This window comes from Hyperoodon ampullatus (genome assembly GCF_949752795.1).
Source record: "Hyperoodon ampullatus genome assembly, chromosome: 2".
NCBI lineage: Eukaryota > Metazoa > Chordata > Mammalia > Artiodactyla > Ziphiidae > Hyperoodon > Hyperoodon ampullatus.
In genome coordinates this window covers 135,994,890-136,066,978 of record NC_136915.1, presented here as the reverse complement: position 1 = coordinate 136,066,978, position 72,089 = coordinate 135,994,890, and the positions used below count along the sequence as shown (strand labels likewise).

The 72,089-nt window shown below is 43.7% G+C and overlaps 3 pseudogenes across 3 annotated transcripts; 1 reads left to right on the top strand and 2 right to left on the bottom strand.

Moving 5' to 3' along the window:
- The first annotated feature begins 12,465 nt into the window (after positions 1-12,465).
- On the top strand, positions 12,466-41,150 carry LOC307065593 (3-hydroxyisobutyrate dehydrogenase, mitochondrial-like; annotated as a pseudogene). Its single transcript has 4 exons — positions 12,466-12,499; positions 12,880-13,012; positions 24,572-24,635; positions 40,110-41,150. The product of its transcript is annotated as a 3-hydroxyisobutyrate dehydrogenase, mitochondrial-like (transcript).
- Positions 41,151-51,739: 10,589 nt separating this feature from the next.
- LOC307065586 (dipeptidase 2-like) lies at positions 51,740-55,996 on the bottom strand (annotated as a pseudogene). The gene is made up of 9 exons: positions 55,932-55,996; positions 55,574-55,757; positions 55,131-55,257; positions 54,701-54,830; positions 54,336-54,477; positions 53,965-54,034; positions 53,668-53,844; positions 53,092-53,288; positions 51,740-51,758 (listed from the first exon to the last, which is right to left on the bottom strand). The product of its transcript is annotated as a dipeptidase 2-like (transcript).
- A 1,338-nt stretch (positions 55,997-57,334) lies between these two features.
- LOC307065579 (dipeptidase 2-like) lies at positions 57,335-68,044 on the bottom strand (annotated as a pseudogene). The gene is made up of 10 exons: positions 67,980-68,044; positions 67,622-67,805; positions 67,179-67,305; positions 66,749-66,878; positions 66,384-66,525; positions 66,013-66,082; positions 65,716-65,892; positions 65,033-65,336; positions 63,741-63,809; positions 57,335-57,618 (listed from the first exon to the last, which is right to left on the bottom strand). The product of its transcript is annotated as a dipeptidase 2-like (transcript).
- Between the last annotated feature and the right edge of the window lie 4,045 nt (positions 68,045-72,089).

Below are 72,089 nucleotides of genomic sequence, written 5' to 3'. Positions count from 1 at the left end.
AACATTGATACTGTTGACTGATCTACCATCCATATTCAAATTTTGCCAGTTATTCCAGTAACATCCTTAATGGCTAAATTTTTCAGGCCAGGAACCAGTCTACAATCATGCATTGCACTTAGTTCTCATGTCACTTTGGTCTAAGTATGAAATAATTCTTCAGCCTCTTTGTTCCTCATATTATGAGAGTTTGTGACGAGTATAGGCTGGTTGTTGTGTAGAATGATCCTGATTCTGGGTTTGTCCTGTTTCCTCATGGTTCTTTCATGTTCTGTGCTTTGGATGGGGTTCCACAGAGGTGACGGTGTGTCTCTCTGTGCATCCTTACAGGAGCCCCTTGATGGTCATCTGTCTCATTTAGCATCTTGGTTAAGGTGGTGCCCCCGCACTTTCTCCACTGTGAAGTTATTATTTGTCTCTTTGTAGTTAATAAGTAATTTATGGAGGGATATTTTGAGACTCAAAGTATTCTGTTCTTCATCAAACTTTTGAATTACATACTGGTTCATAGAACCAGTAATTGAGGTGGATTTATTTGATGAAGAAGGTGAAGTGATTCTTAATGCTTATTTTCCACTAGTAGTTTTACAAGCCACTCTTCTCTCTCCCAAAGGAAAAAAAATATAAGCAGCGGAGCTGTGCAGAACAGTTCATTGACAAAAGGCAACCGTTGGAGGATATGTATCCCAGGAGCTCTGAGAGTAACAAACATACTTTGAGAATGTGAACAGTATGAGCAAGTGTGCTTTCTGGTGAATCAGGGAAGGAGGAAAAGAATCCCCTGATCAGGCTATGGGGACCGACTTGCAGACTTTTCCTTCCCTGACTAGTCAAGGTTGTTTATTTCTCAATAGTTGTAGAAGTACAGCCCTTTGGCCACACAGACCTTTAATCTAATAACCAGATGATGAACCACATAGCCTGATTATGCTTTAAAAGATGTGATATTTATAATAACCTGAAGTTAAAGTTGCTTCTAATGACTCTAGCCCAGCAGAATAGCCCCCAAGAGAAAAGTAAAATCTTGGCTTCCATCTAGCCAGGTGAAAATCTGTAGGCATCCCGAGAAATGAAACTTGAAGTTGAAATGTAAGAAATGTAGGAAGTCACAGGTCATTCTGGGGGAAAAAATTAATGATCTTATCCAGCAGAGTAAAAAGCGGCTAGAGGCTGAATCATTCTTTCCTGTTCCCTTCCCCCAATTTAAAACCATAGGTTCTGTAGGTTGAAAGTCCAGGATTTGAAGCAGAAATCTTTAGGAGTTCTTAGGAAATGACAGGTGAGCAGGTTAGTAACCTCAGGTAGGAACAATTCTGCTGTAAAACACACCGGGGAAAATACTCCTGAATTTCTGATGAATTTAAATCTTGGGCAGTCTAACATATTTTCTAAAGAAGTATGTTCAAATTAAGGCTCCAGCTGATGTTACCCAGTCACCTCCCCCATTAAGCCATCTCCAGTTCTCCCAATGGCATATTGTTCAAGATATGGTGTCTTCCATGAGCAAGGTTCTTGTGGATACAGGGACAAGATATATCAGTTAGGATTTTGTTGGTCACAATACATAGAAACCTTAGTCCCAACTGGCTAAAGCAAAAAAAAAAAAAGAAAAAAATTATTGGTTGATGTAACTGAACAGTCCAAACACAAGGGCCAGCCCAGATCTGGTTTACTCGAGAGGCCCATGTCGTGTATCCTTTGGAGCCACCTTTCTGGGACTCTGCGTCTTTGTCCTCCTTCGTGTCATGCTTCATGATAACCACATTGGTGACATTGCCTCTTCAGAACGGGTCTGTAGCTCTACTTTCCTCGCCAGAGTGTCCAGCCTCACTCTGCTTGGGCTGCCTTAGATCAGGTTCTTGTTCCTGTGCCAATGAGTAGGACCTGGAGGAAGGGACATGCTAACTGGCTGGAATACAACAGGACCCATCTTTGGAGCTGGGTAGGTGGCCAATCCCACGTAAACCATATAGAAGCCTGTGCAGTTTGCCAAATAAGTTCTGCTTTTTGTTGCCCTTACGGAGTTTACAGCTTCATCAGGGAGGCAGACAAACAAATAAGCAAATGGATACAAGATATGAAGTGAAAGAACAGAGCTCTGAGAATAAATGTCAGGGAGACACGGTCCAGACGGCGAAATGGGAAGTGACATTTGAGTTGATATCTGAATGGTTGCGCAGGAGTTAATCAAGAAAAGAGGTTAGGGAGAGACAAAAGCCACGTGAGCATTTGGGGGAACCTTTATCACTTTACTTTCTCTTTGGAGAGTTGGTGTGTGATGCTCAAAATATTGAACAACTAGTATGGTACCCTAAAGAGGGCCAAATTACAAGTGGCCAAAGGAGGATGACTCCAGGAAAGCACCACCTTGCCGTAGGTGGCCACAGATGAGTGGCCTACTGCTGGGGTCTGAGGCCCACAGGGCTAGGGCTGGGGCAGAGACTGTTAACCAACTAGGATGGAAGTAGTAGATAAGTATCTAAATAACTGGTATGGCAGCAGAGGCGTGTACCTGGTGGATTTCAAGCCTGAGTGTACCCCCTTTTTTTCTGGGCCTCTTTCCACTGTTTACTGACCACCAAACCTCCCCATGCGATAGTCAATAAATGTTGACTAAACATATAGATGACTATATTGGTAGCGTGGGAGAATTATCTACATTCATGCCTGATTGATATTGATAGAAGATTTCGCCCCAGAGCAAATTAGCAAATGCTTCCCTAGATTCCACAGAGCATCTCAGACATTGATTTTCAACTAGAGGCTTCTGGGATTTGAATCAGCATCTGCCTGAGGTTTGCAAGTTGAGGGGAATCTCAGCCTGGAGACACATGTTGATTCCACGTAAAGTGTTGGAAGCCCGCACAGAGTAATAAACTTATAGTTGTGTTCTTTTTGAACCATTTAATACTTATTGACTTAATGGGCATGTTAAAAAAAATCATGAGATGAAGCATTAACATCTTGATTCCTGTCTTTTCTTGAAGGGGGAGAAAATTGGGGCCTGCATTGCAGCATGGAGGTTTGTCTGCAGCCAGTAGAGGCTGCCTCTTCAGATGGTGGGCTCTAATTTGCCTTTCTTCCACCTTTCTCACTTTTTTCATATTTGTTACGTACTTGCCCTTGGGTACCGGGTCTGAAAATAGCAAGATTTAAGCTTTCTATTAGAAGACCATCGCGAGGTCAAAAGAGTACGATGATCTTTGGCATCACCCTTCTGGCCTTTTCCACTGTTTTAACCCCAGCAGCAGGAGCATAAACTTTCCAGCTGTGTGCAGGACTCAGAACTGAGCCAGAGCAATCCCCAAACCAGCTGAAGTTAGTCTGTTAGCTTTGTGCAGCCTGAAAGCTTTACATAATCATTGCCAGTCATACCTTCTGGTCATTTCCCTTTAGTGTACAGTTTCCACCTCCAAGTTCTTCTCTTACACCCTGAGAGGCTGGCCCAGAACCAACCTAGGAGCCTCCACTTGGGTGAGTAATTGTCATTAGCCTCCCTTTAGTCTCTTAAGCATATCTCCTGTTTAGGGCTGAAGTCTAGTTCTATACAATTTCAAGTAAAAACTCCCATCCACAAGTCACTGATCCATTCATCCAACCTTACCTAGTTAGTTAGCAAAATGGGGAATCGTATTGACAAGATCATTATCCTTAAGCGATTTGGAGCCTAGTAGGGAAATTAAAATGTCAACATGCAATTGTCATACTCTGGAACAAGTGCCTATCAGGCAGGGTTGCAGATAAAATACAGGACACCCGGTTAAACTTGCATGGTTTATTTGTTAAATCTGATACCCCTACCACCGGGGAAAGTCTTGGGTGCAAGGGAACACAGGTGAGGAGGACCAGGGACGTCTTCCTAGAAGTACTGCCATTGAGGCCAACATGAGAGGGCTTAAGTCCGAAGAGGTGCAGGATAGGGGAGGGCTCTGTGAAGACAGTGAATAGCACGTGTGAAGGCCCTGACTTGAGAGCCGCCCCAGGAAATTCAGGGGCCTGAGGTTCAGGATGTGGGAATGTGGAGGATGGTAGCGTATGTCAGGGGAGGGGAGACTGGAGACGTGATGAAGTCCTGCCGTGGAATGTGGACTGGATCCTAAGCACAACGGGCCAGCCATTGTAGGACTCGAAGCAGCAGAGTGACGTAGGATAGGCATCTGAGAAAAATCCTTCTGGCTGGAGTGTAGTGACTGATTAGAAGAGGGAGTCTGGAGACAGGAGAAGGCAGAGCGGTGCTTGCTGCAGTAACGATAGTGAGTGATGGCGGTGGCTGTGAGGAAGAGAGAGGAATGGATGAGCTGCTTAGAGGATGGATGGGTAGATGTGGGAGATGAGGGAAGAGAAAGCTCGCGCGTGAAGATGGTTCCACTCAGTGGCACAGGAGAGGTAGGGAGCAGTGGGTACTGCGCTGCCATTTGCCTGTTTGCCTCAGACTGGCTCCCTGTCTTTCCACTGCTCTGCTCCGTGTCACAGGGCTGATCCTGCAAACCCCATCGCCCAGATTTCCTCGCCAACTCTTTTCCAGGTAGGTTCAGCCAGTGGAAAACATTGGCCAGAGGTTGGAGGGCAGGGGGATGGGAGAAGCCAACGTATTTTTCCCTCGCCCTCCACTCTCTGTTCGGGCAGCTGCAGCAGGGTTGGTGGCCGCTTTGCTCTGAGTGGCTGCCCCAGGCACTTCACAGTGCTTAGTATGATAATCTCGAGGTCCATCCACGACATTGCTGCAAATAGCATTATTTCATTCTTTTTATGGCTGAATAATATTCCATTGTATATATGTACCATATCTTCTTTATCCATTCATCCATCAGTGAACAGTTAGGTAGCTTCCCCATCTTGGCTATTGTAAATAGTGCTGCAATGAACATTAGGGTGTATGTATCTTTTCTTTCTTTCTTTCTTTCTTTCTTTCTTTCTTTCTTTCTTTCTTTTTCTTTCTCTCTTTCTTTCTTTCTTTTTTTTTTTTTTTTTTGTCACACGGCATGTGGGATCTTAGTTCCCTGGCCAGAGATGGAACCCATGCTCCCTGCACTGGAAGCACGGAGTCTTAACCACTGGACCACCAGGGAAATCCCAGGGGTGTACGTATATTTTTGAATTAGAGTTTTTTCCGGATCTATGCCCAGGAGTGGAATTGCGGGACCCTATGGCAGCTGTATCTGTTGTCTTCATGTCTCACATCAACCACCTGCACTCCAATCCTTGCTCTCAACGTCACCTTTGGGGAACCCAACCTGCGACAGGGACCTTGACAAGAAGAAATGGCTCAGGAAAAAGCTACCTGCACAGGGAGGAGATAGAGGCCATCGACCCTGGGGTGCGGCGGGGAGAGTGGGCACAGAGATTTGTCATTTCACCCCCGATACTCAGCCCTCCTGGCTGCCCCACTCTAGGTCACCTCGTGATACAGAGATGACCCAGTTAGAGTCCCTGCCTGTGCAGGAATCTAGGGGCACCAGCGGGTCTGAATAATATTAGTGCAGGGTCTCCCCCACGGCACTGGGGTTATTTGGGGCGGGTCATCCTCTGCTGGGGGCCCCTTCTGGGCACTGTGTGGGGTTCAGCAGCATCCCTGGCCCCACCCATTTGATTCCAGGGGCCCCTCCCACCCAGTTGTGACCACCACAGATTTTCCCCAGACATGACCAAAGAACTGGGTGAGGCGGGGGCAGGATGGCCCTGGGTGAGGACAGCTGTGTTGAAGCAAGCAGCCTGTCCCAGGGCAAGGTCTGCCCCAATCCCGTCAGAGCCTGCATTTAGAACTGCCCCTTCCCTTTCCCAGCTCCCCTGCCCTGCAGTGGTCTCCGAGACATCATCCCTATGTAATAAATCACACCTTCTCAGTTTACTGTCCCCAGCACCTAGAAGAGTGATGTGTAGTAGATGCTTCATAAATACTTGCTGAATAAAGGAGTTGAATAAAGGGATGGGTGGATGAATGAATGAAGGTTACAATGGAAGGAGGGGGGAGATTCCCTTTCTGGCTCTCGGGGGTTGGGAGATCAAGTGAGAGATCCGTCCTAAATAGGCTGACCAGCCTTCTGGGGTTCCCCGGGAATGAGGGTTTCCCCACAGTTCCAGCGCTCAAACCTGAGCGGTCCTGGGCAAACTGGAGGCGGGTGTTGGTCACCCTATGTAAACACAGTAACAATTCCAACTGCAATAGCAATGGCCAAGGACCTCTAGGGTCTTATTGACCAGGCAGAGTTCTTTACCTGGCGGGGAAAGTGGCACAGGAGGGAGGGAGGAGTCTAAGGAAGAACATCCCACACGACAACGTGTGCCAATGGCCCTGGGCCCAAGGTCACACCTGACCAGGGCTTGCTTTTTTTTTTTCTAATTTACTTTTTCCCACATGGATATGCAATTGTCCTAATGCCATTTATTGAAAAGTCCTTAATTTCCCCACTTTCTGTCATATCAAGTTCTCATATATCTGTTTCTGGACCTTTATTCTATACCATAGAGCTATATGTCCCATCCTAGCACCACTAGGGCTGTTTCATCACTATAACTTTATTTATTTTTTTTTATTTTTTTTTTTTTTATTTTTTTTTTTTTTTTGCGGTACGCGGGCCTCTCACTGTTGTGGCCTCTCCCGTTGCGGAGCACAGGCTCCGGATGCGCAGGCTCAGCGGCCATGGCTCACGGGCCCAGCCGCTCCGCGGCATATGGGATCCTCCCAGACCGGGGCACGAACCCGTATCCCCTGCATCGGCAGGCGGACTCTCAACCACTGCGCCACCAGGGAGGCCCTAACTTTATTTTTTATTCATTTATTTTTTTGGCCGTGCCGTGCAGCATGCGGGATTTTATTTCCCTGCCCAGGGATCGAACCCGTGCCCCCTGCAGTGGAAACTCAGAGTCTTAATCGCTGGACCTCCAGGGAAGTCCCCAGGGCTTGCTTTGACATCCATCGAATGGTGGTGGGTGGACACAGGGAGCAGCTGTCTGTGAGCCATCCTGTGTAGAAATGCAGGGTGGAGGGCAGGCCAGCTGGAGCGGGAAGGGAAGAGGCGGAGGAGGGAGGGAGGGAGGGCGGGCGAGAGACAGAGAGTTTCCGGAGACAACAGCTCTGGCCCTGTCCTAGGGCATGAAAGCTGAGCTCCTAGTGCCAGGAGTCTTGGAGCCGCAGCCTGTGAGCCAGGGTGACTGGCTCTCCTCCCTGGTGTGTGTGTGTGTGGGTGGCTCTAGGCTTCTCAGGCTTGGAATGGGGTGCACGGAGCAGGGACGGAGTAGGGACCCTTCTCTCTGGGACCTCGCGGGCCATCCTTAGCTCACAAAGCTGAGCCACTCCTGGCCCTAAGGGTGGGGGTCTTATCCTCCCTGTCCCCTGGACTGCACCCTCTCACACACAACTTCCCCGTGTGTGCTCCCAGCAGCCAAGAGAATCTGTTTGTAAAAGATTTGGGGGAGGGGGGTAAACATACAAACAAGAGCAGAATGGATACTTTTCCAGAATGGGAATGGCTCTGTGTAACCCCACCCCCAGGGTGACCACAGTCCTGACCTCTAACACCCTTGACGAGTCAGCCTTGGTCTGGGCTTGCGGACCCACGGAAGCTTCCTCATCCCCTCCTTCAGACCCCGTCTCTCCCTCGGCGTCTTTGTGAGAAGCACCCGGGGAAGTGGGACTGCTAGGCTGTACTGCTGCTAGAACTCCACCTGGGCTCCACCAGGCTCCAGCCCCCCGCGCTGTGCACCTCTCTGACCCTGAGGCACCTCATCTGGTAGGAGCGGCATCACCTTCCCTCCCGGGACTTGTGACACTTAAGGCAGACACCGAAAAGACAAGTGTTTGGCTCCCTGGCTGGCAAAGGGCAGGTGCTCAATTGTCATAAGTGTCCGTATCAGTAAGGGTTCTCCAGACAAACAGAATCCATAGGGTTTATGTGTGTATATATACACACACACGTACATATGTACATGCATACAAAAATATACAGCTGTGTATATATGCAGTATGCATACAGACATATACACATATAGTATATACAATACACACACATATACACACATAAAATGCAGTTTGTATATATACAGTATGTATACACACATACACACATATACAATACACACATACATATACACTATACATACACACATAAAATGCATAGTTTATATATATACAGTATGTACACATACGTATAACATGCAATAGACACCTAGGTACATGTATATCATACATATATACACACAAAGATATTTAGGTGTGTATATGTATATAGTATGCATACATATATAATGTATGCAATACACGTACATATAGACACACATATACACCTACATATAAAAGCATGTAGCATAAAAATATATATGTACTGTATATATAAATTCATCATTATATATACATATATCATATATATAAGATATATACACATACATATACATAATGTATACACACACATACACACCTATATGTAAATATGTGCATGTAAATACACATATAAATACATACACAAGTGTGTCTATATATAGTATATACATATATACATATAATACCTATACAACGTATACACATACAGGTATACAACATATATACACACCTATATATAAATATACACTGTATACATACATACATACAGTGTACCTATACTGTATATATACACACACCCATATATCAATATATGGTGTGTGTATATATACAGCATGTTCACATTTATAATATGTATACTATATATATACACATACATACATGCATACAATATATACACACACATATAGGCTTGTATGTATACTGTATATAGTACTTACACATATACTACAAACGCACGCACATATAAACGTGTATACATATATAATATGTATACACACATATACAAATTAATAGGCTTGTATATATTCAGTATTTTTACATATATAGTTTTGTTTTAAGGAGTTGACTCGTGACCGTGAGGCAGGCAAGTCAGGGCAGGACTCTGGGCTGGAGACACAGGGAAGAGCTGATGTCCCAAGGCCATTGGAGGAACAGTTCCCTCTTTCTAGGGAACCTCATTTTTCTCTCCAGTCCTTCAACTGGTGGACGAGGCCCACCCACGCCGCGGCACTGACAATCTCCTTTACGCAAAATGGAGCAATTTCAGTGTTAATCTCTTCCGAAAAATACCTTCCTGGCCACATCTGGAATAATGTTTGTGGTTGCCGGGGCCCCACGCAGTGCGCACATGAGATTAACCATCCCCGTGGCGATGATGACACTTTATTTTCTCCCTTGACCATTGTCACTACTGTTCCAATTAAAATGGCAGTGCCATGAGGGCAGGGCATTTCCTTTTTTGCCAGTACTGAGCGTCCGCGGTCTGGTGCCTAGCATAGGCTAAATACACGGCATTTTTGTGAACAGAAGCCGGGATTCCGGCTGTCATATTTAATGAGGAATTATAGTCTTCTTATTGGGGGGGAGGGGTGTGTGTGTGTGTGTCACGGTACGTCAAGGGCGGGAGTCGAACCCGCCACCCCAGGCCCCGAGGGCTCTCCTCGGGTCCCCACTTCGGGCCGGTGGGGGTGGCCGGGGGCAGCCGAAGACGTGCGTGCGTGCGTGCGTGCGTGCGTCGTGAGAGCGGGCGAGTCCACGGGGTGGGCCGCGCATGCCGTGAGTGGTTCGCCCCGGCCCACGGCTCACCGTGCTCGCCTCACGCCGGCCCGAGTTCGCAGCAGCGCTGGAGGCCCCAGGCCTGTGACCACAAAGAGGGAACCGGGGGCCGGACGGGAGCGCGGCGGCGGTGGCGGCTGAGGCCCAGGCCAGGCCCCCTCCCCTCAGCCGCCCGCCTGCCCGTGTGCCCCGCCCCCGCCGGCGGCGCCGCGCCCCTCCCCCAACCGCCAGACTAGCAGGGTGCGGGGGCCGCGCGCGAAGACATGGGGGAGAAGCTGGAGCTGAGGCTGGAGTCGCTCGTGGGGGCCGAGCCCGCCGTCTGCCTGTGGCCGCTGCAGGTCTACGTAAGTGCCACCCGTCCCCTCCTCCCGGACCCCCGCCCCTCTTCCCCCACGGCGCGCGCTGAGCCCACCGAGAAACGGAGCGACTCGAGTCGCCAGACCTTCTTTGGAGCCCCCCTTCCCCCCGCGCCGTGGTTCTCCGCGGCCGTTTCCAGCCCCCGCGCGCAGGGTGGGCAGAGGGGAGCCGGCGCCGGCCGGGGGCGCAGACTCGGCCGCGGGGACCCCGCGCTTCCGAGGGGCGCCCGAGCCGGTCTGCGGTTGGCTCTGCAGGGCTGGGGACCCCGGTCCCCCCGGGCCTGGACTGCCGGCGGGCTTGCCCTTCTGTACTTTAGGATCTGACATGTAGGGATTCTGTTTCCTGGTAGTTTATTCTTAGCGCTGTCAACGTGCTTAGGTTTTTTTTATTTTTGAGGGCACCCTTTCCTCCCTCTCTCCAGTTTTTTGTGTTTCTGTTTTGTTTTGTTTTAGTTAGGCATTTTGTCCCTCTGATGTTGAGTGGGTGGGCTGGCAGGACACTTGGAGAGGAGGCGTTCCGTCCCCTGATCTTGAGTGGCCTTTGGAAAATGACACGCCAAAGGGAAATTTACACAGAAGTCCGGTGATTCCAGAAATGCAGGGTGTCCGGCCAGGTGGGCGCCCGGCCTCTCGTCCCCTGTGGCGGCGTGGTGTGCGTGTACCTTGTCTCAGGGTTTACGCTTGGGCCCCGCAGCCCACCTTCCGGAGGGAAAGCGCAGCGGGCGCCTTGGGCCGGCGCCTTTGGGGCGCCCTTTCGTGCGCTCAGCTTGCGGGGGACCGGCCTCCAGGCGACCCGGCGGGGAAGCCCGCGCGACCCGCCCCTCGCGCGGGCTCCGTGTGTGTCAGTTTTGTGGAAACTGTGTCGCGACCGGGGTCGGGGTTGGGACGCTGGGACCGCCTGGGAGCCGATGTTGACTCCGAGGCCCGGTTCTCCGCAGTTATCTGAGGTCCGAGGGTTTCCAGCCCTCCACTGCGCACTGGCGCTTTCTATTTTTGCCCTTCCTGTGCCTGGAGGCGTGGCTGAGCCTGGGCTCTGGCTTTTCCGGTTGGGTAACTCCGGGTGGCCCGGTTGGGCGGCCTGAGCAGCAGTGGGCCGGGCGGGGAGACATGCCAGGGGAGGGAAACTGAAAGTGGGGAGAACCTTCAGAACTCCAGCTGATCCACTTGCCTTGCCTCCCCGCCCCTCTTACTGCACTTGTCATGCACGGGATGGCTGGCCGGCGCATTTTTCAAAATGTAATAATTTGTGTGTCCTTAGTAGCCGTGAAGCATAGTTCACTTGTAGTGCACAGTTGTAGGAGTTTTGATCGCCATCAGGCGGCAGAGCAATCCTGTCATCCCATTTGCTGCCCTTTGGCGCCAGGGTGCCTCTAGCCTCTTGGCCACTAATCTCCTCTCTGTCCCTAAGGTTTTGGCTTTTCCAGAAAGTCAGATAAACGGAACAACAGCATGTAGCTTTTTGATTCTGGCTGCTTTGGCTCAGCAAAACCTATGCGAGATTCCTCCCGGGTTTGTTTTTTTGTTGTTGTTGTTTTAAATATTTATTTAGTTAGTTATTTACTTGGCTGTGCCGGGTCTTCGTTGCGGCACATGGGATCTTCATTGCCGCGTGCAGTATGTTTTAGTTAACGGCGTGGGGGATCTAGTTCCCTGAGCAGGGATGGACCCCGGGCCCCCTGCATTGGGAGCGCGGAGTCTTAGCCACTGGACCACCAGGGAAGTCCGTCATCCCTGTTGTTGCGGGTATGAGAAGCCACTCCTTTTTCTGGCTGTGTTGTATTCCATTTTCCGTTTGTCCATTCGCCTGCGGGTGGCAGGACTTGTGGGATGTTTCCACTTTTGAGGGGATCAAGAATAAAGCTGCTGTAAACATCCCAGGGCAGTTTTCCATGTGAACTTGGGTTTTTACCTCACTTGAGAAAATACTCAGGAGTGGGACTGGGGTCTGTGCTAAGTGTATGTTTAACAACCCTCCTGCATCTTAGAAATTGATATTTTTGAATATTGGAAGAGTTTAGAAATCCACTGTGACCCAGCACCCAGGCACTTGAAACGAAGTTGGAAGTTCATCTGGAGATGGTCACGTTGTCCCCGTCACTGTCTTTTATTCGAGGCAGAGCAAGGCCACAGATTTGTAACCCTTGTAAGGAAGGCCTCGTGTGTCCAGGCCCTGGCAGGACCTGGCTTTCTAGTGGTGGGCGGTTCTGAAGTGGAGAGCGTCTTTCCCTTGCTGGCCGGACCTCGCTTGGCAGGGTGCGGGGTGTGCTGCCTGCGTGGCCGGGCGCTCTTTCTGCCGGTCAGCAGCCGTTCCTGGTGTGTCTGTCCTACTACCAGGCAGGCGGTCAGGGGCCCTAGTGAAGTGCTCAGCGAGCCGCAGCCTTCCTAAAGTTTGCGGGTAATGTCTGCTACCCTCCCATTTCCCTGCTGAGGAATTTTGCTCTCTGATGGGAAGTGAGGGGGCAGTACTTTATAAGAGTTCATATTCTGTGATGACTCGATGCTGAATACATTAAGAAAATGGGCTCCTTCCAGAAGCTTAACTTCTCGGAAGGTCAGATTACGTATGTGACTGCACGTTTGAAATGAGTGAGCTTGTTTGTTCATTGATTCATTCATTCTGCAAGCACCTCCTGGATATTTACAGTGAGTGTTCCAGGGGGCGTGGAGGACAGTAGACAGTATTCTTCTTTCTTTTGATTTTTGAATTTTACTTTATTTTTTTATACAGCATGTTCTTCTTAGTCATCAATTTTATACACATCAGTGTATACATGTCAATCCGACTCGTCCAGCTCAGCACACCACCATCCCCACCCCCCCGCGGCTTTCCTCCCTTGGTGTCCATACGTTTGTTCTCTACATCTGTGTCTCAACTTCTGCCCTGCAAACTGGTTCATCTGTTTGAGACAGCTTTGTACTTCCCGCTTCCAGGGGCTCTCATGTGGGCGCTGCGAAGCGGGGTTTTAGATGGTGCAAGGTGGAGGGTGGGCACTAGAACCGGTGCCCAGTGCCCGGGTGTGTGTGCGCTGGATGGGGCGTGCGGCCTAGGACTCCTGCCGGCTCGGTGACCCCGGCCGAGTGCCTTAAGGCTTCTAGGTCTCAGTGTTCTCATCTGTAGCATGGGCTGAACAGGACTCACTCTCTCTGGAGGTTACAAGGTCGCACTGTGTTAATGTTTGCAGACCCTACAATGTAGAACACTTAGGACAGTTTGGAGCATCGTTCATTGTTCCACAGATGTTACCTGGTCTGTTGAATGACTTTGCCTGGTACACGCCAAAGCGATTAGGAAATTGGTATATCCCAGCTTCATTTCCTTTCCATTAAAACAGGGTTCAGGAAAAAAAATCTGTTTTTCAGTAGTCGTATCATATAGTGGAAAGAGCACTGGTGTGAAGGCAGCTTAGGGTTTGAATTCCAGGGCTTATGCTGTCTGTGGCCTGGGCAGGTTACTTTTGAACTGCAATCCCCACACTTGTAAAATGACATTAAAAACCACTCTTTCTGTGGGTTCTTAGAATTAATTAAGCAGGTTATGTGTGTAAAGTAACCTGGCACTTGAATGAGTTGTCAGAACCAAGGGCTGCTGGAGACGATGCTTCTGCCCTAGGTAATCTCCCCTTCTACTGGGCGGCAGGTAAACACAAGCACAGTAGTCAGTGCTCTGGAAGAAGTGAGTTCTGGTGCTCCAGAGCACAGAATCTTTTTTTAAAATTTAATTATTATTTTATATTGGAGGTTAGTTGATGTACAATATTGTGTTAGTTTCAGGTGTACAGCAAAGTGGTTTAGTTATTCATATATCCATTCTTTTTCAGATTCTTTTCCCGTACAGTTTGTTACAGGCTATGGAGTAGAGTTCCCTGTGCTATGCAGTAGGTCCTTGTTGATTATCTATTTGATATAGAGTCGTGTGTATATGTTAATGCCAAACTCCTAATGGATCCCTCCCCCCGATCTTTCCCCTTTGCAGAGCACAGAATCTTGGAAGGGAAAGTTCAGGGTAGGCTTCTTGGAGGAGGTGCCATCCTTTCTAAGGATACGTAGAAGGTCCTGGGGTGTCAGGAGGGAGCAGTGTGTGTCAAAGTTTGAGAAATATAAGAAAATATGGCAAAACTAAGGTATAGGACTGGAACTCAGGGTTTGGGAAAGAAATGAGAGTTGATACTGGAAACTTAGTGGGGCCCAAGAGAAGGGGGCCTTGTTTGTCCTGTCAGAAGTTTAGATGTTTATCCTGAGGGCTGTGGGAAACCCTAAAGAACAGTGAGATGGACTTGTGGTTTAGAGGCTCACTCGGACCTCCATGTGCAAGGCACTTGATTGGGTGCAGGGTGAATTGTAATCTAAGGTTCCCACTTAAGTTATAAAAGGTTGGACTGGATTTTGCAGATCTGAGAGAGAATGGGTGAGGCCTGGTGACCAGTTAGAAAAGGGAGGGCAGCAAGCGTGGGTGACAGTTTACAGCTGCATCTTTTTGAGAGATACAGAGCACAGTAGGAAGGGATTGGGGGTGGGGAGAGGATCTTACTTCATCTTCAGTGCTTTAGAGGGGCCTGGTAGACAGGTCTGGGCCCAAGGTTCAGATCTGGGCTTTTGGTGAGGAGAGGTGTTTGAAGGCATGGGAGAGACTTAGGTTACCCACAACAAGATCCAAAGAATCATAGGTCTGAGGGCTTTTGAAGTGGGTATATTGAGGAAGTTTATAAGCTGAAAGAAAGCAGCCAGCAGAGAAAGGGTGTGAAGATGTAGGAGAGGAAATGATTGTTCATTTGTTTTCAAAAAGCTGAATACGTATCGTGTGCCTGGCCCTTTTCTAGGATCTGGGGTTCTCACCATGTGTTACCTCTTCTGCAAGGACAGTTCAACTCATCCCCTGGTGAAGAGAAGTCAGATTATTCTTTTTCTTTGCATCCCATTCAGGTGTAGGAACTGTTCTGTACCTCTGAAGGGACTTTACTTAACCAGAGTAATAAGTTAGAAATCAAAAGAAATTAGAGCTGGAAGGGACCTTAAAAGCCACTGTACTTAATTTTGCCTAATATTTTACATTGATTGTAAGAAAAATGCAGAGCCCATTCTCTTCAGAATTCCTTCACTGAACTTTCTTTATGACTTTCATCCAGTGGGTCTAGCTTGTAAATTTTGGCCTCCTCCTAAATCTGCTTCTTCATCCACATTACATTTTGCCCCGACTATGGTAGAAACTGCTGGGTGGTTTTGCGGCCCCGGTCTCAGTTCCTCTAAGTTCATCTGCCTACTCGGGTTGAGTGATCTTCTAACATGACAAGATATGCCTAAAATAATGCTGCTAATGGCTTGCCCACACAGAGTTAGTGCATACTAGCCGCCCAGCATGTGCTCTGCACAGAGGCCTGTAATCTGAACTGTGCTTTGCCAAGCCTCCTGGGGCTCTTTGGCCCTGAGGAAGGGGAGCTTTTTGTGATCACTCCCTTTATCTAATTGGTCCTTCAGCAGCGGGGCGCCTTTTTCTAATCAGCGGAGGCACCCTTACTCAGCCAGTGGTAGCCCCAGGCCTCATCACCTGTGGGATACAAGCCATGCTCTCTCCCAGGCTTGCTTGGGCCAACATCTCTATTTTTATTTCTGTCTCTTCTCACTCTTGGACTCCTGGTCTTTAGTCATCCCCACCTGCAGTATTTACAGTGCCCAGCAGGTGTCAGGCTCGAGTGTCTTTTCACAGATGTTCCCTCTGCAGTTAATGCACCTCCTACTCCACCTCTGCATAGCCTCATCTTTCTCGACTGTACTTCAGGGTTATCATGAAGCCGTCACTTAGCTATAACTTTTGGCCTCCATAGGCACTTCTGTGCTTAAAGGTTATGGTTCTTTATCTCATGTGATTGAAATTTTGAGTTTATAGATCTTCGTCCTTAATGAGGCTTTAAGGACAGGAGTCATTTCTAATCCTTAGCACAGAGCAGATGCTTTTTAACGGTGATAAAATGTATGGTTTAAATGACTCATTTTACAATAATTTTGCTTTAGCTTCCGATAGAAATAAAGTTTCCAGATGTTGTGTTCCTGCAATAAGAAATAAAGATGTGACCTTCCAGTTGTGTAAAGCTCATCAATGCTGTGTAAGTGAGTCGGGTGTGCTAAGGAACGTGGATCCAAGTGGGCTAGTTGTGAGAGAGAGAGACTTAACTATGTTAACAAAGGTAAGCCTTCATTGTGTCCTGCCAACATTTGATAGTTGCTTTTTGGCAAACTAAAGCCATAAAATTTTAAACTGTTCCTCGCCATTAAAGGGATTGAATATTGGGCCACTTTGGTGCACCTGTGTCTTGCGAATTGTCCAGTTGGAGATGGAGGTTTAGAAAGTGAGTTTCAGTCTTGTTTAAGTCTCTTCCCATCAGACTGGCCTCGTGATTTCCTACACACCATGTTACTTCCTGTCTACCTTTCCTTGGTGTTGTTCATGCCTGGATTGTCTCCTGTACCTGCTCAAACCTTGGTCCATTCTCATTTGTACCATGGAAGTTTGTCATGCCGGATACTGTCAGAACTAATTTTACTTAAGTTTGTGTTAAGGTGCAAAGCACACGTTTTGTATATTATCTGTTTTTTGTGTTTGTTTATATTTTTATGGTTTCTCTTCAAGAAATATTATGAGTAGGGAAATAACGAGATGTAAAGAGAAAAAAGTCATCATTCTCTTTCAAGTTGTTAGAACATCTACCTGCAATCATAATGCACTGTGGTATGTGTTAAAATAGGAAATATATGTCATGTCCCGTAGGAGCAGGAAAGTCAGTGGTGTTGGTGAGGGTGTGTCATGGAAGTAATCACAAAGCAGGTGACTGCTGGTTGGGGTCCTGAAACATTAGTGTGTGTTCCCTGTGTCCAGTAGTGGTCTGGAGGGGTCAGGAAGCGTGCCTTTCAATTTGAGGGAACAGAGGGTTTGAGGTCCTCTCTGTTCTATTGCTCTAGTATAGTATACTGCATAGCAGCTCATAAAATACTGTGTTTATAGTTGATATTTAAATCGCTGATTGATCATCAAAATTGGGATGTATCATTGGAAATGAAAATAGGAAGAGTCTTATGCTTTTTAGGTTTTTCCTTTTTTTCCGATGTCTCAGAAGGCTCTTTGACGGGGGACTTTTTATTCTCCCATACAATTCCATGAATACTTATACCCTGGCACTTATTTTAATGGTATTTTCAATTTATAAATGTCTCTGAAACACGTACTATAAACTATTTGAGGGTAATGACCATGGCCATGGATGACACATCTTAAATGTGCATCGTGTTAATGTTTGAGTGTCAAGTGGTCTACCATCAGTGCTTCCTTCTTTCACCCAGTTTTCTTCCTCATTTCCTTCTCCAAATTTGTCTCATTTTTCTACTCTCCCTTTTGCTTCTCTGTTCTTGCTTTCTCTTTCCCATTGCATGTGTCATTCTTCTTCTTCTTCTTCTTCTTCTCCTTCTGACTTCATTATTATGGCCAACCAAAACCTTTTCTAGGATTGTCTCTATCTTCCTTTCCTCTTCATTGCCATCCACAAACTCTTAGAGAATATTGTTGCTTGACTCCCTTACTTCCTAGCATACCCATGTACTTCCTGATCACTTTAGAACATTGAAAAGGGTTGGAATTTTTAAAAATAGGTAATTATAATCAGTCTTCTTTCACCTCTGGCATAAGACTCTTCTTCCTCAATCTGACCATTCTTAAATCTAGAAGTACTCCAGCTTCAAAACATAAGAGGGCTAATTCTGCCTAAGGGCACCAAAGAAGAATAAAGATGCCACAGATAAACGTTTAGTCCAGATTTATAATGGACTCTTAAGTGCCTAGTTGAGTGCTAACCGTTAACTCACTTGAACAACAGGGAGGTCATGACACAAACTAACATGTTAATTGTATAGACACTTCACCATTCCTCAATGTAGCTGATAAACTGCATCCAGTTAGCTTAAATAACATGAATGATGAATTTCCCTGCGTATATAAATTGGGAGTTCCTAAAGTTCTCTTTTTCCCTTTGTACAACTACTGACTGCCACCTCGCTTGGTCAGTGCAGTAGAAAATGATGACTAAGAAACACATTGTCTCAATATCAGTGGACATAATGTCCTAGTAGTCTATAAAAATCTCAAAATTCTTAATCTAAAAGGTAGTTCTGCCAATCTTATATCCTTTTCCTTTGTTAATATAAATATCCAATCTATGAAGGTCTCAGTTTCCTTACTTAGAATATGAGGTGGATAGATTTGCTAATATCTAGGGACCTTTCCAATTTTAGTATTCCCTAGTTATAAGGGCTGAGCCAAATACAATGGCTCCCTTAATCATTAACCTCGCTCATGATGAAAGTTATCAGCAAGTTCTACTTGTAAGCGATCAAACATTCATATCCATGTATATTGTAGCACATTGACTTTTACAGAACTCAAAGTAACACAACATAGTTACATTCATAGACTTAAGGTCACTGTGGTATACTTTACAATTTTTCTTCTCCCTAGGAAGGAAATGTAGATCCCTAGGAAGGGATTTCTTTCTCTGCCTTTCAGTAATGTAAGCCTTTTATTATCTCTTGGATCCTAAAAATGGGTAGGGTTTTGGCAGGTGGAGCTTAGGACAGACATTCCAGGTGACAGGGACAACACGAGAAAGGGCAGAAGGAAGAATGGATTTTCAGAAAGACTTGATATCTTACATGATGAGAGCAGCGTTTCACAGTCTCTGTCCTGCAGAACACTGGTTTTAGATGATGTTAATGTAGTTACAAGACAGAAGCATTTGGGAAGAGCTGTACTCTACATCCCGACATGAAATTCAAGTTTCACTTTGTTACATTACATACTCTGAAAAGTTTTGGAGGAAGGAATTGATTTATTTTTGTTTAATTCAGTCTTACTCACAGTTACTTGACAAACCTATATTCAGCTGATGGGACTGTATTTTGTGAAAGGCCAATCGGAGAAATGGTGAGATGGAGCTTAGGATATTTCTCTGTTGGGACAGGCATGTGATTATTTTTCTTATAATTCTTTACTGTTTGTCCTAACAATTGTTACTTTGCAGGAGTCAGTTTTTTAGTTTTGTTTTTTACATCTTTATTGGAGTATAATTGCTTTACAGTGTTGTGTTAGTTTCTGCTGTATAACAAAGTGAATCAGCTATATGCATACATATATCCCCAGGATTCAGTTTTAAGCCCTCTGTTTTTACCTGAGTTATTGGGACTCTTAGAAAGCTCAACAATCCTGGAGTCTTCATCTCTGATGTAGTTTCCAGAAGCTCCTGGCACTTACCACTATTTCCTCTTGATTCTTTCCTCCGACTTCAGACTTCTTACGATTATGAGCTGATGGTTTTCTCAGCCTCTAGTGTCAAAACCAGCTACCTCACTCATCTTCATTGTCTCAGTTACAAGGTGCAATATTTCCCATGTTTATATGTGTCAAAGTATAAGTCAGGGATTGATACATAGCATATGCGTAATAAAAATTGTATTTCTTTTTTTTCTTTGTTCAAAGGTATCCAAACACTGGCCAAGTTCTTAAATTGAAAGTAGAGTGATCTAACTTATTCAGCTCATCCAACCATCAATATTCAATACTTGTCTTTTTTCTTACACATATTTCTTGTATTCCAATTGTGACATTCTAGAGCACAGTGAGTACATTTATAACTTATTACTGCATTACTACCTTGGCTATTCCTTGACCAAAATTTACTTCATACAACTGACAGCCTAATTAACCTACTAGAGTTTTTTTTAATGTACGCATACATTAAAAAAAACTCTAGTAGGTTAACTGCATTGCTAATAACTGAATTTTTACACCTCTATGCACCCATGTATCCAACACCAGATCAAGATATTATAAAATATTTCTAACACCCTATACGGTTCTCTGTTACTTCTTTCTGTTCCATACTCTACCAGGGCAACACCTAAGCTGACCTCTATCTATCACCATATATGACATACGTGGAAACACACAGTGTGTATTCTTTGGTATCTGGCCTCTGGTTACATATCATTATATCAGTAGTTTATTCTTTTATTGTGTTTTCCTGATTTTTTAAACCTAGACATTCATACAGTGTCAAAGTACCACTGAGTTCTTCATATTATTATGCTGACCTCCATCTTCAGGGGCTTTCCACAGTCTTCCATGTGTCTTTCCACCTACTTTCTCTTCCATCTAATTATGTTTCATTTAACCAACCTCAGCCAGCCTTCCCCCATATTCCCCAACACGTAGCACTCCTGTGTTCAGCCAGTTTTGTCCCCTATTCCATAAGGCCTTTGTGCCATTCCTGACACTGTGCCTGTTCCCTGCCCGGAAGGCCTGTTCCCTACCCTCTATATACTTGTTCAAGACTCAGTTTAAATGCTACCTGTTCTGAGAAGTCTTCTCAGAAGAAGCCAGTACTTTTTGGAATCCTTCTTTAATGAAATCCCATAGCAAGTGTAATCTGTCCTCCCTGATCTGGTAATTAATTATCCATTGTTCCTGTCATAGAGTGTTTGTTTTCCTTGTGTGCTGTTATTATTTATTGAAGCAGATTGCAGTGACTTGAACCAGGAACTGGGTCATTTTCCTCTTCATTTTAGTGCAAGTTTCTGTGATATGAAGTTAAACTCTTTTTCCCTCACTTCCCATTCACCCTCAGCAGTTGTTAAACATGAAGTACAAGTGAAACTTATTGGTTCACAGGTTTTTGTGGTCCTTGGTTCTGGTCCCTAGGTCTAAGCTGCACTTCTGTAGTGCTAATTTGACTGATTTCTTATTGTCACGTAACTCAGGAATTAAGTAAATCATTACAAATTTAGATACATATAAGATAGTATAAAAAAACCCAGTGGATATCAGAAGTTTTGGCCTGGAGGAGAGTGTTGTATGAGTCCTAATTTGGTGGGGCTCACACTTAATGATCAAGCCTTCCAATATTCCACTGTAAGTAAGAAAGAGGTATGCAAATATATGGTTAATATTTAACAGGGTTGATAAAAAAGAGAAGAGAGAAAGGGACGACAGATATTTTGAGGGCCTTTTGGAATTCATGAACAATTATGATTGGATGGGGAAAAAGAAGAACCGAGGGCTAACCTCCCACAAGTGAAGTCAGGAAAGAGAGAAGGGCTCATCTGGTATGCAGGTAGAGAGGTTTGACCTACAGAATCTTAGAAAACCTCAACAATCTGAGCAGCGTTTGCAAGAGGCAAACTAAAGGGCTAACAAAAGTCTGCAAAAGTCTCACACAAAGAACTCTGGCATGGTGTTCATCATCTAGCTAATCCTAACATGCAGACATTTATGAGAGTAAAGTCAGGTCTTTGCCAGAGTGGGTTTCTTATTTGGGCAACTGGGTCAAATGAAGAAAGGCAGGTGTAGGCTGCCAGAGTAATAAATAAGGAGAGGAAAAAACAAAAAGAACGAGACATATCATTCATCAGTGATTTCCCCCCAGTCTTCTTAGCCTCCACCTTATCTCCATCTTACTGCTAACACAGGAACTAGACCGAACAGTGAGGTAAAAGGTCTCTACAGAAACTGAGGTAATATAGAAAATAAAAAAATAAAACATAAAATTGTAAATTTTCTTCCTGGGGTAATTGAGATGATAGTTCAATAATAACATAAGATCAGGTGAAGTGTAAAGAAATTTTAGAAAAGCTGGATAAAGTAAGAAAACATCTGTTCGCTGGCATCTGAATGTTAGAGAGACACCAAGACATGTGAGCCAAGTTGTGGAGAGAAGGGAAACACAGACGCAAGCTTGACACTTGGTGCAGCTTTTGTCCTTGGGGCATTTGCTGATTCAGCTCATACAGCCTAGGAGCTGAAAAGCCAAAGAGTTCAAAAGACTGTAACCACAGAAGCCAATGGGCAACAGCTCAAGCTAAAGGCAACAACTAATGGAATGACAAGCTAAGTGTATCTTTAGTCTCACAGGGCTGCGGGAACCATTACATTTAAAGCCTAACAAATACAAGGGTAGTTGGGAATAGGGAGAATCCAAACATTCACATGGTAATCCCAAAGGGCAACACCCATAGAGGAAGGACAAGACAGAAATAGACCAACCTTCACACAGACTGAAAAACGGCTTTGAATGAGCTCAAACTGAGAATGGACTAAGGTTACCAGTCCCTATAGTAACTGTCTGCCATGGGCCAAAGTAAATCTTTTCAAGAGAAAGATAACAACATCCAGAATGTGGAGGTATCTTTATAGTTTCCTAAAATAAGTTAAGCCCAATTTTAGTATAAAAAATAATAGGACATAACCAGGAAAAAGACTAAATGATCAAATGTTCAAAAAAGAAGAAAGAAAGAAAAAAGACAATATAAATAGACACAGGAGGACAAGAGTTAGCAGGCCTTGGTTAAAAAAAAAACAACAAAACTACTATGGTTAAACAAAGAAAATAGACACATGGCAAATAAGCATATGAAAAGATGCTACACATTCCATGTCATCAGTGAATTTTGAATTAGAACAATAATGAGATACCACTACACACCTATTTAAATGGCTAAAATCCCAAAACTGAAAACCGAAGTTGGTGATAATGCGGAACAATTGGAATTCTCATTTGTGGCGAGCGGGATACTTGGCAGTTGCTTACAAAATAAACGTACTTTTACCATACAGTGATCTAGTAATCATGCTCTTTGGTATTTACCCATAGGACCTGAAAAGTTATGAAAAGTTATGAAAGTAAGAGCCTTTACAGTGAGAAAATTCTATGATTCTCTGGTTTTTCAACTCATTAATTTGTGTAGTTCATCCATTTTACTCATTGTATACACTTAAGTATATTGTTCCTTGAAATGGCCCTTCAAAGTTGTTTCCTGTGCCACACACTATGAATGTTAGGGTTGGTCCTGTGTAAGTCTTACCCCCATTGAACTAGTAGTATCCCTAAACAAGCAACTTTCTTCCATAAGGAAACAAAAAAGAGGTTCAGAAATGTCCAAACTAAATTTTTATAAAACTGTGTTATCAAATCTTCTTTATCAAAAAACTTCAAACATAGCAGTATGAGTTCCCATATACCCTTTACTCAGCTTCCCCAAATGTTAACATTTTATATTACTAGAGTATAATTATTGAAAGCAGAAAGTTTACATTGTCACAATGCTACTAACGATTTATAGACGCGTATTCAAATATTGCCTATTGTCTTGTGGTCCAGATTCAAATCTAGGATCCCTTATTGCATTTGCTTGTCATATCTCCCCATTCTTCTCTAATCTAGGATAGTTCCTCAGTCTTTTTTTGTCTGTTATGACCTTGAACTAATGGAAAATCTTATGCAGTCATTTTGTAGAATTTTTCTCAAATAGGGTTTGTTTGATATTTTCTCATGGTTAGACTGAGGATATGAATTTCTTGACAAGAACACTTCAGGAGAGAGATTATGCCATTTTCAGTACATATTAGAGGTACAAACAAATCTGTATGTCTCACTACTGGGGTTGCTAACTTTGATGACTTAGTTATAATGATAGCTGCAAAATCACTATTTTTCCCTTTGTAATTATTTGAGATTGTTCAAATATTCTGCTTCTTGTTTAATTTTCCCATACTAATTTTAGCATCCATCAATAATTTTTGACTCCACCAGTTACTGTGGTGTTTGATGATTGTTCATTTTCTATTCCCATCGTTCCCTCTACATTTATTAACTATAATTTGAGTATAAGAAAGAGCTGTTCTTCTCGTTCATTTATGTATTTATCTGGTTATTTGTTCATATATATACATACATCAGTGTGAACTTGTGGATATTTATTTTATTCTACGGGTTAAAATTTATTACTATCATTAATAGTTTTGTTTCTCAAAGTGTTCCATATTTGGTCACTGGTACTCCTTCCAGCTGTCTCCTATATTTTTCCTACATGGCCATACAATTTTTGGAGTAATATCTTACTTTCTGACACCACAAAATGCTCCAGACCCATCTTTTACTTTCCTCTGTCTCAGCCTTGAATCAGTCATTTCTCCATGGAGTTCTTGTTCCTTGCATTAATAATGGTATTCAGAAACCAGAATCTTGGTATGAGGTGGATTTATCACTATCCAAGCTACCTCATTGTGTTTTCAGCAGAGAGAGCTAAAAATCTATATACGAATACATAAAAATATACAAGTATCTCTATTTTCATATTATCTATCTGGGTGTGTGTGTATACACACACACGTGTGCACACACACACGTTATCTATCATCTATCTACATATATATATAACTTCAAATTGATATATGAATTCAAATTGATACCTTGATTCCAATGCAACACCACAGGGTTTATTCTAGCCTCCCTTACCCTTTCCTTATTTGTCACTCTTTAACAATTAGAAACCTGATTCTCATTATTTGCAGTCTATTTAGTCATTTGCTCAATTCTGGAATACACATAAAATATTTAAAAATCATTAACCTGTACACGTGTGAAAAATAAATTTACTAACAAGTTCAATATTTGTGTACATTTCTTTTTGTCTTTAGCTTTTCAGTATATATTGTGCATGGTTAATTACAGTATATTAAAATACTGTTTTCCAAAGTTACTTAGGTTAGCTCTTTCCCACCTCCTTCAGTGTGTTTTTTTTTCTTCTGCAGTGTGAGAAAATCCAGTACTTTGTGTTCAACTCAGACTACCAAACCAGAAGTTCTAGCAGAAAAGGTGATAATCCATATGTGCAATAAGATCCCCAGGTGATTCTTTTCATTGGAGAAATATGAGGAACACTGCTTGACGTCTCTACAACTAAGATGTCTAAAATGAAACTTCAATTATTCCTTCTTCCAAACTGTCCCATCCTGCAAATCTTTTCTTCCTCAGTGAATGGTGCCATGATTCACACAAAAAGTAACTCAATGCAAAAAACCTGGGAATGATCCTCAATTCCTTCCTTTTCTTCACTTTCTGCATAGACTGTATCATTAGGTCCTCTGGAATCTCATCTCTCTCTCTCTCTCTCTCTCATCACATATATAATGTTTCTCTTCATTTTCATTGCCACCATCTTAGCCACTACCATTTCTCCTTTGCTCTACTTGAACAGCCTAGTATCTACACAACTATCTTCTCATTTAATTGCTTTCTCTTGCATCTAAGATAAAGTCAAAATCCTTAGCCTTATAGATTCTGGCCTTGCCTTTTCTTGTAAGTTGTATTTTCATACTTATAAGTACAGGCACACTCACACGCACACACGTATAGTTGGTATTGTTAGTTTAGGTTTGGTTTGCCCTCCCATCCTAGCATGAGAAAATTAAGAAACAAAGTCAAACCAAAAAAAAAAAAAACTTTAAAAATAAATTTGAATAATATCCTTTCCCTCCAGAACATTTCTCTAAAGCAGTATTATCATTAATGGCAGTACAGACCAGAATTTTTTCCCTTAGACATAAAGGCATGGTGAAGAAGTCTCATTAAAAACTGGAATCTAAGCTTTCAATGTCAAATTCTGTCTCTAATCTTCTGCAGTAAGCCATAATGATTAAAGTATAGGAATCTGAATCAGAGGTCTGGTTTAGTATAATCTTTTTTGTACTAAGCTTTGTACCTTAGACAAGTCATTTATCTCTCCATTCCTTAATTTCTTCATTTATAAACGGAGATGTTAAGAGTATTGATATTCAAGGCTAATGAAAAAAGAACGCATCTAAGTACTGTATCAAACACTTTAAAAAGTAACCAGTTCAGGTTCTCTGCCCATTTTTAAATTGGAATATCTGGGGGTTTTTGATATTAGATTGTATGATTTCTTTAGATAATTTGGATATTAACTCCTTATCAGATATATCATTTGAAAAAATCTTTCATTCAGTAAGTTACCTTTTCATTTTGTGATGGTTTTCTCCTCTCTGCAAAAGGTTTTCAGTTTGATATAATCACACTTGTTTAATTTTACTTCTGTTGGCCATGCCTGAGGAGATAGACCCCCCCAAAAATATTGCTAAGATCGATGTCAATGTATTTTTCCTAGGGGTTTTATGGTTTCAGGTCTTAAATGTGAGTCTTCAATCCATTTAAAATTTATGTTTATGTATAGTGTAAGGAAATAATTCAGTTTCACTCTTTTGCAAGTAGTTGTCCAATTTTCCTAACACCATTTATTGTCTTTATTTCATTGTATGTTCTTGCCTCCTTTGTTGTAGATTAATTGATCACATAACTGTGGGTTCATTTCCGGGCTCTGTATTCTATTCCACTGACCTATGTGTCTGTTGTTATGCTAATACCATAGTGTTTTGATTACTATAGCTTTGTAGTATAGTCTGAGATCAGTGCATGTCATACCACCAGCTTTGTTTTTCTTTCTCAATATAGCTTTGGTTATTGGAGGTTTTTTGTTTGTTTGGATGATTCTATACAAATTTTAGGATTATTTGTTCTAATTCTGTGAAAAATACCATTGGTATTTTGATCGGGGTTACATTGCTTTGGGAATACATACAAATGACCAAAAGACACATGAAAAGATGCTCAATGTCACTAATCATCTGGGAAATGCAAATCAAAACCACAGTGAGATATCACCTTACACCTGTCCGAATGGCCATCATCAAAAAGGGAACCCTTGTGCACTGTTAGTGGGAATGTAAATTGGTGCAGCCACTATGGAAAACAGTACAGAGGTTCCCCCAAATGTTAAAAATAGAATTACCATATGATGAAACAATTCAACTTCTGAGTATCTATCCAAAGAAAACAAAAACACTAATAAGAAAGGATGTATGCACCCCTCTGTTCATTGGAACATTACTTATAATAGCCAAGATATGGAAGAAACTAGTGTCCATAAATAGATGAATGGATAAAGAAGATGTGTATATATACACATATATATAATGAAATATTACTTAGTCCTAAAAAAGAATGAAATATCTTCACTTGCAACAACATGGATTGACCTAGAGTACTAGGTGTGCTAAGTGAAATAAATCAGACAGAGAAGAACAAATACTGTATGATTTCACTTATATGTGAAATCTAAAAAAATAAAGCAAAGAAAACAAAACAGAAACAAACTTGTAGATACAGAGAACAAACTGGTGATTACTAGAGGGGAAGGGGGATAGGGGACTGAGAGAAATAGGTGAAGGGGATTAAGTGGTACAAATCTCCAGTTATAAAATAAATGTCTTGGGGATGCAATCTACCGCATAAGGAATATAGTCAATAATACTGTAATAATTTTGTATGGTGATATATGGTTACTAGACTTATCATGGTGACCAATTCAAATGTATTTAGATGTTGGATCACTATGTTGAACACTTGAAACTAACATAATATTGTATGTCAACTCTACTTCAATAAAAAAGTGACCAGTTAACATTAATTGGTATTATAATTACATTTTCTCTGCATAAAGGCACATTTTATTGATTTTTTCATTATAAAGTATAAAAGTACCTTTTACTTTCAAGATGAGTTCTAAGATTACTTGTTAATGTTAATATGGTAATTTAAAAGACGTCTAGATATAATTTAATTTTAATTGCCTAACACAAATATGTCTGATATTCACCAGTATGAATTCAAACCTATTAGTAAAGATGTCAAATGAGTCACCAAAACATTTTTGTTTATTGCCTCTCATTGAACCCTAAATGCTAACAAGACTTTTTGTTGGAATGAGGGATCAAAATTTTATACTCTTTAAGAACTAATGCCATAGCTGTTTTATTTTTATAAATAAAGCTCTTCCCGTTTACTTTGTAGTGTACAATTTTTGAATGGCCTGGAAAGAGAAAAATTATTCTTTGGGCTGACAAAAATGATAAAGAGGCTCATTGCTGATGAAGGGAAGAAGACAAAGAAGAATAGAGAAAGAAGGATTAGTTCCTCTTTCAAAAGGGGGGCAAGATACTAGAGCTTTCTGCAGGGAAACTGAAGCACACCTTTCTTTCTGAGATTTGAAAGGAAGAGATGCCCTACATTGAAATATCTAGAGTATATCTTCCATTTAACAATGAACCTAGCTAATCATCCAGTGAGGAAGAAAAGAGTAAAATAGCCTTTGATCAAGTCCTTTCTGTGGTGTTAAATGCAACTAATTATAATGAATATCACATATCTAATGAGTTCAAGAATTCCCCTTGGAAGAATTGGTCTGTCCTTTACAAAAAAGAGAGTTCAAGTGAGTTATTTGCATTTGGTAGGGAAGCTCTACTGTCTAAATCATACTCATTTAAAGGTGAAGTTCAGGGCTTCCCTGGTGGCGCAGTGGTTGAGAGTCCGCCTGCCGATGCAGAGGACACGGGTTCGTGCCCCGGTTTGGGAAGATCCCACATGCCGCGGAGCGGCTAGGCCCGTGAGCCATGGCCGCTGAGCCTGCGTGTCCGGAGCCTGTGCTCTGCAACGGGAGAGCCCACAACAGTGAGAGGCCCGCGTACCGAAAAAAATAAAAGGTCCAGTTCAAAGTCTGCCATAATTTGTTATTATGTATGTAATTTTTGAATGTAATATACAGTTATATATGTATATAACATCAACAAGAAAGTGACCCACTTTAGAGTCAAGAAAATATATAGGTGAAGTGTAAAAGGGTTGGAATAGATATACCATAACAGTAACAACACAACAAAACAAGACAACAACAGCAAAACTGGAGTGGCTAAGAAAATATCAGAAAAAAATATATTTTAAGATGAAAATTTTTACTAGAGACAAAGATATTTTAAACTGATAAAATGATTATACCATCTAGAATGTATAATAATTATAAACTTATATGCACCTAACAACAGAACTTCAAAATACAATGAAGCAAAATCAACACAACGGAAAAGAGAAACAGACAGTTCTACAATAATAGTTGGATACTTTAATACCTTTCTTTCAATAGCAGAACAGACAGAAAATCAACAAGAAAATAAAAAAAAAACTTGCACAGCATTATCAATCAACTAGACCTAACAGCCATCTATAAAACCTTCCACCCAACAGCGTCAGAATATACATTCTTTTCAAATGCACATGGATATACTATATGCTAGGCCATAAAACAAATTTCAGTACTTTTAAAGGATATAAACAATACAAAGAGTGCTCTCAGATGACAACAGAATGCAATAAGAAATCGTTAACAGAAAGAAATTTGTTGAAAATCACAAATGGAAATTCAACAATATATTCCTAAATAATTCATGGGTCAAGTAAGAACTCATAAGGGGAATTAGAAATAATTTGAGATGAAGTAAAAGGAAAGTATAACATATTAATATTCGATTGGTCGCACATAGTCTTTTGAAAAGCAGAGGGGTTAGACAAAGAGATCTAAATTAATTAAAAAATCATTTATTCTTCTGGGAATAAAAAGAACTGGGCTTAGTCTCAGTTTTGCCTTTCTTTATCTTTGTGTCTGTTGATCATCTTGGAATAGTCATTACATAGCCAGAATACAGTTGCCATCTCAGGAATCAAATACTGTTATCTCTAGGGCTACCATAACAAGATACCACAAACTTGTTAGCTTAAAAGAACAGAAATTTATTTTATCACAGCTCTAGAGGCCAGAAGATCAAACTCAGAGTGTTGAGAGGGCCATGTTCTTTCTGACGCCTCGAGGGGAGGATCCTTCTTTGTCTTAACCAGATTCTGGTGGTGGCCATCAATCACTGGTGTTGGCATTTTTTGATTTGCAGCTGCATCACTCTGGTCTCTTCCACTGTTGTCACATGGAATTGTCTCTGTGTGTTTCTGTCTCTGGAAACAATTTAAATAGAAATTTCTATTTTTAAAAAACAAACTGTTGATTACTATGCTCTATTTAGATAGTTCCTCTAACCCACACCCAGTTCCATTTCCCCATATGTATTTGAGAAGGAAAGAGGAACTCCTGTGAGCTATCCTATTGGAAAAAATCAATGATACAGTGCTTTACTAGAGATGCCTCTTACCTAAAATATTTGAATTAAATATAAAATCTGGGGAAATTATCACCCAGTTTCCCTCTTCTAGAGGCATGATCTAAATGATAGACAGCAGAATATTTTATACCCGTGAGGTTTGCTGACATTATTGATTTGATCCAGAATCTGTATTTTCTCTCTAAAGAAAACAGTATTCTCTCTTTCCTTTCTTTAATTTATAATGTTGATGTCTTAAGATTATTGTCAGAGAGGATGCTTGTAGTTCAAACGATTTGGCTGTATTTCACCAGTATTATTACAAGATAGTCAAACAATGGCTGGGCTCCAGTATAGACCTCGGTCCCTTTGTTCCACTGGGATACGGATGTGAAAGCCACTGTTTCCTTATATTCCAAAGACCAAATAAATAAAACAAATAAATAAACACAAAAAAACAAGTAAATGAAACTATCTTAAAACCAACTCTCTTTTCTTCCTCATCCATGTTAATTCTCTTCTATCTAAAATTACTTCCTGGAAGTGATTTTTATGTTTCTTAGAGCCTCTTTATGTATATATCCACACTAATGCATATAAAACTGTTCCTTGTAGATCTTTTACTTTTTCCATTTGAATAATTATTTTCACATGTCATATAGAGTTTATCCATTGTCCTAGATATGCATTTTTCCTGTGTATTTGAGCATCATAGGAAGATAAATTCTACTCTTGAAAATGTTAACTGGTGACTGAGACACAGAAAGCCATTCTTCTTACCATTTTTCAATAGTGAGTAGTAGATTCTGTAGGGGTGGAATTTTAAGATGTGAGTATACTGTTTTTCTACACTCCAATTACGTTCCCCTTATCATAGAAATTGACCAGTGAAGTGTGCTGCTGACTTTTCAGAATCCATGTACATACAATCCATTAAGTTATTAGATATAACGTTGGTCAGAAAAGCATACTGTGAAATGTTGCTTTTATTTAAACTCCCACTATTTTCACTCCATGGTTTCAAGATTTGACTTCTTTATTGCCCTGTGGTGGTGGGCTCTGTGAACTGCATATTTACGGGTCTGGAGCACGTATCTTCCCGGAGGTATTCAACTCCTCAGGTACAAGCTAAAGAGTAGATGATAAGAAGCATTCAGATTTATTAAAACTAATTAAGAATATCAGTAGCCTGACTGTTGTTTCTAAAAATATAAAATATTTATCCTTCTGTTGTCAAACAACCATATTTCATGAAAAGAAGTATAAATCCTTTTTTGCTTGCAATAAAAGAACAATAATTGAAGGTATTCTTCATTTGGACCAAATACCTTCTCTGAAAATATAAGTGAAAATAGGAGTTGAACTTTCCAAAATATTCTTTAGTAAATAAAACTCCACATATAATTTCAAATTATCATTTAATTTTACCTTAAATTTAAATATCTATATTGACTTAAATGCTGTCCTCTGTAATTTCGGATGATTCCCTCCTTTATATCTTCTTCCTCCCTTCAACAAATAAAATACATATGAATGCCTGACATGAGGTAGGGTATTCTCTGTGAAATAATGATGTTGGTATACTTGATTTTGACTTAGCACAGGGGTTGAGCCTCTGTGTTGGTGAATTCTCCCCAGATGGTGCGTGTGGAGAGGGTCAGGCATATCTCTGTGCTCCTGAAGTTTTCTCTGTGAAACTGTCAACCTCCAATATCAGAAATAACTTCCTTCGTGAGAAGGATTTTCAGACATGAAAAGTTTTCTCTTAAAGTGCAAGTATTTTTAAAGTCTATAAAATATAGAGCATTATAAATTTTCTTTAGTTACTACAAGCTGAATTTTAACTGAGAAGACTGGGAAGTCCATGTATGTGTACATGCATGCATGCGTGCATGTTTGTGTGCTACACGTGTGTGTGTGTGTGTGTGTGTGTGTGTAGGTCTACTGAGGATACAGAACATATTCTGGACATGACAGAGCAGTGGTGTATCAGAAGGGAAAAGAGTATAAAGGACCAGCTTCACCTGCTTAATTTGTCCCCTGACCTGGTGTCGTCTTATTTTCCACCATCCTTTGCTGATCTGTATACTAAATACCCAGGGCTCCTGGGTACCTCCAGGTACCTCTGTAAGTTTTACAAGCCTATCAGTATCCCATGTACAGTGGATGGAACCTGGACTTTTTGCCCATATAGTTTTCCTTTCCCTCAGAGTTTTCGTCTGAGCTATGTCATGGGGTAGGTACTGTTGTGAAAATTTGTGCTCACTTGTTAAATAGAAACTACTCATTGAACTGTTTAAACAAATAAACAGTATCTTGAGTCAGTTGCAGGGCACCTCCAGTCTCCACAAAGCAGAGTTACTTTGGGACAGGAAGGTCTTTTACTTTCCCCTTAAATCAAAATACAAAGTTATTGAGCAATTCTAGGACCAACCCTATAGTTGCAAACTTGGGAAGAGATCACAGCATTCTGTAATCGTCTGCTTATCCCCTTATTGGGACAGCAAATAGCTCAATAGTTCTTATACTGAAGTCAAAACGAAGAATAATACCGGAACAAAGTCTGCATTGAAAGTTTGTGTCTTATTTTTATTTTCTCTTGGCACATAGTAGGTAACTGTTAAATGTTCTCTTGATAAATGTTAAAAACACACAAGATACTTCATATACTAGGGGTCATAAAATTTCAACTTTTCTTTTGGTGTAGGGGTTGATGATGAAAAGTTTGGAAACTTCTGATCCATGTTAATGTTCCTGCTCTGAGAACTGCAGGGTGCAGCTTTTAGATGGAAAAAGTTGCCAAGAGGACCAGAAGTAGAATAAAGGCATTTATGTAATTCTTCCTTATAGTTTCATTTATTGGTTTTCAGCATCTAACTTTGAAAAGTTGCCTGAGGCTGCCTAGGGCCTGCAGTAAGGATCACAACAGCTGTGCTGTCCTACCCCCTCCCCACACGTGGGAACAGAACCTACCCAGCAGTGCTAATAGAGGCCCATGGCTTTCCGCCCACCTCGGTACTGCTCAAGGCAGTGGCTTTTTTCTACCAGCCTCACCCTTCTCCATGTGAATCTTTTTCTTCTTTCCAGTTTTATTGAGATATAATTGACATATAACACTGTATAAGTTTAAGGTGTACAACATCATAATTTGATACATGTATATATTGCAAAGTGATTACCACAATAAGGTTAGTTAACACATCCATGACCTTACACAATTACCTTTTGTGTGTGTGTGTGTGTGATGAGAACATGTAAGATCTACTATCTCAGAAACTTTTGAGTATGCAATAGAGTGTTGTTAACTATAGTCAGCATGCTGTACATCAGACTCCCAGGATTTATTCATCTTATAACTGGAAGGTTATACCCTTTGACCAACAACTCCCCATTTCCTCCACTCCCCAGCCCTTGACGGCCACCATTCTACTCGGTTTCTGTGAGAGCAGCTTAGATTACACGTAAAAGTGAGATTATGCAGTGTTTGTCTTTGTCTCTCTGACGTATTTCACTTAGCATAATGCCCTCAAGGTTCATCCAAGTTGTTGCAAATGGCAAGATTCCCTTATTTTTTAAGGCTGAATAACATTCCATTCTACATATGTGCCATATTTTCTTTATTCATTTGTCTGTCAATGGACACTATAGAAACAGAAACTCACTCAGTTCCTACAAGTGTCCAAGGTAACAATAGACAAAATATGGATGTTGGTGGGTGTAGATCCAGGCAGTAGGTTAGACTACATCCCACAGGCAGGAAGGCCGCTATTTTAGGAGGAGCTGCTTTGAATATGAATCAAATAATAATTGATTTATATATCACCAGTTCAGAACTAACTCATCTGTTTTAGACACCTCACCATAGATATGAAATGAGAATGAGTGGAAAAAGAGGCTTCTGAAGGCAAACAGTCATAAAACCCATTATTATTCTGTAAAAAGGAGACTATACAGTCTTACCTTCAGAACCTCAAATCAAACAAAGACATGTAGCAGCCTCAGTGGGATATAATCGCAACAGAAAAAATACAAGCAGAAGGCAGAGGAAAAAGAAGTGCCATTTGGTATGGGAATAAATAGGTCTGTATGTCTCAAAAGCCTCCTATAAACATGTCTGGGTGTCAATATAGTGTAATAATTAATATCCATAAACCCTGAGTCTTAAGAAAAAAGAACTGTATCTTTTGCTTTCTTTTAGAAAGGGACAGAAAGGTAACTATATTTGCTCTAATAAATACAGAGACTTAGTGCACTTAAATATTTGATCAACTAATTTAAAAAATGTTTCTTACAGTATACATCATTTTCTGATGAAACAGGGGTAAAATAAGGTTCTAGGGTGTGAGGAGGGCATGAGGTATTATACACATTTTCTTTTCTGTCCTTTTGTAGCTGAATATCCTTTTCCAGGCCTAAAGAAGTAGTAAAATTATGCACCTAAGATTGAATAAAAGGTTTCATAGACATATTTTACATATATGCCATTAGATTTCCACAGAGTTATTTCAGGCTGCTGACAGGTTGCTTGCTTGAGCTGAGACCCCTCTAAACAAAGCCCAGGAAGAAGCTAACCACTGTGAAAGCCAACTTATTTATTCTGTGAGTAACTTGGCTGCAGAGCAGACTAATTACCCCTTTAACCACACTGTTTGAACTCATTGTACTTATCTGGGAATCACTATTCTGAAAGTAGAGAAGGGGACTAGGGAAGTTAAAAGAGACAAAAGATCTAAATATGGTCTCTTTGCAGAATCTCAAAGGTCAGGCAACAGGCTTCTTTCTGATGGTTTTAAAAAGAGAAGATGAGCTGTGGTTTAAAGGTCCACTTTGGAATTCAAATTCTACCTCAGGTGTAGCCTGAAGGCTAGTCTCCACCTGGAGTGAATCACTGAAGGATCATTTCTCAGCACATAGTCAGTGTTTGTTAACTTTTCATATTATTTTATCCCAGTGAATAATATTGATGAGGGATTTTGAAACTATTAAATTCCGCCAAAGGACTTGATTTTGTAATGATACCAAACCTTGGAAAATAAAGGAAGTAGAGATTGGTGAATCCTTGACAAATTATTAGAGTTATAACTGATTGTTTCATAAGGAAAGATAGGGAATGGATCACTTAGGAAACTGAATGAATACTTTGAATCTCATCTATTTCTGTTAAAACTACAGGTTAGTTGAGCTCAAAAATTGTAGGTATAAAAATTGTGTTTTTTGGTAATAAAATTTGTTTTAGCCCTTCTCTCAATTATGCATTTAAATGTTGACCAATTCACAAGTAACTGTTTACAGTCGATGGATTGGCCAGTGGCTTTGGGATCATTCATTTTATAGTCTGGGATTTCCAGTGTGATCTTTATTTTCCCATTTATACTCTATTTCATACATTTTATTAGCAGTAGTAGTAGAAATAGTAGTAGTAGTATCATTATTATTTAGTTAGAGTAGAATTGTTTCTATAACTTCTTACGATCAGACATATACTAAGCAACACACATTTTGAAAGCACTGGTGTTGGAGTAAATTCGATGTTGATGAGACTAGTCACTGCCCTTAAAGGAGCTTGTCTTCTAGTTGGAAAGATGTGACATATACAATAATCTGAGGCATTAAGTAAATACATGGGTCTGAGGGCAGAAGATCCTGAAGGAAGCAAGCTACAAAGAACTCATTTTGAATCCTGGCATTAATATTGGCAGATCTCCTCACACCTTTTTACGACAGTTATAGACAAAGCAAGTAAGACTGGAGAATACACTGCAATGGCCAAAATAAGATTTAATGTCATTTCAGCCTAGGGGATTCTTTCTAGGCTTTGAGTATATGATAATTTAAATGCTACCTAAATAGTAAATTTACTTTAATGCTGACAACGTAGAAAAGATACTTTGCTGCAAAAGTATACACAGTAGTAACAAGTGGATTTTGGAAGAAACTAATATTTTGTCTTATACTGGTAACTACACTATTGCCCCAGACTTAGCAGCAGCCTTTACTCTTTGTTGTTTTCTTCTAAGACTGAAGAGCCTCCTTATTGTTTGTGCTGATTTTTTTTCCACCAACAGATCTCAGAGCAATCTGAGTGCACTGGCCAGTTGGGACAAAATTATCATTAGAATTCTTGGCTAGAGAAGAAAGCTCCTAATTTAAGAATGGCTTTTTGCCTTCTGAGAGCTCAGAAGAGCAAATTGCAAGCCATCTACATTTATAAAACATGTTTTAGTATGGAAAATTTCAAACATCTACAGAAGTAAAAAGAAAGAAGTAGAAACTTTCATCAATTGTTCTCATCAAATATCAATTTCAGGCCAATATATTTTCTCTATACCCTCTCTTACTACTACCACCATAATCCCCAGCAATTTTAAAGCAAATCCCAGATTTCTTTTTCTCAGTGAAAACGTCAGTATACATATTTCTAAAATGCAAGAACTGCCCTTTTTAAGCTCAACTATGTCATTATCACACATCCGCAAATAATAATGATTCCTTAATATCAACAAATAGCCAGTCAGTTCATGTTTCCTTGATTGTCCTATAAATGTATTTTTATTTTAATAACCATTATTTATTTGATTGCTGATCCAAACACAATTTCTTTTAAAGTATAGGTTTAAAAGAACTCAATTTGCTCATTTTTCTTGCAAGTATTTGTCATTGAATTCAAAGCATTCATCCAGTAGGGTTCCCAACTGTCTGGATTATGCTGATTGCATCCCCTTTCTGCTTATATGTTTATCATGCTCCTTTGGCCCATGTATTTACTGTCAGTTGGTAGATAGATCTAGAGCACGGACATAATTCAGGTGTGATTTTTTTGTCAAGTTTACTTCATAGATAATATTGATGAATTCCAAAAGGAACTGTAAAGTGTCTGTCTTACTGTGACATTGCAGCCATTAATGATCAATGTCTAGATCCATTAATTTATTAAGGGTACCAAATGGTGATATTCTACTAACTAGATGATTATTCATTTACTAGCTAGAACATTATTTCATCAACCACTTGGTTGCCCTGAGTTACAGTTTAATTAGGAAAGGAAGAATAAATGTTTCTTTTATTTTATTTACCAGTTTTACAAAAAAAGAAAAAACAAGAGAGAGAAAGGTTGACTCTTCCAAAGATGACTAATGAGGTATTTTCTTTCTTTGTTGTTGTTTTCAGTGAGGTTGTTATAAGTATCGATGCAGAGATTGTCCCCTCTTAGGTTCACGGATCCTGTTCAAGTTGGCTCCTGAGTCCTTTCCACACAACCACAGTAGTCTTTGGAGTCTTCCCAGCTGTCTTGTATGACAAGATGTAACAGGAACATCTTGTTCGTTTCTTATGCTGGATTTGAAGTCAGCTGTTTCTCCAAGGAGACATTATCCACTGTGTTTATTCAAACTTGTGTTCCTTCTAGTTTAACCTTCTCTCGAGACATGATTTTTTTTTAAACAAATTACTTACTGAATTTTTCACCTTTTCAAATCTTGCTATTCTCCAATCACTTCATTTCTGAATTTTTCTAATTTTTTTTATGTTTTTCTTAAAACCAGTTTCTATTCCTTTGAAAATTTCTTTTACTTTTTCCGCAATATCAGGCAATAAATTTCATTTGTTCTGTGGACGTGTCTTTCTGTCACGTGTTCAGGATTTGCTGGAACTTTCTTTTCACCCTTCTTTTTTCTTTTTTTTTCTCACTGATTTTCTACAGGATGTGAATGGAATACTCTTCTGTCACTCATTTTTAAATGAAATAAGTTTCCACTTTAGGAGGGAAACATAGATCAGAATATAATTTCTAGCTTCAGAACTCCAGGGCTCACTATCTTCTATTATTTTCACAACATAATTTTATTTATTTATTTATTTATTTATTTATTTATTTATTTATTTATTTTTTGCGGTACGCGGGCTTCTCACTGCTGTGGCCTCTCCCGTTGCAGAGCACAGGCTCCGGATGCGCAGGCTCAGCGGCCATGGCGCACGGACCCAGCCGCTCCGCGGCATGTGGGATCTTCCCAGACCGGGGCATGAACCCGTGTCCCAGCAGGCGGACTCTCAACCACTGCGCCACCAGGGAAGCCCCACAACATAATTTTAAAAAATGACCTTAAAATTTCTAAAATCTTCCTCCTCGGCCCTCCTATGCCCATTTACCCAGGCCTCCTCTTTCCTGTCCTTGTTGAGTATGGGGATTTGTTCTGGAATGGTGCTTTGGTTTGATAGATGTCAAGGTTTCACAGACCCCAGAACACTTGGCGTCCTCAGAACATTTCAAAGTTCTTGCACTCAGCTGCAAAGTGGAGCCTGCAACATTCACTCCCAGTTTCTGCCGCTGTTCTCAGTGAGTTTTTCAATCTCAGTGAGTTCGTGAACCATAGTAACCTTTGGCTCTCCTGAAAGAGAGAGAGAGTCCTTCCCTCGTCTTCCTCCCACACACCTTGGGATACACATATGTAGGTCTTTTTCCTGTTGTTGATTTGTTCCTACCTGGCTGTATGTTGCAGTTCATGTGGACACCTTGCTGTAGATGTTGTCTGTGGGTTTTTGATCTTGCTATCCTAGATGCTTTTCTTTCTTCTTTGTGGGGGTGGGGGGTTGTGTATTTAGGGGAGGGGTGGCATATTCAGGGATAAAAATCTTCTCTGTAGCCACCACCATTTCCCCAGAATCCTCTGCCATTAATATTTAAAACAAAATCATAGGAATCATTATCCGGATCCTTAGGATAATCATTACATTGTATCTGTCTTTTTTCCAGGCTTCAAGCTGCCTGTGGCTCGCCACGTTAGTATACTGACATGACTGGGCAATGCCTAATTTGATGGGCTCTTTCTGTACTACCTTCCTCCTAATCATGACAGTCTTGTACGCTATACATAGTCTTCTTCACTGATAGGGAATTTAGAAAATACAGGAAGCCATGGGTTTAATAGCTGAAAGTGGAATTAATGTGTTCTTTTTCTCAGGTAAAATATCATAAGACTCCTTAGGCCAAAGTTGTAAAATGAAATCGCAACTTTCCTGGAATCATTTTGCAAACGTGAATGCCCACATAAAGTACACTAGGACTTGAATCCAAGGAATAACACATTTTTAGAGCCTCCAAATGTATAAACTTAGTACAATTCTGCATTACTTCTTAAGGCAACTGAAGAAAATAATTTTGTGATCAAATAAATATTGATTTTATTAACATAGTTATTTTAAAAGTTTACAAAACTTATAAAAAATGTTAAGGCTCTATCAGCCTCATCAGTTGTTATTTCTTTCCTAGAATCTTGGCTAAAGGAACAGTCGTTTGAGGGGAAACATGGTATAAAATGGGAAGATAATCTAACAGTGAAGATAGTTATATCTCTTCCTGTGTGATGAACTACTCCTAAGCTTGGTGGTTTAAAACAGCAGGCACTTTATCTCCTCACAATTTGTGAATCAGCAGAATGGGCTGGGATCTCCTGGGTGGATCTATCTTGCTTTCACCTGAGGTGACTACTGAGGCTGCCATCATCTGGTTGCTGGACCGGGGCTGGTTGCTTTCACATGTCTGGCCATTGGTGCTGGCTGTGGCCTGTGCCTAGTCTCCACTAGGTTAGCCAGGCTTCCTAACAGGTCAGGTTTCCATGAGGACAAACCCTAAAGCACGAGTACTCTCCAAGCTTCAGCTCTTGATATGCCACTGGGCCAAAGCAAGTCACGTGACCAAGCCCAGGTCAAGGTGGAACAAAACTACACAGGGTGAGAAAACGGGGGGGAGGGGCATTTGCACTGGGGGTCAGTAGTCTAACAAACTGCTGCAATAACTATATAAAGAAAAACACCCCGGAGGACAACTGGTAAAAAATAAATGTGTGCGGGGTGGGGTGGGGTTTGGCGTGCGGGGTGGGGTGGGGTTTGGCATGCGGGGGGCAAAGGCAGTAAACAGGGGCTACCAAAATCTGAAGATTCTGGAATTTTTGGAAAATCCACTGGGATTAAAGGAGTTACACAACCATGTTCTGACACCAGAAGAAAGGTGCCAGTTGAGCATCAGGGAAGTCTAGCGCTCTTCCTCCATCGCATCAATTTTCACGTTTCTTTGACTCGGCATATTTGTAGAATGAATCATGACTTTCTATAAATTTTTAATTCAGTTTTTCAAAGAAATAGTGACCTCGCTTCTATCTGCTGTGTCACAAAAATGCCGTAGAAAAAAATTCCTTCTGTTAAATCGCTCACTAGGTGAAATTGTATGTGTAACCTAGTACCAAAGAGGTATTAAGAATCGCCAGAGCCGAGCCGGCCCTCCGCATCACGCACCCTATAGCAGCCAGTGGGTGAGCCGGGAGTCGAGGAGGTCACCGTGGGAAGGAGGGGCGCGGGCAGCGTGGCAGCCTCCTTCCGTCTCCATGGAGCTACCTCCGGCCTCCGGTACAGGGAATCGTCTGCAGCAGCCAGTGGTGGCCAGCCTTGCAGCGCTGTGTTCTAGGTCAGTAGCTTCCAAGACTCCAGTTGGATTCATTGGAGTAGGCAACGTGGGGAGTCCAGTGGCAAAAGAGCTCATGAAACATGGCTAGCCACTCACCGTTGTTGATGTGTTCCCTGATTCATGCAAAGAGGTTCTAGATGCAGATGAACCCGGTAGTGTCTTCTGCAGGGGATGTAGCCGAAAAAGGTGACAGAATTATTACAATGCATCAATGCACTAGAAGCTTATTGTGGAGCAAATGGAATTCAAAAAAAAGTGAAGAAAGACTCACTATTAATAGATTCCAGTACTGTTGATCCTATGGTTTTCAGAGAATTGGCCAAAGAAGTTGAGAAAATGGGAGCGGTTTTCACGGATGCCCCTGTTTCTGGTAGTGTGGGAATGGCTCGATCTGGCAACCTCACACTTAGGATGGGAGGGCTTGAGCTGCTGTGGTGCATGGGCTCCCATGTGGTGCATCGTGGAGCTGTTGGGACTGGCCAGGCTTCGAAGATCTGCAAAAACTTGCTGTTAGCTATTAGTAGGATTGGAACTGCTGAAGCTATGAATCTGGGACTCAGGTTAGGGCTTGACCCAAAACTCTTGGCTAAAATCCTAAATACGAGCTCAGGACAATGTTGGTCAAGTGACACTTATAATCCTGTACCTGGGGTGATGGATGGAGTTCCCTCGGCTAATTACTATCAGGGCGGATTCGGAGCAACACTCATGGCTAAGGATCTGGGATTAGCATGAGACTCTGCTACCAGCACGAAGAGCCCAGTCCTTCTGGGCAGTCAAGCCCATCGGATCTGCAGGGATGTTGTGCGTGAAGGGCTACTCAAAAAAAAAGACTTCTCATCCGTGGTCCAGTTTTTGCAAGAGGAGGAGACATTCTGAGTTTGCCCTCACAGTTTGGCTGTGAACACTGAAACATTGAAACCAAACTGTGTCTTGGAGCCCCTTATGGCTCACTCCACAGGAAAATGGGCTTAATCAGAGGTCAGCTGTCTGCTTTTGAGTGTCTAGGTCAGGGGTTCCCAACCGCTTGGCCTTGGACGGGTACCAGTCCACAGCCTCTTAGGAACCGGGCTGCACAGCAGGAGGTGAGTCGCAAGCAAGCCAACTAAGCTTCATCTGCTGCTCCCTATGGCTCACATTACCGCCTGAACCTCACACACCCCGCCCCCCCTCCCTGGAAAAATTTGCTTCCAGGAAACCGGTCCCTGGTTCCAAAAAGGTTAGGGACCTCTGGTCTAGGTCACAATAGATCCTGGGATTTTTCACCCATTCTAAACTGCTTATTCTTTTTATCTATTTAGCAAACATATCATCTGTAATTTTTTTTTCTGCAAGCCACTGATGGTAACTGCTAGCTAGCTAGCTGATTGGCCTTTTTCAAAAGTTTGATTCCTGAGCATCTTCAGCTAAAACGCTGCCTACTTCACTCAGGATATTATTTACTCCACTTTACAAATAAAGCTAAAATTGTTTTCAACAGGATAAAATCTATCCTCGAGGAAAGAAAAGAAATTGGTGTGAGAAAAGATATTAGAGAAAGGGGAAGTATAGTGAATTACTACCTGTGTCCCTCAGAAAATTTGTCTTTTTAAATAACCCAGTGGTGATATTCTTGCATTGGGATTACTGGTTTATTTTCTAGGAGTTGTTAAAGCAAGAGAACTCCTTGCTGCATGTTATGTAATTTGGACTCTGTTACATTATCTTGTTGTGCCCCTCTTGTAACAACTTCCCATACTCAGCAAACTTGTTTTTTTTTCATATTTTTGCTTCCTTGTCCATTTTTACTGCATATTTTTTGACTTCAAAAGAATGACATCTTTAGAACTGTTTCAGAGCCAACGATGATATGTGCTTTAGATAATTATTACACTATGCTAAATATAACCATATTCTTTTGAATTCAAATAAATTTCTATGCTGATAAAAAAAGAGGCACATTTCATCAATGTTTAAATAGTATCCTTCCTCCTCTAAAACTTAAAATAGGATTCAGTCTGATTCCTAAAGGGTTATTTTCTTCAACAACAAGAGCTGACTTAGGCCATTTCTTGGCAGTGGAATCTGAGCATAGAGGTCCCTGTCTGACTGCCCTTTGTTTCTCACTCACAGTATCCTGGGTGAGTGTAATGGATGGGCGTGCCCTTATGACTTAGCCCACTGCTACTGCTCCTGATGAGGGCTAATGGTGTGGGCCACTTTAAATCTTGCCCAGCAAAGTGCTGACATCTGGGGTTTCCTATCAAGTTTACCAGATATTCCACAGTAATTTCATAATTTACACAACATAAAAACACTGATTTTGAGCTTAGGAAAGCATTTCATTTAAACAGATACAGAACACTACTCTACAAAATGGTTTAAAATTTGTGAGTAATTGCATTAAATAAACTCTAATATAAATTAATCTAATACAAGTAAACTAATAGTTGCAAAGCTACTGGTCGCTTCAGAAGCGGTGGCTACGGATAACTTCAAAGTTGTTTCCTCAGTTCATTAAGAGGAGAAACTATTTGCTGTCAGCTTCTTCTTGGGGAAGCTTAGTTTGATGCTGATTCGCGTTATGAATGTATAGGAACCATTACTGGTTCTTCCTTTCCATATTCAGTGCACCATTATACTTCTATCCTCTTAAGATCTGGATATCTGTTACTGCTGCCGTTGGCTGGAGCCTGGGAGGAGGAAAGCTATCAAGAAAAAAGGTCAACAAGTGTTAAAGATTTTTAGCATACCACTGAGACTTTTTATCAACCATAATCATAAGAAATAATAATTAAAATTACTTATAGCCTGGTCAGTGAGACCTTGAGTAAATTGTGGAAGCATCCATGTTTCATACAGTTTCAGGGGATGGATATTTCCTGTTATTAACTCTATATCCTCTTCAACTGGAACAGAGAGACCTTTCTCTGTTGAAGCAGTTTTGTCTTTTTCCTGGGCATTTTCAGTTTTCTCTTATGAGAGACTTGTAAAGCTTACATATACAAACTTACACATACACGTATAAAGCAAAGAAGGGATAGAGCAGTCTTGAGAGGACACGGTTTTGTAGCAGGCACACAAGACAGAGGTAATACTCCCTGATTGCATTTGCCTCCCTAGCCCCATCTCCTTTGTGGAAAGCATCAGCATTCTGACTGGTCTCTGCACCCCACTAACTGGACGGAACACTGCATTGGCATTCTTAGGGAGCACTGATGGTCCCTCCGGAAACTGTGGTTAGAGCTTGTGCAGCCAAAGTGCACAGGAAAGAATCAAATATACTTCATATAACATGCTTACTCTGTTTTGCTTAATTAGCACTTATTCCCTGTAAGAGGCTGATTTCTGCTTTGACAGGGAGTAATCGAACTCGGTATTCACCCAAACCATAAAATTAAAGTTAACATCCCTCAGCTTTTCATCCTACTGGAAGAAATGTATGAAATCTAAAGTTATTTTTTAATTGCTGCTGTTTAGAATGCCTGAAGCCCATTTGCTGAACTTGTTAAAGAGCAGTGTTAATGAGGGTATTTTTTGTTTCTTTCTTTTCCAACCACAGCATGAATTCTCAGCCCAAAGTGTGCCCTGTTTCCCACAATAGAGACGGGAAAAAGTGCGAGTCTCTCACCACAAAGCATGAGACAACTACAAATACTTCTCTCCCAGAGTTAACATTGATGAGAGTCTTTGTGGAAAAGAACTTCCTCTTTTTGCGGGAATACAGTAGAAATGCAAGATGTATTCGCCACAATTTCACTACTGGAAAAATAATTTCATAGTCTCTCTCTCTCTCTCTCTCTCTCTCTCTCTCTCTCTCTCTCTCTCTCTCTCTCTATATATATATATATATATATATATATATATATATATATATATGTTTTTTTTTTTTTTTTTTTTTGCGGTACGCGGGCCTCTCACTACTGTGGCCTCTCCCGTTGTGGGGCACAGGCTCTGCACACGCAGTCTCAGCAGCCCTGGCTCACAGGCCCAGCTGCTCCGTGGCATGTGGGATCTTCCCGGACCGGGGCACGAACCCGTGTCCCCGCATCAGCAGGCAGACTCTCAACCACTGCGCCACCAGGGAAGCCCCATAGTCCATATTTTTTATTGGTCTTCTTAAAAACATGTACAGTGTTTACAATAAGGAGTAAAAGAGAAGATTTTCAATGTGATATTTCAAGGAGCATTTTGTAAAGGCAGGATCCAGTCCCAACTTTGGAAAATTAACACACACCTATGAGATCAAAGAGTCACCTGCAAAAAATTTTATTATGTTTTTCTTTCATACTAGTTTCCTAAAGGTGCATTGTTACTTCTTGGTAATGTAATAGTCAGAAATGACTATATGGTGGCCATTTGAGGAAGAAGTAGCTCTTACATAAGTGTCTAGTGACCTTATCTCTTTTGATACAATACCTCTTGGTTTCAGAGGCTTGCACAGATTTCCTCTAAATGAATAAACTTAGTAAGATTTTTCTAACTATCAATCTAAAAGTAGATTTAGAAATCTACTTCTGAAGCAGTTTTGTTAAGTAATTATTGGTCAGTTCTCTTTCTGATTGGTACTTCTTTCTGCAAAACAAATCCCTGTACTTAGAACAATTAATACCACCATCCCTGGCTCCTTGATTATTACACAGTGATGTTTCTTGAGAAAAAAGCTTACCCTTTTTGGGGGGAAACTTCAGTCCATGAAGTAATACTTCATTAAAACTAGATCTGCTTCTAATGCCAGTGTGATGCAGATCAGTATCCCCTTTCTTTTGACTTTCCAGGATGTGTGAAGAGAATGGTATGGTTTGGTTTAGGAAGGGTTGTAGCTTAAGAGGATTGCATTATGTTTCTGTGTCACTTTGGGGGATTTTATTTCAATATTATATCCTGTTCTGTAAAAACACCCTAGTCATTCTCTTACTTCTTATTAAATAATTAAACGCTGCCCTTGGTTTACTTTCCCCTTCTGTTCAGAAGACTCCTCTCCACTCTAGGCCTTGATCTGAGTTCCAATTCATCAGCTTGTAGTAGCTACACTTCTGGTTTCTGAAGTCAGACAGATAATGGGTCCCATTTCTGTCTTCATCAGTTATAATTTAGCCTCTGATATATGCGTACCAGAGCTGGCAGTGACAAACATTTTGCTTCTCCTTATTTTCCCAGGGTTCTGTGCATTTTAATAGAGGATCACAATATTTTAAGTAGAGCTGGGATGGGGTGGAACGAAAGAGCAGGAAAACATGCTTTTAGGAAGGTCTGATATACAAATCACATGGAGGTAACTGCTTGAGAGAAAACCACCCCTACCTGAGTATTGTCAATAAAGTAGCACAGGGAGGCAAACGAATCAATTGTTCACTAAAAATATTCTTCTTTAGAAGAATAGAATTCACAAGAAAGCCTCATTGCAAATAAAATATATTTGTTTTCCTAAAGGAAGATATTTGGAAAGTCGTAGTAAATACCTCCTTTGACCTTCTGTGTCCCTAGTGTTCTATCTCCACTAAGTTTTATGAACACTACATAGAGGAGGAGGCTGAGTCTCAAAGACCATAAGTAAGAGATGGATTTCAGAGCCTTTGCAAGGTCCATTATGCCCCATGACTTCCCATTGCTTGTGCTTTTCATCCAGATAGGTGCTTAGGATACCAGAATGAATACATCTCTTTCGAGAGGTTTTTAACAGACATTAGATACTAAACAAGTACAACACCTAACAAATAGAACAGAATGCTTTATTTAAAGCAGAAACAGAATAAATGCTCACCTAGTATCATTTAAATCCCCATTAAATTATTTTTTGAATCAACATGTTTATATTTGAGGGTATTTTCTTATTTTTTCCTAGTTCCCTTTACTTGCACCTCCTTTCTTTTTCACTTTTCCCAACTGAAATGTTTATGGTTTCAAAAGTAATTACTTCTTGAAGAAAGTTTTCATGTATACTAAGTGCTACCTAATGGAGGCCATGAGCATAGAGTCTGCTAGCATTTAGAGTGGTATAATACATAGCCAGGTTGAATCAAGTGGGAGAGAAGGTTAATCATTCTTTTAAACTGGCAGTGTTGCCAGAGGTGGATTAATGTGCTTTTTGAATCTCTTATGTGCTGTAAGTCTCCTTGATCACAATCACTACGTTAATGGTTGAGGTTTTGAATTAGTGGTGTCTCCTGGGCTCAGCTGGGCCAAGTCCCTTCATCTCTCTGGCCATATTAGGTGATAGTTTTCTCATTTCAATACATGATCTATGTTAGAGGGAGTGTTGACTATACCAGACTTTTAACGTGGGCACCCAGAAAGTGGAAGAATCTCTCTACTGGTGATGAATCATAACTCTTTTCATTGTGAATATAGTCCTTCCCTTAGGTAAGGTAGGAAGACCATGAAAAATAGAAAGTTCTCGGGTGTCTGTGGAAGCTGGAGTGCTCTCGACCTGTCAGCTCACTGGCAGAGCAGGCTTTGTCCAGACACTAGAGAACAAAATGTGAAATTGGCACCAGCCAGCCTCTCCATTGCACAGGATATCCCTATTTAAATTTGACAATCGGGGTATTTTACAATTTGAAATTCTTGTCATCCGGTTTTCTTTAGTTTTTTCTTTGGGTTGAAAAGACTGAGAAGCTTGTTAAAAAGTCTGGAATTCTGATGGTGAGGCTTAACCAGATCTATTGAGTCATCAATCAGCAAACATTGACCAATGCTTACCATTCCCCCAGTTACTATACTAAGGACCCAGACATGTCTCAGATAGTGGCCTTGCTCATTCACTGTATTTACAGTACTTTTTTCTAAATGTAACCAGAGCTCAGGTAAAGACAAGACATTGATTTGAGTCTGAAGTAAACAAAGCTGACTGGTCTGATGCCTTCAGTTTCCAGAATTCTTTTGTTTCAGGTAGTAATTTTCCCAGACCAATAGAACAAAGTCCTATCGTCTATTTATTTAATATTTTATCACAGTAGTCCTTGCCCCTTTGACCTCTAGTGAGGAAACTTGCATAAGAAACTGAAATATGCTTAGGTTCTATGGGTAAGTGCAGATAATGATATGAATGAAATTGAAAATGAAAGCAAAGGTAGAAAAGCCAGTTCTGAATAGATGAAGTAAGACAGAGGTATTTGAAAAATCAAATAGAAAAGATACAATAAGGAATGGAGAGCTTCTGGAAGTTTTCCAATAGGTGAGGGGTTGGTACATCTTTTTTTTTTAAATAACATGTCTGGCAGTTGTATGCCAGAGAAAGTTATAATGGGGTTGACTATATGCGTGAAGTCCAGTGAGAACACTGTTTCTGTAGGCCACTGACGATGTTCTGAGTGTACATTCTATAGTACTAGAAATTAAGTTAGGAAACAAAGGGTAATCTGATGTCATTTTAAATGACATTTCACAAATGATTAGAGCTAAAAGGTGTCTTTTTTCACTCAGCCAACACGTTGAGCACGTACTATGGGGCAAGCACTGTGCTTATGGGTAAGAGATAAAAGAAAAAATAAAGGCCAGAGGAACTCAAAAGAGAGTGTGAGAGATGCATAAACAACTCATTACAATCAAATAGGGAGAGGCTATTAAATAAATAGATCATAAAAATGTAACTTTGTAAAACAGAACTTGGAGTCACTAACCCTGCTAATAGGGGATATTAAAGAGAATGCCAACAATGAGGGGGTTTGGAATTAGGTTTTGAATGTCAGTAGGAATGTTCCACGTGGAGAGAAGGTCAGGGGCATACCAGGAAGAAGGAACATCCTGGACTTGAGAACCAACACAATATGTTTAAGTGATTGTAAATGAGATTTTTTTTTGACTAGAGCGTAGGGTATAAGTTGCCAAATGGTAGAAAATAGAGTATAAAAGTTAGGCTGGAATAAAAATATAAAGTGTCATAATTCTTATGATGAAAGTTAGGTGTTTTCCTACAAAATGGGTTACTTATAAATATTTTAAAAATAGAGACTGCTGTGTAAGGCTCGAAAAAACACTAACTCAGAGTTGTACAGAGCTCAGGCTTAGTGGTGAAAATTTCTGTATTTTGTTTTCCAGGTTGGATACTGTTACAATTCTTTAACATTTCTTTTTCCTAAGTAAAGGCATCTGGTGAAAATATGGGATCCATTTTATCCTGGGGAAGTTTTGTCTTAACCTTTCTTCTATGTATTTTTTCTATTTAAAATGCTTTTGCAGAATCTAATCATACGAAGTTCGGATACTTGAAGTACCTGCTCATATTCTCTCTTTGACATAATGGGAAAAATTGGGAAGTCTTCTCTAATTTTGAGACTACCATGACTACTCTCTTATGTTGGTTATTCCTGTAGATGAACCAATTTTAGGTTCATCTGAGTGATTAGTTAAACTTACTCCTCACAGATTGATTCAGCAGGTCTGAGAAGATATCTCAGAATATGTATATAGAGAGATAAACAATAAGAAATTACAGTAAGCACAAAAACAGATAAAGATCATTCATAATTTTTCATAAGATCTTATTTTCTCTCATTTCTCTTATTTTTTTCATAACTTTAATCATATGAAAAAGAAGGGAATTTACATGGAATAACAAAAGATATGCAAAACTTAAGGAAACACAATTTTCTTAAATTTCTCAAACTTATTTGTATAGGATTCAGAATGCACTTAAAATGATTAAATGACTTAAGCTAAATCTTTTTTATTGCAAACTGTTTTAACCCAATTAACCAAGCAAGAAACTGAGAGTCATTCTTTACTCTTCTCCCCTCCCTTAAACTCTGGAACAATCCCTAAGAGTTGTCATAATTATACTATATATATATATGTATATATATATATATATATATATATATACACATATATATACACACATATGTGTGTATATATATGTATATCTATACACACACACACACACACACACACACACACACACACACACATATATGTCCATTCTTCTCTATGTCCATTGTCATATCTTTTACATTTCTTACTAGGATGTAACATCCCAGTTCACTTTTTCCCTGACTCCAGTATTATTTCTGTCTTGTTTATTCTCTGCATTGCAACCTAAGTTTCACTCAACGGCTTAGAGCTCTTTGATAGCTTCTCTTTAATTTTGGTGAAAAGGCTTCAAGCACTGTGCTCTTGCCTACTAGTCCACCCTCATCTGCTTTCTCTATCCTTACTTAGCATCTCCTTCTTCCATAAATTTTCAGCAATACTCAGTAGACTTCAGGGTTAGACTTCTCTTAATGCTGAACTTTCTCCAGGTAATGTCATCAATTTGTATCATACTTTACTCATTCAATCCTCGGTTAATGCACTCTCATCATATGTTTCAAAATAAACATTGAATCTCTGGCTTTTCATGACTTCCATTAGAGATTAAATTCCCTTTCTACGTGTTCTTATAAAACTTGGCTGTCCAGTTACCTATGAGAGGTATAGTTCTATTTTATAGTTCATTGCCCCTACTACATTGTAAACTGCATGTGAACAATGTCCTTATTTACCAGTGTTGTAGGTACTCAATGAATATTTATTCTGTTAAAAGATTTATTCTGTTAAAAGTTGAGACTGTTTATGTTCCATAAATAAGAGAAAATGTAGCTCAGAACCAAGTAGTGGCAAGAGGCTTGAATAAAAGTAGACAATATTGAGGGATAGTAGGAATTTAGGTTAGAGAGTACTTGGTTACTGAATTAATTATGAAGGTGAGGGATGATTATACAGAGTCCAGAGTTTTATTATTCCTTTAAATTAATTTTTATTAGAGTATAGTTGCTTTACAATGTTGTGGTAGTTTCTGCTGTACAGCAAAGTGAATCAGTTATACCTATACATATATTCCCTCTTTTTAATATTTCTAACCATTTAGGTCACCAGAGAGCATTGAGTAGCGTTCCCTGTGCTGTACCATAGTTTATCATTATTATGTATTTTATACATACTGGTGTATATATATCAATCCAAATCTCCAAATTGATCCGGCCCTTCCCCCTGCCTTGGTATCCATGTGCTTCTTCTCTACATCTGGGTCTCTATTTCTGCTTTGCGAATAAGTTCATCCGTACCATATTTCTAGGTTCCACATGTAAGTGATATTATACGGTATTTGTGTTTTTTTTGATATTGATCTGCTTGAGTTGCTTATATAGTTTACAAATTTATTTATGTTTATATTTTTTGGAGATGAATCCCTTGTCAGTTGCTTCGTTTGCAAATATTTTCTCCCATTCTGAGGGTTGTCAGAGTCCAGAGTCTTCAGTGTTCCCCCAGTATCCAACTTGGACAAGTGTACAAATAGTGGTGGTATAAATGACGTAGAGAGATGAATAGTGGAAGTAAGTATTGAAGGTAAAATTAATCGTTCAGTAACATCACATAATTAATTTTAAGTGTCCATGTTATATTTGGGCAGAGTTGTTCAGTTGGCAATTAGTTAAGTTTGTAAGAGACTCAGGAGAGAGATATGTAAGTTTTAGGTCAAGATCTGTGATATATATGGTGGCTGGAATCACAAGAGTAGATGAGACCATCTATCAAGGGCAGAAGAGAGCTTCTGAGAAATACACATCTCTTGGCAGAGGGCAAAGTGAGAGTGCCCAATGAAAGAGATAAGGATGTCCAGAGGCAGGAGGAAGAAGTAGCAGGCTAAGATGCTACTGTTGTTAAGGTGAAAGATTTTTCTGAGATGACAAGTTTGATCAACAAAATCAAATATTGCTGAAAGGTGACAGAATGACCAAACAACATTCACTCAATTTAATCACAAATTAAATGTTGGTGAATGCAATTCCAGTGCAGATAAGTAAGAAGAAAAGAGCAAAATTGTGTGAGTCACGAGGTACATAAAGATAAGAAAATACAGACAATGAGAATAAATACAATTTTTGATAAACTGCACTGTGAAATTAGGAAGAGAGAAAAGGTAACTAGAGAATTACTTGGCATCAAGCAAGAGTAATTTTTAATGGGAGGGAGCCAAAATAAAATCGCTAAAGAGGAAAACCTTAACAATCCCAATGAGGTGGGAAAATGAATGGAAGGTACTGAGGAAGTGAGAATAGGTATTTATAAACTATGTCGAAAAGCTATTCTTGGACGTAAAGAGAAAAAGTTAGTTCGGGGTGTTTTTGCTTTATAGTCTGTGTTTTCTCTGTGAAATAAAAGTTTGATGGGAGGTGATGTCACCTTGAGATAGCGCTCATCAAATATCCTATGTGCTTATCTACATTTTTCATCCTCCTTTGTAGTTCAACTGTTTTCCTTTGATTCGTTGTGGCCAGTGGCAAAGAAGCAGAATCAAGTGTATCACTTCTGAGCTGAGGTCATTAGGAGCCAGTGTCCCTCTTGTCTGGTCCTCTGCTATTGTGACATTGGAGGTCAAATAGTCCAGATGACGTGGCTGCAAGATGGATCAGGACCATGTGACCTGTAAGGGCTTTACTCAGTAGAGAAATAACGTACTCGTATTTTCCACTGAGATTCCTGTGTTCAATAGATCTGCCTGTGAGAGCTCAGAGAGCATAGCGAAGGCTGAAATGACAAAGACAGAGGGAGAGATGCTGGTAACAGATGGAAGGCGCCTGGCAGATAATATATTAAATGGTAAACAAAGCTGCTGGAGTAAGAGACAGAGTATATAAGAGATGAGAAGAAGGCCAACTGTCTGTAGTATCTAACGCTAAGGAGTGAGGAGAGAAACAACTGAAAAATAAACATAAAAAGAATGATGAGAAAGAAGCTAGGTGGTATGCCAACAGAAATCATAAAATTGCTATAAAACATAAAGGAAGGTAGTTTTCAAAGAAGCACCATTTAATGGAGTCAGTTGTTTCCCAAAGGCAAAATGCTGTGGGAACTGAAAATAAACCATCTGATTGGATGACTAAACTTTTATGAACAAAAGTGGAACCATTTCAGGAAAGTCATGGGAGAAGACGCTGTGTTACAGTGGGGAGAGTAATCAATACATTGTGAGGAAATGTGCCTTCATTTGCAAGAGATGCCAATTAAGAAGTGAAGACAGCATTTAAAGGGAAGGGATAATGTAAGAAAATTTTTTAAAAATTTAATTAAGGAAACTTGAATAATTCGAAGACAAAGAGGAAGGTATTAGTGAAAGACTGAAAATCAGAGAAAGCTATCTTAAGTTGTTGTTATGGACTGAATTGTGTCCCCCCAAAAATTATATGTTGAGGCCCCTCCTCATTTGACTGTAGAAGATAGGAGATAGGTCCTTTAGGGAGGTAACTGAAGTTAACTGAAGTCATAAGGGTGGGGTAATAATCTGACAGGGACTGATGGTGTCCTTATAAGAAGGGGAATAGATTCCAGAGATCTCTCTCCCTCTGCTCGTAGAGGAAAGGCCGTGTGAGGACACTGCAAGAAGACAGCCATCAGCAAGCCAGGAAGATTGTTCTCACCAGAAACCAATTCTTATGGTATTCAATACCTTAATCTTGGACTTCCACCGTCCAGCACTGTGAGAAAATAAATTTCTGCTGTTTAAGTCATTCAGTCTATAGTATTTCACTATAACAGCCCAACCAGACTAATACAGACCTTCATGTACACTGCAATATACAGAAGCTAAACAATGATTGTGAGCCAGAGAGTACATCTTGAACAGAAGTGTAATGACGCTTGTGGTACTCACAACTTCACGAATTTTGTCAGAAAGATGTGAAAAAAAGTCAGTCAGACAACGGTTCTGATAGTGGATATTTTCTTTATGTGTTTGACATAAAGCAGTGTCTGACAGCCTCCCTGATACCCATCCGTATCGCAGTTTTGATTCTGTGGCCCCAGTTCCACATGGCACCAAGGTGCTGTGTACTGTCCATTCTTGGGTTTTTGGGTGCTGTACCTATTGCCAATAGGTGAGTCAAACCACTGGGGCTCTTCTGAAGTCCTCCCTAAATTTGGACCCAGCTTCAGCTCCAAATCCGAGTTTTCAGAGAGCCCAGAGTGAGGCTCGCCTGCCACAGTAGACACGTTGGCTAACGGGTTGCACTGCAGCACCCGCTCGGACAAGGGCACCATCACGATGCCACCGTTCTTCTTCTGCAGGGGCGGACCCGTGGACAGTCAGCTTGGCCCCCAGCACAGCCAGCTGCCTGTTCACTCTCTCGGCCCCTGTGAGGAAGGTGTTCAGCCCTGGCTTTGAGGTCAGAGTCGTCTCCTCTCTGGGTTTGTGTGAATGGAGGAGCCGCAGCCGTGGTCTGGGTGGTGTGTTGGCCCTGGGTTTCCGGGTTTGGAGGAGCATCTTACCACCTAGACCCCCACCTAGGGCTGAAGAGTTCAGGGGCTGTGGACCGTGGGTTTTGGGGGCAGAAGATATTTAACCTGGCGTTTGAGGAAATGGAGGGAGAAGAGGCTCAGGTTCAAGGGCTCCTGGTTTGAATCTCTTGCTTTAGGTTTGAGGGCCAGGGCAGTCTCTCACCAGAAGCTGCAGGATATCATCAGGAACATTGCGAGTGTTCTTGCACATACCCCGGGCAGCTGAGTGGGTGAAGATGACCGGTGCCTGTGACAGTTGTAGGGCTCGCCGTGCCACAGCATCCGAGACATGGGCCAAGTCCACCATCATGCCCAGGCGGTTCATTTCTGCCACCACCTTCTGCAGGGACAGGATGGGGAGAGGGCATGAGGGCTGCATTTATCTTGTGTGTATTTATCTGTAGGGAACAGGTGGGGCTGTACATTCACGTGGGGCAGGGTATGGAAGCCAGGTCCTTACCTCGCCAATGCCGGTGAGGCGACTGACATTGCTGTAGAAGGGGTGGATACCCTTTGCTGAGCTCTGTGCCCTGCTGGATGGCCAGGAGGCAGTCTGACTGGTGGCCATGACTTGGCTACAAGAGCGTAGAAAGAGGTTCTGTCGAACCGTCTACACCTGCAACTCCCTGATGCAAGAGGAGGGACCCAAACTGGGCTGTGCCTGGCAGTAGGAGGGCCCTTCTGGGGATTCAGTCTTGTTCTGCAAACCTCCATTCCCCTCCCGACCCCAGGTTCAGGGCTGGATCCCAGGGGTAAACTTGCTTTGGGCCCCAGCGTGATCTTGGGCAGATCCCTGCCTCACTGGGCACTTTCCATCTGCACCGTGCTCACCAGGGCGTGTTGCAGGTGTGGGTGAGTGTCACGTAGCGCACACCCAGCGCATAGAAGTTACGCAAGATGGAGAGGCTCCTGTCCAGTGAGTGGCCGCCCTCCACCCCAATGAGGCTAGCCAACTTCTGGGTATTGTTGAGAGCTGGGGGCAGGTAGGTCAGATGATCATTTTCAGAGGCAGGGGTAGCTAACTGAAGTCCCTAACACCTACCACCACCAGTCTGTTTACCATTTTTTCTTGTTTTTTTGGCCGTGCCGCGCAGCATGAGGGCTCTTAGTTCCCCCACCGGGGATCAAACCCGAGGCCCCTGCAGTGGAAGCGTGGAGTCTTCACCTCTAGACTACTAGGGAAGTCCCCCGTCTACCTTTAACTGAGGTCACAAGCTCCAGCTCAGAATAGGAGGCACACATGAGGCAGATGAGGTGAACTTGCTCCAGGGTGAGGCGCACAGCATCGCGTTCGTGGGTCCGGCATGGGACGTAGGCTCACCAGAACTGAGGGAAGGCAAGGGCTTAGTTTGGGCTTTGGAGCTCCTTGGGCTTCTCATAGCCTCCTCAGCTGGCACAACACTCACTGAGCCCAGAAGTCACATGTAATGCGTTGCTTTTTCTGTGGTTGGATGCCCGTCAGGTTGGCTCACTGTGACCCCTGTTCCCCCAGCATCCATGGCATGGCACTTTCTAGGTCACTATGGTAACTTAGTTCCAATGTGACGAACCTGTGGTCTCTGAGGCCCCCAAACTGCCCCACATTCCCCAGCAGCCATGGTGGCACCTTGTGTGTCCCTTTGGTACCTGGGCACCCACGAGATCATTTTTCAGCCTGTCCACGCTGGTCTGGCCATGGCTGAAATTGCGCAGATTAACATCCTGTAGCCCGTGGTGGTAAAACTGCCTCAGGGCCAGGGGCGTGTCGTTGTGGCTGGAGGGAGGTCAAGGCAAATAGGTGGGCTCCTTAGGCCTTGGGATCAGGCAGGACACATTGCCTGGCCTGGGCCAGCCTGTGGGTCCCCCACCTCCCACTGTCACACAGACTGTACTAGGAGCAGCTGGGGCCTGGGCTGAGGGGTGCCCACCAGGGAGGGGATGACAGAGAAGGGGAAGGGCATCCATAGATGATGGAGAGGACGCCCAGGGGTGGCGTGAGGGAGCCTCCCCACTAGCTCTGCATGCTCCGGACCTCCTGCCCTGCCCGGGGCCAGGCTAGGCACCCAGCGGCCCGCACACACTGCAGCCACCCGTCCACAAGCGGAAAGTCCCGCATCAGGGCCCGTGTGCGCTCCCGCGGACTTGGGGTACTGGAGGTGCCCCTCGTGGTCTTCACAGGTAACCAGCCGCAGCAGCAGACCCAGCAGGAGGAGCAGACACAGCAGAGGCCACTGGCTGAGTGTGCGGAGACCATCGAGGCGGGCAGAGGCGGGTCTGAGAGGGGCGGGCAGTGGGGTTCTGCCTGTCGACACAGGGCACCCAGCGGCGCGGCCTCGCGAGGGGGGCGGTTTGAGGGAGGGGATACAGAGTCACAGGACCCTGCGACCCGTGCGTAGAGAGCCGCGATCCGGGAAGCCCAGCAGCCACAGGGCGGCAGTGCCCTCCCACCTCCTGCTCACAGGCAGCTCCTGCGGGCTAAGCTGGCCTCTGCGGAGAGCCCACTGGCCTCCCATCGCGGGTTCCCTCCACCCCTGCCCCTCTTCCCACTCCCACTGCTCCGAGGGGGCGCCCTAGGTTGCTCTCCCCGGCCTGTAACCTTCCTGTCCAAGCTGGGGTGCTTCTCTCAGAGGGCCACCTTCAGCCCGAGGCCTCCCGGGAGCACACCTTGTCCCCATCTGCCTGCAGCCGGCCCCGCCCACCCTGAGGGCTGCGTGCCAGTGTCTCTGTGGCCACAAGTGCTCTGGGCTCCCGGTTTCCCGGGACTGGGCCATGAGGGCTTGTGTGGGGGAAGAGATAGTTTCTGGAAATGCGGGGTGGGCGGGTAACCATGTGAGCTCTGGATTCAGGAAGGGGTCCTCTGCCCCCGACCTTCTCTCTCCACCTACTTGACTCCCCAACCTGCATGACCATTCTCTGGGGACTTCAACCAGCGCCTGGGAACTATCAGGAACCTCCCCCACTTCTGTCAGCCAGCCTCAGGGAAGAGCGCCCTCAGGAGTCTCTACACCTCCCCAGGGCCTGAATAGAAGGACTTTGAGGATGTGAACTGAACGACCTTCTGGGGAGAGTCAGCGACCCTTTTACTCAACAGAGCAGGAACCCAGTCAGCAGGCTATTTGAGTGGAAGGAAATGAAGTGATTTCCATGGCAGCAGAGCCCCCACCGCAGCAACCTTCCTCCCAGAGCTGCTGGCTGACCTTCTGGCCAGGATCCCTCCTACCTCAGCGTGGAAGGCCCGGTCTCGTGGAGAAGTATAGGTTCTGAGGAAAGACCTGGCACCTGGGTTCTGCTGCTACACTTGCCTTATCTCGTGGCCCTTGTGGCTCTAGCTTTCCCAGAAACCTCAAGGGCTTAAGTGCCTGTGCTTACTCAGAGGCCGCACGCCATTCCCCATTTCCAGCCTCAGGCCCTCCCCCTAGCTGCCTCCTCTAGAGACCCCCTCTCCTCAGCACACACACACACACACACACACACACACACACACACACTCTCTCTCTCTCTCTCTCTCTCTCTCTCTCTCTGGGGATGTGCCTTCTCACAGAAGCTCGACCACAGAGATGCTTTAGGGACTGTGCCCAAACTCCTTCATCCCCAGCCTCTCAAGTTTTTGCTCTGATCCCTGGCACCCCCTGGAGCTGTTCCACCTTTGGAACCTTTCCCAGGTGGCAGGAGTGCCTAGCACAGGGGTAGTGACCTAAGTCTGAGCACTGGCGACCCTAGAAATCTGTTACACACAAACATTTTATTGAGCAGTAAGGGACCCCACTGGGGACAGAAAGGGCTGGCAGTAAAGGAGCATGTGAACCTCGGGGCAGGGTGCATGCTGCTTGACTCTCCATCCTGTTCTTGCTTCAGGGAGCAGGTCCACCGTGCTCCAATCGCCGGTTTTTGGGTCTGGAGCAGCCCAGCTCTTCGTGCGAACTTTCTGAAGAGTGCTTTCGTTTGGGAGCACGTCTGGGGACTGGCTTCACTGCTTCCACCTTTGCTGGTGGGGCCAAAGGAACATCCCCGTAGGCCCGGTAGCCACCAACCAGGCAGTATGTCTCCCCATGCCAGCCCAACTGCGTTTCTCCACACCCTCGGTAGAGGACATGGTAGTGCCCGGGTGTGGGAGGAGAAACGGGAGCCACTGCTGCTGCAAAGAGAATCAGAACCGATCAGTCACTTGTGCTGTGCACAGTCTCCTGCCACAATTTCCCCCTCTCATGTCTCTCCCAGTTTCTGGCTGAAGACCTTTCATCTACTTGACATCCAAAACACAGCCTTGGCCCATCACCTCTATGAGTCCCTAGAGAAGGGACACTGGCTGCAAAAGCAATCCCTAGAGCCTACGGCTGCAGCAGATGAGGAAGTCTCTTCACCGTTTCCAGGGAAAACAGTAGAACCCGAAAGAAATTGCACTCATGATCCTCTCCATCTCTCCCTTCCACAACAGAGAAAACATTTCTTGCAGTCTGTCACTTCTGAGGCTTTAAGGGAAATGTCTTTCAAGTTTTGGAAAGAAATAATCTAATACAAATCTGTTAAGAACCCCTCTCACCTTGGCAACCCCTCTTGGGCCCCAGTTATACTGCCTGTTTCAACCACACTGAACTCTAGCCCTCTGGTACTTTTATGTAGATTAGAACAAGGCTAAATACTGAGGCAGAGCGATCAGGAGACTCAGAACCGGGGTCTGGGTACCAAGTCTAGGCTCACATCAACGCAGCCTCCTGGGACACCATCTCCTCAGCCCTCCAGTCTCATTAGCACTTCATCACCCCCCCCTTCATTCTTCCGGTCTTCCCATCAATATGGCACCACCCTGTCCCCGAGTACTCAGCAACTCAGTACGGGATGTGTCTGAGAGGACCGATAGAGATGTCTGCATGACAGCACAGAGGTGCCTGGGTTTGAGGGTGTGCTTCTAATTGTGGCCCTCTTCCTCAAACTGCTCCATTTACCGTTTGCCAACAAAAATACACTTGTCTTTTGCTAAGAGGCCATTCAGGAAAGGGTCTGAATGGAAGCATCCTGTAGCCCAAAGGGGAAGGCTACATTATAAAGCTTAGAACCGTCCTGCACACTTGTCCAGGGATGACCTTTCACTTGTCCTCAGCAGTGAGTCCTGTGGGTCCCTGAAGGTGTCCCAGGTCACTGGTATTACTTACATGTGGGAGTGTGCTCAGTTGTACATAGTTGGCAGGCCCCACAGAAACATGTGCCAGCCAGGTGAGGTGGATTGTATCCCATACCTCCTGTGGAGGTGGCCGGTCTGGGTGTACCTGCTGCACTGCCCACCCAGGGAACAGAGCACAGGGTTGAGTATATATAGCCTATGAAGTCAGACATTGTCTCTGACAGTCAGAGAAACTTCCCTACCAGTTCTCCACCAGGTACGAATCTGTTTTGTTGTCAGTTACCATGGAATCTGTTACCATGGAATCTGTGAGAAGGCCTGTGAGGGCATCACTAGCCAGTGAGGTCATATATGGAACCTGTGACTTGAGGGGCAGGCTTCAGGAGGAGGGGCAGTTTTTTGGAGGAGAACAGGGTAGAGGCAGAGGTACTCTGCCTGGCCCCTCACACCTGGGCCTCCCCACCAATGCCGTAGTCTAGTAGACACCCTAGGTGAGGCGTGCTGGTGGTCTGGCACAGCCCCAGGGGCCACAGGAGGGCAAGAGAGACCCACATTCTGTGATTGGCTTGAGAGGCAAGATGAACGTAAGAGAAAGCTAGGTTGTATGGCACTTACCCTAAGAGGCAGAGATTTGTGTGGACTGGGGGATCAGGGAAGGCTCCTTTGCAGTGGGCCTGAAGGACAAGTGAGATTTGGACCCATGGGGAAGAGAGGGAAGACATTCCAGTTTGGAAGAATAAAAGCAAAGACACACTCTTCTCGACCTTGTCCTGCCCCCAATATAAATTCCTAGCACCCTGAAATTTTTACAACGGAGGACTTAAAAAAACCAAGAGGTTAAGGGGCCTTCGCAGTGGTACACAGGTAGTGGAGAGGTGTTCTGCTCAGTGGTTAGGTTCACGTCGGGGCTCCGGGTTTACAGCTGATAGGAATGTGAGGACAAGCTCCTGCCATTTCAAACATTTCCAAGTGATACTGAGAGAGATGTTAAAGGTGCAAAATGCGGGTGCTGAATGACCTCACAAAGTGGGAATGGTGGGCCCATTTGAACATGAAATGGAAAACAAATTCATGACAAAAGGACATAATACAAAATGACAACATAATCACTACAGTCCCCTCTCCCCTAGAAGTAAAAGTCATTAGAATCCTCTCTCTCTCCACCATGAAAGGATGAGATAAAGACTCAGCAACAGCCCCCGTGAGAAACATGGTCAACCGTGTGAAGAGGTGTTACTAAGACGATTCGGTCCGCCTCAGAGAAGGAAAGAGACAACTCTGCCCTTAGCCTGATCAGGCCCACGGGAAGCAAGCACATTTGGGGCAGCCTCTGATAGTGTGGCAATGAGAGAGAACCTTCTTTAGGAGGGGACTCCCTGCTGCCGACCCTGAAAAAGCAAAGATGGGACATTGGTTTAATGGGGCTGTTGCAGAGGCGTTGTTCCCAGGAGGTAGAGACTGCTTCGACTACCATTTTAGAGGTTGGGCCACCGTGGTTGAGAAGCACAGCACCTTCTCTTCCTAAACTGCTTGAATCAGCGGGTACACGTTAGGACAGACGAAGTCAGGCCTCATTGGAGCGGACTGCCTTTGGGAGTGGTAGAATGTAAACTGTGAAGGGGAATGCTCTGGAGGAGGTTTGTCATGGCAGCTGGGCCAGCATGAGACCATTCAGATTCTCCACGGTCCAGAGATTACTTGACTGGGAGCATCCCTGTGATGTGGCGGGGGGACTCCTACCTTAACAGGACCTGGCTGGGCATCTGGGGAAGGCGGAATAAATGGTTTTATTAACTTACGAGAGCGAGAGACTCACAAAAGCACTGAAAAAGACTTGTACCTGGATTCTTGAGCCAACCCTAAGAAAACTTATCCAGATCTGGAGTAGGGCTCGGGAGGCTGCACTTTTAAGCTTCCTGGGCAGTCCCACCACAGTGGTCCATGGATAGAGGGACCAAATTATTGTGTGTTCTCAGTTGCTTTGGGGAGTCAAAGTGGGCAATATTAAAAACTGCAGCAGGCATACGTATAAACGGAATATTCAAGGCAAACAGAGGTGTATAGTTACTCTATCCATGAATGAGGTTTGGGAAAAGCCAGCCTGGTGGTTAAATAACACAACCCTTATGACAGACAGACCAGATTCTGTCCTACTTACATGTGTGATTTTGACCCAGTTCTTTTATCCTTCTGACTGTTTCTTCATATGGAAAAGAGCTATGGCTGTACATTTAGCACAATATTCTCTTTTGGCAAAAGTTGCTCTGGGTCCATTTGTGTTCTCTGCAACTGAATCCTTTCCAGTGTGCAAGCATTTTTAAGTTGTTTGGTGAAGTATTACATTTGACTTTCAACTGTTCATTACTTTGGGCAAAGCTTATGTAGTGCTGCAGAGACTAGAACCTATGCAGAGATAGTGAGAGGATGTTATAAGCTTATTCTGCCGGTTGATACAAAAGTTTAACCTTTTCTCCTCTTCCTCCACCTGCCGCCAAGTCATGAGAAAGAAGGCAGAGCCTGGAAATGCACACCAGGCAATACTTCTGTGTCAGTTTGCCTTTTATTCCTCTGCCAGTACTTCCCAGAGAGATTTCACCAAAAGTGCCTAAGCTTGCCATGGCCATTGTTGTGAAGAAAGTTTCTCTCTATTGCTAGTCACATCCCCTTTCCCTTCTCCTGGGGGCTTAATGGATGTTTGGGGGCAGGAACTAAAATTTAGAAGGTAAAAAACAAAAAAACAAAAAACAAAACAAAAGAAAAAACAAGTGTTCTTTTTTTTTAAACATCTTTATTGGAGTATAATGGCTTTACAATGGTGTGTTAGTTTCTGCTTTATACCAAAGTGAATCAGTTATACATAAGTTCCCATATCTCTTCCCTCTTGCGTCTCCCTCCCTCCTACCCTCCCTATCCCACCCCTCTAGGTGGTCACAAAGCACCGAGCTGATCTCTCTGTGCTATGCGGCTGCTTCCCACTAGCTATCTATTTTACGTTTGGTAGTGTATATATGTCCATGCCACTCTCTCACTTTGTCATGGCGTACCCTTCGCCCTCCCCATATCCTCAAGTCCATTCTCTAGTAGGTCTGTGTCTTTATTCCTGTCTTACCCCTAGGTTCTTCATGACATTTTTTTTCTTAAATTCCATATATATATATATATGTGTGTGTGTGTGTGTGTGTGTGTGTGTGTGTTAGCATACGGTATTTGTCTTTCTCTTTCTGACTTCCTTCACTCTGTATGACAGACTTTAGGTCCATCCACCTGATTACAGATAGCTCAATTTCGTTTCTTTTTATGGCTGAGTAATATTCCACTGTATATGTGTGCCACATCTTCTTTATCCATTCATCCGACGATGGACACTGAGGTTGTTTCCATCTCCTGGCTATTGTAAATAGAGCTGCAATGAACATTTTGGTACATGACTCCTTTTGAATTATGGTTTTCTCAGGGTATAGGCCCAGTAGTGGGATTGCTGGGTCATATGGTAGTTCTATTTGTAGTTTTTTTAAGGAACCTCCATACTGCTCTCCCTAGTGGCTGTACCAATTTACACTCCCACCAACAGTGTAGGAGGGTTCTGTTTTCTCCACATCCTCTCCAGCATTTATTGTTTGTAGATTTTTTGATGATGGCCATTCTGACCGGTGTGAGGTGATACCTCCTTGTAGTGTTGATTTGCATTTCTCTCATAATTCGTGATGTGGAGCATCTTTTCATGTGTTTGTTGGCCATCTTCGGAGAAGTGTCTATTTAGGTCTTCCGTCCATTGTTTCATTGGGTTGTTTTTTTTGATATTGATCTGCATGAGTTGCTTATATAGTTTACAAATTTATTTATGTTTATATTTTTTGGAGATGAATCCCTTGTCAGTTGCTTCGTTTGCAACTATTTTCTCCCATTCTGAGGGTTGTCAGAGTCCAGAGTCTTCAGTGTTCCCCCAGTATCCAACTTGGACAAGTGTACAAATAGTGGTGGTATAAATGATGTAGAGAGATGAATAGTGGAAGTAAGTATTGAAGGTAAAATTAATCGTTCAGTAACATCACATAATTAATTTTAAGTGTCCGTGTTATATTTGGGCAGAGTTGTTCAGTTGGCAATTAGTTAAGTTTGTAAGAGACTCAGGAGAGAGATATGTAAGTTTTAGGTCAAGATCTGTGATATATATGGTGGCTGGAATCACAAGAGTAGATGAGACCATCTATCAAGGGCAGAAGAGAGCTTCTGAGAAATACACATCTCTTGGCAGAGGGCAAAGTGAGAGTGCCCAATGAAAGAGATAAGGATGTCCAGAGGCAGGAGGAAGAAGTAGCAGGTTAAGATGCTACTGTTGTTAAGGTGAAAGATTTTTCTGAGATGACAAGTTTGATCAACAAAATCAAATATTGCTGAAAGGTGACAGAATGACCAAACAACATTCACTCAATTTAATCACAAATTAAATGTTGGTGAATGCAATTCCAGTGCAGATAAGTAAGAAGAAAAGAGCAAAATTGTGTGAGTCACGAGGTACATAAAGATAAGAAAATACAGACAATGAGAATAAATACAATTTTTGATAAACTGCACTGTGAAATTAGGAGGAGAGAAAAGGTAACTAGAGAATTACTTGGCATCAAGCAAGAGTAATTTTTAATGGGAGGGAGCCAAAATAAAATCGCTAAAGAGGAAAACCTTAACAATCCCAATGAGGTGGGAAAATGAATGGAAGGTACTGAGGAAGTGAGAATAGGTATTTATAAACTATGTCGAAAAGCTATTCTTGGACGTAAAGAGAAAAAGTTAGTTCGGGGTGTTTTTGCTTTATAGTCTGTGTTTTCTCTGTGAAATAAAAGTTTGATGGGAGGTGATGTCACCTCGAGATAGCGCTCATCAAATATCCTATGTGCTTATCTACATTTTTCATCCTCCTTTGTAGTTCAACTGTTTTCCTTTGATTCATTGTGGCCAGTGGCAAAGAAGCAGAATCAAGTGTATCACTTCTGAGCTGAGGTCATTAGGAGCCAGTGTCCCTCTTGTCTGGTCCTCTGCTATTGTGACATGGGAGGTCAAATAGTCCAGATGACGTGGCTGCAAGATGGATCAGGACCATGTGATCTGTAAGGGCTTTACTCAGTAGAGAAACAACGTACTCGTATTTTCCACTGAGATTCCTGTGTTCAGTAGATCTGCCTGTGAGAGCTCAGAGAGCATAGCGAAGGCTGAAATGACAAAGGCAGAGGTAGAGATGCTGGTAACAGATGGAAGGCGCCTGGCAGATAATATATTAAATGGTAAACAAAGCTGCTGGAGTAAGAGACAGAGTATATAAGAGATGAGAAGAAGGCCAACTGTCTGTAGTATCTAACGCTAAGGAGTGAGGAGAGAAACAACTGAAAAATAAACATAAAAAGAATGATGAGAAAGAAGCTAGGTGGTATGCCAACAGAAATCCTAAGATTGCTATAAAACATAAAGGAAGGTAGTTTTCAAAGAAGCACCATTTAATGGAGTCAGTTGTTTCCCAAAGGCAAAATGCTATGGGAACTGAAAATAAACCATCTGATTGGATGACTAAACTTTTATGAACAAAAGTGGAACCATTTCAGGAAAGTCATGGGAGAAGACGCTGTGTTACAGTGGGGAGAGTAATCAATATATTGTGAGGAAAGGTGCCTTCATTTGCAAGAGATGCCCATTAAGAAGTGAAGACAGCATTTAAAGGGAAGGGATAATTTAAGAAAATTAAAAAAAAAATTTAAGGAAACTTGAATAATTCATAGACAAAGAGGGAGGTATTAGTGAAAGACTGAAAATCAGAGAAAGCTATCTTAAGTTGTTGTTATGGACTGAATTGTGTCCCCCCAAAAATTATATGTTGAGGCCCCTCCTAATTTGACTGTAGAAGATAGGAGATAGGTCCTTTAGGGAGGTAACTGAAGTTAACTGAAGTCATAAGGGTGGGGTAATAATCTGACAGGGACTGATGGTGTCCTTATAAGAAGGGGAATAGATTCCAGAGATCTCTCTCCCTCTGCTCGTAGAGGAAAGGCCGTGTGAGGACACTGCAAGAAGACAGCCATCAGCAAGCCAGGAAGATTGTTCTCACCAGAAACCAATTCTTATGGTATTCAATACCTTAATCTTGGACTTCCACCGTCCAGCACTGTGAGAAAATAAATTTCTGCTGTTTAAGTCATTCAGTCTATAGTATTTCACTATAACAGCCCAACCAGACTAATACAGACCTTCATGTACACTGCAATATACAGAAGCTAAACAATGATTGTGAGCCAGAGAGTACATCTTGAACAGAAGTGTAATGACGCTTGTGGTACTCACAACTTCACGAATTTTGTCAGAAAGATGTGAAAAAAAGTCAGTCAGACAACGGTTCTGATAGTGGATATTTTCTTTATGTGTTTGACATAAAGCAGTGTCTGACAGCCTCCCTGATACCCATCCGTATCGCAGTTTTGATTCTGTGGCCCCAGTTCCACATGGCACCAAGGTGCTGTGTACTGTCCATTCTTGGGTTTTTGGGTGCTGTACCTATTGCCAATAGGTGAGTCAAACCACTGGGGCTCTTCTGAAGTCCTCCCTAAATTTGGACCCAGCTTCAGCTCCAAATCCGAGTTTTCAGAGAGCCCAGAGTGAGGCTCGCCTGCCACAGTAGACACGTTGGCTAACGGGTTGCACTGCAGCACCCGCTCGGACAAGGGCACCATCACGATGCCACCGTTCTTCTTCTGCAGGGGCGGACCCGTGGACAGTCAGCTTGGCCCCCAGCACAGCCAGCTGCCTGTTCACTCTCTCGGCCCCTGTGAGGAAGGTGTTCAGCCCTGGCTTTGAGGTCAGAGTCGTCTCCTCTCTGGGTTTGTGTGAATGGAGGAGCCGCAGCCGTGGTCTGGGTGGTGTGTTGGCCCTGGGTTTCCGGGTTTGGAGGAGCATCTTACCACCTAGACCCCCACCTAGGGCTGAAGAGTTCAGGGGCTGTGGACCGTGGGTTTTGGGGGCAGAAGATATTTAACCTGGCGTTTGAGGAAATGGAGGGAGAAGAGGCTCAGGTTCAAGGGCTCCTGGTTTGAATCTCTTGCTTTAGGTTTGAGGGCCAGGGCAGTCTCTCACCAGAAGCTGCAGGATATCATCAGGAACATTGCGAGTGTTCTTGCACATACCCCGGGCAGCTGAGTGGGTGAAGATGACCGGTGCCTGTGACAGTTGTAGGGCTCGCCGTGCCACAGCATCCGAGACATGGGCCAAGTCCACCATCATGCCCAGGCGGTTCATTTCTGCCACCACCTTCTGCAGGGACAGGATGGGGAGAGGGCATGAGGGCTGCATTTATCTTGTGTGTATTTATCTGTAGGGAACAGGTGGGGCTGTACATTCACGTGGGGCAGGGTATGGAAGCCAGGTCCTTACCTCGCCAATGCCGGTGAGGCGACTGACATTGCTGTAGAAGGGGTGGATACCCTTTGCTGAGCTCTGTGCCCTGCTGGATGGCCAGGAGGCAGTCTGACTGGTGGCCATGACTTGGCTACAAGAGCGTAGAAAGAGGTTCTGTCGAACCGTCTACACCTGCAACTCCCTGATGCAAGAGGAGGGACCCAAACTGGGCTGTGCCTGGCAGTAGGAGGGCCCTTCTGGGGATTCAGTCTTGTTCTGCAAACCTCCATTCCCCTCCCGACCCCAGGTTCAGGGCTGGATCCCAGGGGTAAACTTGCTTTGGGCCCCAGCGTGATCTTGGGCAGATCCCTGCCTCACTGGGCACTTTCCATCTGCACCGTGCTCACCAGGGCGTGTTGCAGGTGTGGGTGAGTGTCACGTAGCGCACACCCAGCGCATAGAAGTTACGCAAGATGGAGAGGCTCCTGTCCAGTGAGTGGCCGCCCTCCACCCCAATGAGGCTAGCCAACTTCTGGGTATTGTTGAGAGCTGGGGGCAGGTAGGTCAGATGATCATTTTCAGAGGCAGGGGTAGCTAACTGAAGTCCCTAACACCTACCACCACCAGTCTGTTTACCATTTTTTCTTGTTTTTTTGGCCGTGCCGCGCAGCATGAGGGCTCTTAGTTCCCCCACCGGGGATCAAACCCGAGGCCCCTGCAGTGGAAGCGTGGAGTCTTCACCTCTAGACTACTAGGGAAGTCCCCCGTCTACCTTTAACTGAGGTCACAAGCTCCAGCTCAGAATAGGAGGCACACATGAGGCAGATGAGGTGAACTTGCTCCAGGGTGAGGCGCACAGCATCGCGTTCGTGGGTCCGGCATGGGACGTAGGCTCACCAGAACTGAGGGAAGGCAAGGGCTTAGTTTGGGCTTTGGAGCTCCTTGGGCTTCTCATAGCCTCCTCAGCTGGCACAACACTCACTGAGCCCAGAAGTCACATGTAATGCGTTGCTTTTTCTGTGGTTGGATGCCCGTCAGGTTGGCTCACTGTGACCCCTGTTCCCCCAGCATCCATGGCATGGCACTTTCTAGGTCACTATGGTAACTTAGTTCCAATGTGACGAACCTGTGGTCTCTGAGGCCCCCAAACTGCCCCACATTCCCCAGCAGCCATGGTGGCACCTTGTGTGTCCCTTTGGTACCTGGGCACCCACGAGATCATTTTTCAGCCTGTCCACGCTGGTCTGGCCATGGCTGAAATTGCGCAGATTAACATCCTGTAGCCCGTGGTGGTAAAACTGCCTCAGGGCCAGGGGCGTGTCGTTGTGGCTGGAGGGAGGTCAAGGCAAATAGGTGGGCTCCTTAGGCCTTGGGATCAGGCAGGACACATTGCCTGGCCTGGGCCAGCCTGTGGGTCCCCCACCTCCCACTGTCACACAGACTGTACTAGGAGCAGCTGGGGCCTGGGCTGAGGGGTGCCCACCAGGGAGGGGATGACAGAGAAGGGGAAGGGCATCCATAGATGATGGAGAGGACGCCCAGGGGTGGCGTGAGGGAGCCTCCCCACTAGCTCTGCATGCTCCGGACCTCCTGCCCTGCCCGGGGCCAGGCTAGGCACCCAGCGGCCCGCACACACTGCAGCCACCCGTCCACAAGCGGAAAGTCCCGCATCAGGGCCCGTGTGCGCTCCCGCGGACTTGGGGTACTGGAGGTGCCCCTCGTGGTCTTCACAGGTAACCAGCCGCAGCAGCAGACCCAGCAGGAGGAGCAGACACAGCAGAGGCCACTGGCTGAGTGTGCGGAGACCATCGAGGCGGGCAGAGGCGGGTCTGAGAGGGGCGGGCAGTGGGGTTCTGCCTGTCGACACAGGGCACCCAGCGGCGCGGCCTCGCGAGGGGGGCGGTTTGAGGGAGGGGATACAGAGTCACAGGACCCTGCGACCCGTGCGTAGAGAGCCGCGATCCGGGAAGCCCAGCAGCCACAGGGCGGCAGTGCCCTCCCACCTCCTGCTCACAGGCAGCTCCTGCGGGCTAAGCTGGCCTCTGCGGAGAGCCCACTGGCCTCCCATCGCGGGTTCCCTCCACCCCTGCCCCTCTTCCCACTCCCACTGCTCCGAGGGGGCGCCCTAGGTTGCTCTCCCCGGCCTGTAACCTTCCTGTCCAAGCTGGGGTGCTTCTCTCAGAGGGCCACCTTCAGCCCGAGGCCTCCCGGGAGCACACCTTGTCCCCATCTGCCTGCAGCCGGCCCCGCCCACCCTGAGGGCTGCGTGCCAGTGTCTCTGTGGCCACAAGTGCTCTGGGCTCCCGGTTTCCCGGGACTGGGCCATGAGGGCTTGTGTGGGGGAAGAGATAGTTTCTGGAAATGCGGGGTGGGCGGGTAACCATGTGAGCTCTGGATTCAGGAAGGGGTCCTCTGCCCCCGACCTTCTCTCTCCACCTACTTGACTCCCCAACCTGCATGACCATTCTCTGGGGACTTCAACCAGCGCCTGGGAACTATCAGGAACCTCCCCCACTTCTGTCAGCCAGCCTCAGGGAAGAGCGCCCTCAGGAGTCTCTACACCTCCCCAGGGCCTGAATAGAAGGACTTTGAGGATGTGAACTGAACGACCTTCTGGGGAGAGTCAGCGACCCTTTTACTCAACAGAGCAGGAACCCAGTCAGCAGGCTATTTGAGTGGAAGGAAATGAAGTGATTTCCATGGCAGCAGAGCCCCCACCGCAGCAACCTTCCTCCCAGAGCTGCTGGCTGACCTTCTGGCCAGGATCCCTCCTACCTCAGCGTGGAAGGCCCGGTCTCGTGGAGAAGTATAGGTTCTGAGGAAAGACCTGGCACCTGGGTTCTGCTGCTACACTTGCCTTATCTCGTGGCCCTTGTGGCTCTAGCTTTCCCAGAAACCTCAAGGGCTTAAGTGCCTGTGCTTACTCAGAGGCCGCACGCCATTCCCCATTTCCAGCCTCAGGCCCTCCCCCTAGCTGCCTCCTCTAGAGACCCCCTCTCCTCAGCACACACACACACACACACACACACACACACACACACACTCTCTCTCTCTCTCTCTCTCTCTCTCTCTCTCTGGGGATGTGCCTTCTCACAGAAGCTCGACCACAGAGATGCTTTAGGGACTGTGCCCAAACTCCTTCATCCCCAGCCTCTCAAGTTTTTGCTCTGATCCCTGGCACCCCCTGGAGCTGTTCCACCTTTGGAACCTTTCCCAGGTGGCAGGAGTGCCTAGCACAGGGGTAGTGACCTAAGTCTGAGCACTGGCGACCCTAGAAATCTGTTACACACAAACATTTTATTGAGCAGTAAGGGACCCCACTGGGGACAGAAAGGGCTGGCAGTAAAGGAGCATGTGAACCTCGGGGCAGGGTGCATGCTGCTTGACTCTCCATCCTGTTCTTGCTTCAGGGAGCAGGTCCACCGTGCTCCAATCGCCGGTTTTTGGGTCTGGAGCAGCCCAGCTCTTCGTGCGAACTTTCTGAAGAGTGCTTTCGTTTGGGAGCACGTCTGGGGACTGGCTTCACTGCTTCCACCTTTGCTGGTGGGGCCAAAGGAACATCCCCGTAGGCCCGGTAGCCACCAACCAGGCAGTATGTCTCCCCATGCCAGCCCAACTGCGTTTCTCCACACCCTCGGTAGAGGACATGGTAGTGCCCGGGTGTGGGAGGAGAAACGGGAGCCACTGCTGCTGCAAAGAGAATCAGAACCGATCAGTCACTTGTGCTGTGCACAGTCTCCTGCCACAATTTCCCCCTCTCATGTCTCTCCCAGTTTCTGGCTGAAGACCTTTCATCTACTTGACATCCAAAACACAGCCTTGGCCCATCACCTCTATGAGTCCCTAGAGAAGGGACACTGGCTGCAAAAGCAATCCCTAGAGCCTACGGCTGCAGCAGATGAGGAAGTCTCTTCACCGTTTCCAGGGAAAACAGTAGAACCCGAAAGAAATTGCACTCATGATCCTCTCCATCTCTCCCTTCCACAACAGAGAAAACATTTCTTGCAGTCTGTCACTTCTGAGGCTTTAAGGGAAATGTCTTTCAAGTTTTGGAAAGAAATAATCTAATACAAATCTGTTAAGAACCCCTCTCACCTTGGCAACCCCTCTTGGGCCCCAGTTATACTGCCTGTTTCAACCACACTGAACTCTAGCCCTCTGGTACTTTTATGTAGATTAGAACAAGGCTAAATACTGAGGCAGAGCGATCAGGAGACTCAGAACCGGGGTCTGGGTACCAAGTCTAGGCTCACATCAACGCAGCCTCCTGGGACACCATCTCCTCAGCCCTCCAGTCTCATTAGCACTTCATCACCCCCCCCTTCATTCTTCCGGTCTTCCCATCAATATGGCACCACCCTGTCCCCGAGTACTCAGCAACTCAGTACGGGATGTGTCTGAGAGGACCGATAGAGATGTCTGCATGACAGCACAGAGGTGCCTGGGTTTGAGGGTGTGCTTCTAATTGTGGCCCTCTTCCTCAAACTGCTCCATTTACCGTTTGCCAACAAAAATACACTTGTCTTTTGCTAAGAGGCCATTCAGGAAAGGGTCTGAATGGAAGCATCCTGTAGCCCAAAGGGGAAGGCTACATTATAAAGCTTAGAACCGTCCTGCACACTTGTCCAGGGATGACCTTTCACTTGTCCTCAGCAGTGAGTCCTGTGGGTCCCTGAAGGTGTCCCAGGTCACTGGTATTACTTACATGTGGGAGTGTGCTCAGTTGTACATAGTTGGCAGGCCCCACAGAAACATGTGCCAGCCAGGTGAGGTGGATTGTATCCCATACCTCCTGTGGAGGTGGCCGGTCTGGGTGTACCTGCTGCACTGCCCACCCAGGGAACAGAGCACAGGGTTGAGTATATATAGCCTATGAAGTCAGACATTGTCTCTGACAGTCAGAGAAACTTCCCTACCAGTTCTCCACCAGGTACGAATCTGTTTTGTTGTCAGTTACCATGGAATCTGTTACCATGGAATCTGTGAGAAGGCCTGTGAGGGCATCACTAGCCAGTGAGGTCATATATGGAACCTGTGACTTGAGGGGCAGGCTTCAGGAGGAGGGGCAGTTTTTTGGAGGAGAACAGGGTAGAGGCAGAGGTACTCTGCCTGGCCCCTCACACCTGGGCCTCCCCACCAATGCCGTAGTCTAGTAGACACCCTAGGTGAGGCGTGCTGGTGGTCTGGCACAGCCCCAGGGGCCACAGGAGGGCAAGAGAGACCCACATTCTGTGATTGGCTTGAGAGGCAAGATGAACGTAAGAGAAAGCTAGGTTGTATGGCACTTACCCTAAGAGGCAGAGATTTGTGTGGACTGGGGGATCAGGGAAGGCTCCTTTGCAGTGGGCCTGAAGGACAAGTGAGATTTGGACCCATGGGGAAGAGAGGGAAGACATTCCAGTTTGGAAGAATAAAAGCAAAGACACACTCTTCTCGACCTTGTCCTGCCCCCAATATAAATTCCTAGCACCCTGAAATTTTTACAACGGAGGACTTAAAAAAACCAAGAGGTTAAGGGGCCTTCGCAGTGGTACACAGGTAGTGGAGAGGTGTTCTGCTCAGTGGTTAGGTTCACGTCGGGGCTCCGGGTTTACAGCTGATAGGAATGTGAGGACAAGCTCCTGCCATTTCAAACATTTCCAAGTGATACTGAGAGAGATGTTAAAGGTGCAAAATGCGGGTGCTGAATGACCTCACAAAGTGGGAATGGTGGGCCCATTTGAACATGAAATGGAAAACAAATTCATGACAAAAGGACATAATACAAAATGACAACATAATCACTACAGTCCCCTCTCCCCTAGAAGTAAAAGTCATTAGAATCCTCTCTCTCTCCACCATGAAAGGATGAGATAAAGACTCAGCAACAGCCCCCGTGAGAAACATGGTCAACCGTGTGAAGAGGTGTTACTAAGACGATTCGGTCCGCCTCAGAGAAGGAAAGAGACAACTCTGCCCTTAGCCTGATCAGGCCCACGGGAAGCAAGCACATTTGGGGCAGCCTCTGATAGTGTGGCAATGAGAGAGAACCTTCTTTAGGAGGGGACTCCCTGCTGCCGACCCTGAAAAAGCAAAGATGGGACATTGGTTTAATGGGGCTGTTGCAGAGGCGT